Below are 71,373 nucleotides of genomic sequence, written 5' to 3'. Positions count from 1 at the left end.
TAGCCTTAGAAATTGGAATGGCTAAGACCAACCACAGATGGAAGGCAAGATCAGACAAAGATATAAGTGAGCCATACTTAACTGTACATCAATTTGGGTCTTCTCTCCAACAATGCAGATTGCAACCTATCTAGACCTGCACAAGCTATGTGATTCATGTTCATGTGTTTCCATAAGTTTACCCCAGGGGTGAACCCAATATGCTGATGGCCTTCCTTGCACAATGGCTGTAATTAGGGGATTTCCCCCCACCTCAATTGGCTCTGGCTAGGATATGTTACTTAGAGCAACTCCAGGAGTCGAGAGCTGGGTGCCTTCTGATGATATGATCACTCTAGCCTTCCTAGTGAACCCTTTGATATGTGCAACCAGAGGTTTCTGATTCGACATTACATCCTGCTTTCCCTCACATACCTTGGAATGGAGATTAGGGCATGTATCAGAGAAAACTGACCACTGAGCCAGGAAGAACATATCTCTTTCTCCAAATGTAGGGCACATAACTTCCCTTTCTCCAGAATTTGCCTGTGAGTTGTTGGATAGGACAATATTGATTCCTTATCCTGGCCAGAAATGTCAATTGCTCCCCTGCATCTAGTAGAGTGGGGGCTCACCCAAATGAGCCTTCATTGAGGTAGCAAAGCCCTGGCTACCTCTTCTGCTTTGTATTTCTTTCCTTGCATACAAGTGAACAAATATTGGTCCTGAGAGATGGCTACCAACAGTCACTGAGAGGTTGGGAGCAGCTGGGTCACTCATTCGGTGCCAACTGCATTACAGGAAGTGTCCCTCAGAGCTACCACAGTGTTTTCTTGAAAAAGATGGGGGGGGGGCAGCTAGGTGGCACAGTAGATAAAATACTGGCCCTGGATTCAGGAGGACCTGAGTTCAAATCTGACCTCAGACACTTGACACTTACTAGTTGTATGACCCTGGGCAAGTCACTTAACCCTCATTGCCCTGAAAAAAAAAAAGAAAGAAAGAAAAAGAGGAATCCTGAACAACTCCTTCAAAGTCTATAATCTTCTGGTAAACCAGGCCGAGGGTTGTGTTTATCCTCCTTAGATAGGGAACCCAACCAGATATCTCTGCTTGTGCATGCTGAATCATACTTTGTCTTGATATCACACTCATACCAATGGACACAGATTGTCCAGTGGCTTGGCACCTGACCAGCCCATTTTCTTTTTGAGTATATCTTTTTTTTTTTTTTTAAGTGAGGCAATTGGGGTTAAATGACTTGCCCAGGGTCACACAGCTAGTAAGTGTTAAGTGTCTGAGGCCGGATTTGAACTCAGGTACTCCTGACTCCAGGGCCGGTGCTCTATCCACTGTGCCACCTAGCTGCCCCTATCTTTTTTTTTTTTTTAACATACTTTACTTTGCTTTTCTTTCATAATTCTTTCTTTTTTTTTTAAACTTTAGAAATTGTATGTTTTCAAATTTATTTTTTTTTCTTTTTCTTTTTTTTTAATGTATGAGGTATTTTATTTTTTCCGTTACATGTAAAGATAGTTCTCAACTTTTGTTTATACATGCTTTACAATTTCAGATTTTTCTCCCTCCCTCCTGTGGTAAAATATGAAAGTTTTTAACAGTCGGTTAGGATAACTGAAAGACGCCAGTTTTTCAAGGACCACCCTTTTGGGGAGGAGACGAACAGTCCGCCTGCTGCGCACGTCAGACTGCCTGCGGAACTCTACTTCCGGGGTGGAGAGAACAGAAGTGAGGCTTTTGCCTGCTTGGCGGGACTCCTGATGGCGCGGCACAGACGGGCTCTCTCTCCAAAGGTGGCCTTTTCGGTTTGGTGAGTTTTTATAAGGAATATAGACTAAGCTTAGACTTAAGACGATTTGTATTGTGTTTCTACTTTCCTATCCTTCTAATCAACATCACCTTGTGACTATCATAACAATAAATAAAAAGGTCTATCTAGAAAACCAATAGCTTCTTCCATTTACTAGTTTGGGAGATAAATTAAGGGAAAGGTTAAGTAGGGGAGATTTATGATCTAATATCCAATTTTAAATCTCACACTCCCCTCCCTCCCCCCTCCCCTAGACAGCAGGTAATCTGATATAGGTTATATCTATATATCTCTATACATATACATATAGATATATATATATACACACACATATATATATATATATACACATAATAACATTAATCCTATTTCTGCATTAATCCTGTTACAAGAGAAAGAATCAGAGCAGTGATGCAAAACCTCAAAATAGAAAAAAAAAAACAACAGCACCCAAAACAAAAGAAATAATATGGTTCAATCAGCATCTATACTCCACAGTTCTTTCTTTCTTTTTTTTTTCTTGGATTTGGAGATCCTCTTCTATCATGAGTTCCCTGGAACTCTTCTGTACCATTGCATTGGTGAGAAGAATATAGTCCGTCACAGTAGGTCAACACTCAATGTTGATGATACTGTGTACAATGTTCTTCTGGTTCTGCTCATCTCACTCATCATCAGCTCACATAAGACCCTCCAGGTTTCTCTGAACTCTTCCTGCTCATCCATAATTCTTTCTAATGTGTCAGGCCCATTATGTGCCCTTTCCATCACCCAGGACACTAATTTTCAACCAATTCTCTGGAGACTAGTGTTCTATGTCTTAAAGCAATACAACAATAATAAAAGAAAACAGTTATTTTTAAAATAGACATATGCTCATCAATAGTTCTAGTGTAATTTAGTTAGTTTTAGTTCACCAATAGCTTTAGTTGTCCTGGAGAAAATAATCTATCATAAAATGCTTTGCAAACTTTAAATCACTAGGTAAATATTAGTTATTATTTACGGAGGCTGTTTAAGAAAATATGCTGATGAACAAGCTCTTTTAGTTGCCCATTCAACTATATATCATAAACTGGACAATATATATTCTTCACCCATGAAGTTTTTCCTGGGTGAGGTTAAGCCAAGATCTTCTGGGACTTTGGAGGTAGTAGCTTTGATTCTGTTGTCTTCTTCTTCTTTTTAAATTTTGGTGAGGCAATTGGGGTTAAGTGACTTGCCCAGGGTCACACAGCTAGTAAATGTTAAGTGTCTGAGGCCGGATTTAAACTCAGGTCCTCCTGAATCCAGGACCAGTGCTTTATCCACTGTACCACCTAGCTGTCCCATCCTCTTCTGAGTATATGTTTTAATCTTCTTTGTCTCTATAGTAACTTTCTATAGTCAGAAATTTTCTGTTATTTGCTTATTTTCCCAAGCTATTTTTTTACTTTTAACTTTTTGCTAAAGTGGAAGCTGATTCCAGAGTGGAGGGCACACTGTCCCAAGCTTCAGGGATTCTCTGCAACTATTTGAAGAAATAATTCTAGGGGCCTGTAAGTTTTCAGTTCTTCCAAGGTGGTATGATCTAAGGAGAGGTGTGTTTACTCCTCTCCTGGCCTTTGCTCTGGTCTGTGAGTGACCACAAGCGCCATTTTCTACCCTGGAACTGTGAGGAGGGTCCCTGCTCCACTGTAGCCACGAGCTCTGGTGTGCTAGTGCTTCTCCTCACCCTGGGACTGCCACCCAGGACTTTGACCAGCAAAGCAACAGAATCCTGCTCTCAGTGCCAGCAAAGGGACTCCTGTTATCTCCTTCTGATTAGCTGTTCAACCCCCTTACCATCTGTGTGCTGAAAGCTCTGGAAGCAGCCACTGCAGCTACTGATTCAGTTGCTCCCAAAGCCTGTTTTGGTTTGCCAGGGCCTGGTCTGCACGGGTTAAGTCTACATTGTACTGCGCTCCACTATTACCCAGATGCAATAGATCTTTCCTGCCAACCTTGTGAGTTATTTTAGATTGGAAAATTATTTCAGCTTGTCCTTTTGTGGGTTCTGCTATTCCAGAATTTGTTTTAGGGCATTATTGAAAGGTATTCAGAGTGGCTTGGGGGAGAGCTCAGGTGAATGCCTGCCTTTTCTTCTAGGCCAAGCCCTTTTGAATGTTATGGACCTCATCATGAAGGCATTGTTCCAGAGAGATGTTGTCAGTAAAATGTCATCCCCAAAGGGATCTTAAGAGTCTTACTTTGCAAAGTACTTTTACTTATACTTTCTAATCTAATCTTCACAATAAGTTTGTGAGGTAAATGCTATTATTATTCTAATTTTACAATCAGAAAACAGATTCTGTTTTCTGTTCAAGGGACTTTTCCAGGGTAAGTGTCTGAAGCAGGTTTCAAACCAGGTCATTCTGTCTCCAGCTCACTATCTACTACATCATACCAACTTTCAGAAAACAATGAATTAGGCACAGAATTGGAGGAGTAAAGCAGGTAAGCTATGGGTCATTGAACAACTAGAGGGTCACTGAACAGATTATATCTGTTGTATATTTCAGGGAATATTGTATGATTTTAGCCTATGCAAGGAAGTTATCCTGTTGGTAGGAAACCTTCAAGTAGATGCTCTAAAGAACCAAAGTTTAGTGTTTGGGGGTTTTTTATTGTCAGCAAACAGGTATAGTAAAATCTCATCTTCTCCATATATTTCTGTTATTTGAGATGATACAGAAGTGGTCATTTGTGGAAGGCCATTTGTGAGAGTCTTCTTGTTCCCTTCGGCATGAATCAGAACTGCACATAGTCATCAGCCTCACTTTCATGTCCAGATCATTTTAATAAAAATTTCATATAGATAAGGAAGTAGGCATATGGGTGTATATCTACTAATGTTCTCTTAGTCTGTTTTTGGTAATAATGTCTAAGTTTTTTCTACACCTTTGGTATATTTTCCTCCTTCAAATACCTAGAGAATTGATCTTTGAGGGCACCCACAATTCTGTCTCCATAGAGCTGCCCACTATGTACACACTTGGCCTAGTCTGACTGCTTTTCTCATCTTTGTTTTTTTCAGTGCTATTCCTTCCTCCTTTCTAGGTCTTTGATGTTAGAGTGTAAGTGAGGAGATTTCACTGTCTCTGATGGAGAAAAGGGTTTGTTAAATTTGTGTATCTGTCCTGTCATCCTTCTCATTGTCCCCCTTTTACCTTCATCCTTAAATTGCCTTCAAGCTGGCTTTGCCCAGTCAGGACTCTTGCTAAGCTTTCTTTAAATTGGTTTTGTCCTCTAGTGATTCCATTTTTATAAGGAAATACTGATCTAAATTTTCCATCATTCTTTTTACAAATTTACAAATTAATTTATATTCAAAAGCTGCATTGCTCATTGCTAATATATTCTTTCACTTAGCAAGTGAACTAACTTTTGACCGATAGGTGAATTTTAGTTTCATTTGGTCTCCTTGTTAGGGCAATTGATTAATATTGGTGAAATTATTGTAATGTATTGATGTTGTTTCAGATCTCATTTAAAAAATATCAATAACTTGTTTAGATTTGTTTTAATTGAGCACCACATCCTTTTTTTCCTTTTTATTCTTTCTTTTAGCTGTATATTAATCTTGCTTGTTGGTCTAACAAGTTGGTGATCTGAATGATACAGCTGATTCATGATAAACTCACACATCCATAACAAGTCATTTCCCTGTTAAAATACAATGTGTGTGTGTGTGTGTGTGTGTGTTGTTCAATAATTGTTAAGGCCATTATTTTCTGATCATTTTCTTGGAAGTATTCATAATATATAGGCATGAAGCAGTCTTTAGTATGCCTCAATCCTTACTCCTCATCCATATTTTCTAACACTTTTTTACCATTCTCACCTATTGTCCTCTTTATATTAAAGTCCCTGAGTATCAAAGTACATGCTGATTTAATTTGGAGGGTCTTACTAGTTCTTTGTAGAATCTCTCTACCTCTTCATTCTCTGCCACAGGTGCTAGTCCATATACTGTGACAAAATGTGAGCTCCTCAAGGTTTAGGTTGGTTTTTGTCTTTGTTATCACCTGTGCCTAGTAGAATTCCTGGCACAGAGTAGGCACCTAAATACCTGTGGAATGGCAGGTACTGGACCTGTGGCTTCAATGGGATTGGGAATTCCTGGATGAGGAAGTTCCCTTTACTGAAGCATATTAACAGCTTCTCTTCAACTTACAACCGTGGGAGGTTGCTGAGGGCACTTCAGCCACACTCACACAGCATGGACATGGCAGAAGTGGGGTTTGAACTGGGCTCACTCCCATGACAGGTTGCCTCTCAGTATCATTGAATAAATGAATGATCTTCACAATGATCCTTCTGAAAATACTTACCATGAATACCCCAAATATGAAGTGAAATGAGGCCCTGGAGTCCATGATAAAAAACAATTCTGCCAACTCTTATTTGCCCTCTAAGAAGAGCTTCTATTTAGCTGCAACTTCTTTCTAGCTTCTGCTTTCATTTTTTGCAAAAATATCGAGAGTGATACCATTCAACTTCTCCAACAGTAAGTTCATTTGACTGAGGATCTCACATTTAGAGTAACCACTGGTAAGTTAATGTTTACAGACAATTTTTATAAAAACTGTAACCCTCTGGCCCCCACTTCTACTACTCTGCTACTTCCAGGGCAGGTGTTTTCCCATCCATAAAATAAGCGAAGTGTACTGGATGACTCCAAGGTCCATTCCAGCTTTTAAACCTATGATGCTTGAAGTAAATAAGTGTACATAAGACCAAAGGCTATTTTGTACTTTTCTTTGTTTCATACATTGCCATGGCCAAATAATTCATCACCAAGTTGTCAGCTTACTGCTAACAAGTCTCTCCATGATTAGACCAGCTAGGCTAGTCCTTGGAAAGAAAACATAGTCTCTTGGCTGAACCATATTCCCAGACTTTTCAGTGTGATAGAACCTTGTTGTCATTCAGTCATTTCAGTCATGTCCTAATCTTCATGACCCCATTGACCCCATTTGGGGTTTTCTTGGCAAAGACACTGGAGTGGTATGCCATTTCCTTCTCTGGATCATTTGACAGATGAGGAAACCGAGGCAAACAGAGTTAAGTGACTTTCCCAGGGTCACACAGCTAGTAAATGTCTGAAGCTGGATTTGAATTCAGAAGATGAGTCTTTCTGACTCCAGGCCTGGTCCTCTATCCACTGCGTCACCTACCCTCTCCTAACCCAGAGTCACATACATGCCAGAATGAGGTATCAGAATACAACCTTATAGAGTGAGTCTATGGACTCTTGATGATTATTCTATAGAAATTTATAATTTACATAGTATTTTTCCCATTCCTGATCTTATTTGATCATCGCTTTGTGAAGTAGGTGGGGCTGGTAAATCTTACCCCCATTTTACTGATGAAGAAACTAGGACACAAAGTTACTTCTTTGACAGGGACTGCTGTAGACAAGACAACTGTACTATATAAAGACATCCAACAGTTTCTTAAGATATTCTTGTAGACTAAATGGAAAGATGTGATGTGGATGAAAGTTCTGCTGGATGAACTGAGAGCTGGTTGACTATATCAAAAACATATTGACTGATGGATTGTTGTAAGCCAGGAAGAAGTTCTCTCATCGAAGGCATCACGGGTTGTGTCCTTGGCCCTGTTCTTTTCAATGTTTTTATTTATGACTTGAAAAACATGGATGGTCAGCTTATCAAATTTGCAGATAACAAAAAACTAAAATGATAGCTGATGAATTAACTTAGCATTTAAGGTTCTAGTCTTTAATCATACCTTCTAAGTACTTCCTCTTGACATAATCTACCATCCTGTCAAACAGGACTATTCTTTGTTCTCCGAACATGTCTCAACTTTTCTTGCCTCAGTATATTTGCTCACTACATTCCCATGCTAAGAATGCATCCCCTCACAAAATAAGACCAAAAAAAAGACTTCCTGAAAAATATTATTATAAGACCAAAGACTTAGAGCTGGCAGAGGCCTTAAAGGTCATATAGTTAAACCCTTAAACTTTTAAAATGAGGAAACTGAGGTCCAAAGAGTTTAAATGTCCTACCTGAAACCACACAACTAGTAAATAGCAGGGCTAGAAAAAAGTTTTCCCCATTGCCTTAGAAAATATTTAATGCAAAGCCCAGTTGACGCTCCAGATTTACAAAAGAAACTTTATCGTTCAATGTGGTTATGTCCAAAATGGCTGCCCAAAGTGTAATTGAGTTCTAGATATGTTACTATCTATAATACCAGGAATGCTCGTTAGCATTTGATATGACTACACTCACACTATAATTTAATTAATATATCAGGAGGTTGCATGGTGTAATGGAAAGAACACTGGAGTCCAAAGGCTCAGGCTACCCATCCTGCCTCAGCCACGTCAGTTAGGATATTATTTTGAACTGTTTTATATCTGAAGAAAAAAGTGGCATTTAGGATTAAATGAGATAATGTATGTAGTAATGGGGATTCACATTTTTCATATACAGCCCTCTTTTTCTATTATACTATGTGTAAGAAAGTCCTCATTTTATTTCATTTATATTAAGCTCAAAATTTTTTTTAAAATGTTTTTAAAGATGATGTTTGTAAGGTACTTTATAACTGTAAAGCAGAGTTGGTAAGGTAAATTGCTGGTGCTGGATAAAAGGTCATAGAAATAGTGACCAAGCATTTCCAAGATGAACACATTTACTTCAGTTGAAAATGCTGCATACTTCCTGCTGGCAGTTGTTAACTGAGTTGAGGAGGGAAGCAGCTTCCCAGGGTAGAATATATTAGGAGTGGAGTATATAAGGAAGAGCGGCAAGCACCTTCCCTGTTTCTATATATCCCTCTCCTTACTGCCCACTTCCCTAACTATTACTGCTTTTGTCTCTTCCAAATTTTTATTCATTCCACTAAATTTACTGAACACCTTCTATGTGTGATTGAGGCATTGCACTTTGTACATTAGCCACAGAGAATGAAACTATGGTTAGTGTTATTTAGCTTGCAGTGTTAGACAACACTGCCTCCTCTCATGTTTTAGCAGCACCCACCCCCCCCTTCCACCCCTTCTTCTTCCCCACCCCCCACCCCCCCAGGTGGCACAGAGGACACTAACATTTTCTGAGTCCCTTCCTTCCTGGATAAACATTTAGATACGCAGGAGGCAATTACATCTAATTCCCCTAGCCACAGGCTAACTAGGATGTTGCAAATCCCCAAAGACTTTAGGGAGTGAGGGGTTATTACTGGCCCTGGAAACTATGAATTAGAGTCAATAAGCATTGTCAGGCCTGTTCTGAGAGGTTTATAACCCCTATTTTGTAATAATGTCTAAGCAGAAAATGGAAATGTGACTTTGTTATGTGGAAGGCTAGGTGTCCAGGAATGTAGCACGTAATAATTCTAAATAGGTTGGAAACAGGGCAATTTTGTTAGTGTCTTGTTAAATTTAATATATACACTTAAAAAGCAAAATGCACGTAAGTTTAAATTTACAGTTCTATGAATAATTCCTTTGCAGCTCTTTCAATATTGCATTGTTTGTTTTTGTTATTAAGTTCATAATTAAGAAAGAAAAGATTCAGAGATTCAGAGCCATAGATGATAATGTTTGCTGAAGGAGTTGTGAAAAGAGCTTGGAAGTTATAAGGCTAGTGAATTCGATTCATAAGGGGAGAAAGAAAGCAATAATTTGGTTAAGTTTAGGTTAAAGTTTACTCTTGAGGGAATTTCTGAGGGTAGTGTCCAAAAAATCCAGTAAAGCTAAGATTCAGTTAGTTAAGAGGAGAAAAGCTTTGACTTGAAGCTAGGAGTTGGTTCTAGAGCTTGGCCAAAATTGGACATGGCTTCAACTCAGACCAAAGGAGCTAAAAGACATAGTTAACCTGAGTCCGGGTGTGGAAAGTAGGAAAGTAGTCATTAGGATTGAAGCTAGAGGAGCAGCCAGACACCTGGAAAAGAAAACAGTTAGTGCTAATGAAGTAACTTGAAACTTCATATCTGTATTATGTCTCATCTATGTATAATTTGTAAACAAAAATTACCTCCCTCTGTAAAAAAGTTTGTATGTTTGTACTGACTGAAGTGGAAACAGAAAGGGTGAAGAGAAAGTTCTTTAGTGGAGGAGGACCCTTCCTCCAGACCCCTTCCCAGGGTTGTCCTTCATTCTCAAAGAGGACCATGACAGATGTCATGACTTGCACTGAATTAGATTTAAGTGAGGAAGGGCTGTGCAAAGTCACTAGCCTCACTTTCTCCTCCAGAGCCATTTGGGTCCAGTGGCAAGATGTTTTATCAGGATGACTGGAGATGGCTCTGGATGTCTAAGATGACTGAGGTTAAGTGACTTGCCTAGGGTCACACAGCTAGTAAGTATCTGAGGTGAGATTTCAATTCAGGTCCTCTCAACTTCAAGGCCAGTGCTCTATCCACTGTGCCCAGGGAGTGGCAACAACAAAAGATCATCACAGATCTAGCATTTCCTTTCTGCAAGGGCGTTATAGGACATTGACAAGTACAAAATTGCATTATAACTTTGAGAAGTATAATTGCAGAATCTCAGACTTGGAAGGGACCTCAAAGACTACCTAGGCTAACTGATACACAGTCCCTGACCAAGCTCACCCTCAACAAGACCTTCAACAAGTAGTCATCGGGCTTTCACTGGAAGACTTTTAGTGAGGTGAAACTGACCACCTCCCCAGGAAGGCTGTTCCTCTTTGGGGAAGCTCTCCTTGTCAGTATTTTCCTTCTTCTTATCAGGGTAAATCTTTCTCTTTGCAACTCCCACTCACTGGTCCTAGTTCAGCCAAACTAATTCTCCTCCCTCAGCATTCTAATGGGTAAAACACATATACACAACTCCAATAGTATTTTAGATGCCTCATTGTCAAGTTAGCCCTGAGTTCTCTTAAGAGTTATGTCAGTGGAACCCAATCTCTAGCAGATCCTATCAACCTGGAAAGTTTTCCCATGTAGGCCTGGCAACAGACTATGTAACTTTTCCATGGACCAACCTAGCTAGGTTTGGAGAGGCGCATCCTGCAAGAGCTGGCCAAAGCAACTCTTTGAAGATTATCTAAGAAAAGTATATGAGGGACTGTGATTTCCAATATCAATCACAAATTCCTGAAATATTTGTGTATTTGTTATATCTTTCTATTAGATTCCTCATTGAATCCTTAAAGCAACAATGATATCTACATAAAGTAGCTGTTTGATGTTGTTGAGTAGTTTCTATTGTGTCTGATTCTTCATGATCCCATTAGGTTCTGTGGTAAAAAAAATATGAAAGTTTTTTAACAGTCGGTTAGGATAACTGAAAGACGCCAGTTTATTTTTAAGGACCACCCTTTCGGGGAGGAGACCAACAGCATGAGCTACGCACGCCAGTCCGCCTGCTGCGCACGTCAGACTGCCTGATAGCACTCCACTTCCGGGGTGTGAGCTTAAAAGGCAACTGTTAAAAAACTTTCATATTTTTTTACCACAGTTCTTTCTTGGTAAAGATACTGGAATTTTCTTCTCCAGCTTATTTTACAGAAGAGAAAACAGAGGCAAACAGGGATAAATAACTTGCCCAGGGTCACCATCTAGTAAGTATCTGAGGCCAGATTTGAACTCAGGAATAGGAGTCTTCCTGACTCTAGGCCTGGCACTGTATCCGCTGTGCTACCAGCTGCCCAGATGTTTAATATATGTTTGTTAAATTTTTTGAATTTAGTAATGATACAAGACAGCATATGACAAATGCTAAAAGACTTCATAGAGGAGATGAATCTAGAACCAGGCTTTTGAAGGAAGAGCATGACTTAGTAGGGGAACAGTATATTCTAGGCAGAAAGAGTGGTGGGTGAGTGGGAATAGATCCAGTGTGTTTGGTGCAAAATAAGATCAGTTTGGCTGGAAAAGAAAGTGTGTTCTGCTCAAACAAGTTGTGGAGAAAAACCCAGTTAGGGGGCCTCATGGGAGGCTGGGGGGGTAGAGGTGGGGTGGGTTCTTTCCTTTACTGTGTTTCCTAAATATTTTTAGCATCAAAACTCTTTAGTGGAGTAAGCCTAGAGAACTAGCAGAAAAAAAGTGCCCCCCAAATAGAGAGATAAACCCAGCGTCTCTCAAAAGATATTAGTGAAAAGACCAAAACTGATTCCATTCTTCTTTGCAACTGGTGGTTGGCAGGCCTGGCAAGGTTATTATATTTAAGAGTAGGGCACCTGGGGGCAGCTAAATGGCACAGTGGATAGAGCACTGGCCCTGGAGTCAGGAGTACCTGAGTTCAAATCCGGCCTCAGACACTTAACACTTACTAGCTGTGTGACCCTGGGCAAGTCACTTAACCCCAATTGCCTCACCAAAAAAAAAAAAAGAGTAGGGCACCTGGGGCAGCTAGGTGGCACAGTGGATAGAGCACCAGCTCTGGATTCAGGAGGACCTGAGTTCAAATCTGGCCTCAGACACTTAACACTTACTAGCTGTGTGACCCTGGGCAAGTCACTTAACCCCAATTGCCTCACAAAAAAAAAAAAAAGAGTAGGGCACCTAAGAATGCTCAGTCAGCAAGCCTCAAGGGGAAGTCTGAGTTAGATAGGCTGAAGTTTTTCCTCATTTCCGATTCTGTAGGATGTGAAGTAAGTTCTCAGAAATAACAGCACTATTTCAAAACCAATATGTCATCAGAAGCTTTGGGGGCTCTCTTTTGCAGCACAGGCTTTTGCCCCCTTCATTTACTTTTAACAGGAGCAGCAGGGATGGTGAACAAGACCTTATAAGACCCTCCAGAAACTCAGTTATGACCTCTAAGGCTAGATCTTTGCTTTTTTTTTTTTTTTTTTGGTGAGACAATTGGGGTTAAGTGACTTGCCCAGGGTCACACAGCTAGTAAGTGTCAAGTGTCTGAGGCCAGATTTGAACTCAGGTACTCCTGATTCCAGGGCTGGTGCTCTATCCACTGCTCCACCTAGTTGCCCCTTTTTTTTCACTTTTTTTTTTTTTTGGCTAAGGCTAGATCTTAACAGTTCTCATTATCAAAAACTATAGTAATGATAGCTGACACTTCTGTGGGCTTTGAGGCCCATATATCTTCTCATTCAATCCTTGCAACAGTCCTGTTGAGGAAAGTGTTACCAGTTTTATTATCCTCATTTTTAAGAAAAATTAGGGTCAGAGAGGCCAAGAGACTTGTCCATGATCACACGACTAACATCATGGGCAGGATTTAAATCCCAGGTTTCTGCCTGATGCTAAGTCCCATGCCCTTGTCAGAGCTTCTGTGGGTTCTTTCTTCCTTTTCTCTCTTTTTGGGATTTCTGTCTTTTCCTCATGATGATGTGGCTCCATGTGGGTCAGTGAGGTCCCAGTCAGCTACACAGCAAATTGGACAGTATCAGCTTTCTGTTGTCCTTTCCTTCATTATAGAGCATTAGTGTCTCACGTCGAAAGCTGTACCTTTCTTCCCATTAATTTTTGTGAGGCTTTTCTTTGTGGCAGAAAATAAAGATGGGTACAGTAAGTGGCCTGAAGGAATTGTTTTATGCTGCTGAAATCTCTCCGAGTAGAGATGAGTCCTTAAAGGCTGAGAATTCCTTTGGACTCCTGCTCCCTCTGAACAGGTCTCTCTGCTCCATCCTCTCTCTATTCTCGTCCTTCCCATTCCAAACTAGTTCTTTCAAGGTTCTAGTCAATCTGCTGCTCTGGATTCTTTCTGAACTTATCCATATACCCTGATGACATTTTTACTTCTGTTCCTTTGCAAGTCTTATGTATTTTTCATCTGTGTACCCTATTTCCTCTATTATACAGAGAGATCTGTAAGAGCAAAGATGCTGTTTCCTCTTTTCCTACTTCCCTCCTTCCTTCCTCTGTAGGGCTCTGTCCACAGACAGGTTGCTTAATTAAGATGTCAGATTGATGGGCATCCTTACTAGGAAGAAAAAGGAGGCCATAAAAATAACCATACTGGGTCAAACCAATGGTCCATCCAGTCTAGTAGTCTGTCTTTGACCATTCAATTCAACTAGGTATTTTTTTAGTGGCTAGTATATGTAAGGCCCTGCTTTTGACACATCTTGGCTGTGTGACCTGGGGCAAATATTTTAACCTCCCAATCCCTCCTCATGCCTGGCAACTCTCAAAGACCTCCAGACTGGTGGAGGAAGTTTCCCTGTGTCAATGAAAGAAAGAAAACAAAAACCAAAATCCCACACATGAAGAGGATGCTAAGCAGCCTGTGATGAGTGCTGTAAGAGACAAAGGACTATGACAACACAGATGAAAGGTTACTTCCCACTGGGGGAAGGTGAGCTGATGAGTATGTAGTACTTGAAAGTCTATCCACGGGTTGCACTACATGTGGAAAAGGTGGCGTTAGGCTGGGCCTTGAATGAGTAGGATTTTGACAGGCAGAAATCGATAGTAGAAGTGGATGGGATCCCAGAAGGCATTGAGTCACCTGGAAATCCCTTCTACAGCATTGCTCAGAAAAGGGTCATCCAGAAACTATCAAATCACTTGTTGAAATGCAGATAAACTATGTTTCTAACATTACTCTGACAAAGAGTTAGTCTAATGGCCCATTCTGGATGAAGCTTTTCCCTGCTGGCTTTTGGTGATCTAAATGGAGGATCTTCCATTGGAATTTGGACACATAAACCTGGTGCTAGAGGTTCAATAGACACCACTTGAAGCTGATGATAATGAAGGACTCTGAAACTACCATATTGTGCGTTAAATGGAGAGAAATTTCATTTGCAGTCAATTCTGATCTTGGAATGCCTACTAAAGAATGCTTGTTTATTACTCTTTCCATTTTGAATTTGTAATACTTGATAGGTCACAGTTTTGCTGTGAAAAGGATGACCCTTCCTTGCCCTTAAATCTATTTTGAGTTTCAAGGAGAATCTCCTAATTTTCATGTTTTAGGGGTTAGTGCATAACTTCTGTGTTCTATCTACCCTCTTTACCACCATGTTTTATAGGGATCAATTATATCTGAAGCAACTATATACCTTGGATTTTTTGGGACACTTCCAACTTCAAGATAAGAAAACTGATTTTAATGAAACTTTGCAAATTGAATTTCCTTTGTTAGACCATGTACCCATTACAATTTGTGATTCAAAAAACATGGTCGGGGGCAGCTAGGTGGCGAAGTGGATAAAGCACCGGCCCTGGATTCAGGAGTACCTGAGTTCAAATCTAGCCTCAGACACTTGACACTTACTAGCTGTGTGACCCTGGGCAAGTCACTTAACCCCCATTGCCCCACAGAAAAAACAAAACAAAACAAAAAAAACATGGTCACCATAATTATATTGTCTAACTGCTCAGACACATTCTCATATAGCTACTAGAATAATCTTTCTGATGCATAGGATCATGAATTTAGAATTAAAGAGTCCTTGTGGAATATCTAGTTCAACCTGGTGTTCATTGTATAGAGGAAAAAGTTAAGGCCTAGATTGACTAGCTCATAGGAAATTTAAGTTAAAGAGACACAATTTGAACCCAGGTCCTCTGATTCCAAATCTAGCATTTCTTTCACGGCACTCCTCTGACCTCTGAGGACTTCTAAATCTAGAGTTCCTATCCTTCCAGTCATCCTTTATTACTCCCCACACAAAAACTACACTCATATGAACTCACAAACACTACATTCACATTTGTCTAGTTTCTGCCTCCTGAGTACATTTTGTGATCTCTGGCCCCAACCTTTGTTCACTCTGTCCCTTATGCCGGACTGTACTCTCTCTCTCTCTGTCCTGACTTAGTGAATTCCTACCCACACTTTAAAGTAAAGGTATCAAACATGCACTTAAATGAGATTAAAATGTAATTGGGGGGGAGGGCGGGGCCGCTAGGTGGTGCAGTGGACAGAGCACCGGCCCTGGAGTCAGGAGGACCTGAGTTCAAATCCGGCCTCAGACACTTAACACTTAACTAGCTGTGTGACCCTGGGCAAGTCACTTAACCCCAATTGCCTCACACACACACAAAAATGTAATTGGGAAATATTCAATAAAATAAATAAAAGTACAATAAAATATAGACAATGTCACATTTTTAAACTAATTTATTATATGGCCCAGAGAGAACACGACCTCTATTTGTATTTGAGTTTGACACCATGACTTTAAATCTTAATACACGTCCTCCATGAAGCTTTCTCTGATGCTCTGCATTTGGTAAAAGCCTACTTCACATGTGCTTTTCACACACACTCTTCCCCACCAATATATTTGAAAAAGGCAGGGCAGCTAGGTGGCACAATGAATAAAGCACTGGCCCTGGATTCAGGAAGACCTGAGTTCAAATCCGGCTTCAGGCACTTGACACTTACTAGCTGTGTGACCTTGGGCAAGTCACTTAACCCTCATTGTCCCACAAAAAAAAAAAAAGAAAGGAAGGAAGAAAGAAAGAAAGAAAAAGGCAACTTAGAATAGTGAATTGGGAGCTGGCCTTGGAAGTAGGAAGACCTAGGTCTAAGTGCTATGTGTGATTATGTGACCCTGGACATGTTCCCTAACTATGCAGTGCCTCAGGCAATGTTCTAAGACCGCAAATTGCAGAACAGTTGTTGATCTGCATTGGTAGGAGTTGCCTCACCAGTTTCTTACAACAGTGAAATCACAGCTCAATACCCCTACCCCCTCCCTTCAAAAAAAATTATCATGCAAGTTAATATGTCATCCTTTATGTTAAATGACATTATAAATGTTTGAATGAATCTTACATGAATCTTACATAACTTTTTTATCTCCCATAGTGCTTAATAAATATAGAAAGGGAAGGGAAAAAAGGAATGGGAAAGGACAGGACAGGACAGGACAGGAAAGTAAGAAAAGGAAAGGAAAGGAAAGGGAAGGGAAGGGAAGGGAAGGGAAGGGAAGGGAAGGGAAAGGAAGGGAAGGAAAGGGAAGGGAAGAAGAGAAGGGAAGAAGGGAAGGGAAGGGAAGGGAAGAAGAGAAGGGAAAGGAAAAGGAAAGGAAGGGAAGGAAAGGGAAGGGAAGAAGAGAAGGGAAGAAGGGAAGGGAAGGGAAGGGAAGGGAAGAAGAGAAGGGAAAGGAAAAGGAAAGGAAGGGAAAGAAAGGAAAAGAAAGGGAAGAACAGGTGGGGTAGAGGAAGTGGATGAATGATGAATTTGTTTTTGGATATAAAAAGGGATGTTTTGGTGGAGAACACAGTTGTCCTTTGAACTTCAAATCTAGGGATAAACACCAAACTCTTTAGATTCCCTTTATTGGACCTATTTCATTTTAAAGAGTCATATCTTGTTTGAAAAAATCAGATTGGGTCTGTAGTAAAATCATGCAGTTTTGTCTTTTCATCTTTAGCCTTTTATCTAGTTTGGTGCTGATTTCTGACCTTTGCTCCAATGAGATGATAGTCTGACCCAACACAGCCAGCTAATTCCAAAATGGTGTGTAACCAGTCATTTCCTGTCATGATATTGTCAGTTGTTTAGTACTCACCACATCTAGCTTTCTAGCTCCTTCCTAGAACAATGGACCGATGATAAATAGGTAGGAAGCTTCTGAATAGTCAAAAGACCTTTGTCTTCTTGTTACTTAACCACAAAACAGTATTTTAGAATATCTTTTTCACTGTCCTTTCCTATGTCTACCTTCACACTGAAATCACCAAAAACATCAATGTATATGTTGATGTGATTTGTAGGATCTTAAGTTATTCATAGCCTTTTTATACTTTCTCTTTTCTACAACAACTGTTACTATAAAAACCACAATTGTCTTCATGATATTCTTTGTATTTAGGCTTATCATGAAGAATGCTAGGTGAAATGATCAAATATCCCATTATGCTGCTAGTACCTCTGGATATACAATAAATACAATAAAATCCACTTTACCAGCTCCTCTAAATGCCCCCTCCTTAATTTAGCTTCAACTTTATGTATAAATTATGGTTTCATTTATCATTAGAATGTCCATATTGATGTAATTATATGTTCATATGGATATAATTATTTTCCTTCAATATTACATTGCACTGTGCACTGGACAAGGACCTCATATTTAGAGTTTCAATGGTAAAATTAATAGGTTGTCTAAAATCTATGTTGATTTTTAGCATTCATCTCCCTTTTCATGGCTCTGGTCATTATCACTAAAAAAGTAGTAGGGAAACATAAGATTAAGGACCATTTTGCATTATTCTTTTTTTTTAATGGGTTATAAAAACTAAAGAATATATTCCCTCCTGACCAATCTAGCAGTTGATGAGGTTCTCCATACCTACCTGATCTTTTTGGTTCAACACTGCCTACCTTAAGCACGCATAGAAACAACATGTCACCACATTAATTATCCAGCTAGGGGTTTTAATTAGCTGAGTATTATATTGGAAGATGCCAGTAGCCAGTAGTCCAGGCCTTTTCAGTGACTCTGGCATATCCCTAGTGGGCACCACTGAGTGCTCAAGCCTACAAATAGTTGTGCTACTCCCCCAACCCTTATGACATACTTTTCTTAAGTATTTGATTCTAAGCAGCGGAATTCATTTTAAACTCTCACTGACCAGGTTCCACTTTAGGAGAAGAAATGAGATATTGTTCAAATATTAAAATACAAAATCCACTATCTAACTGTTACCCTTTAGGAATCTTCTAAACCCTCGGGTCAGTTCCCATGATGTGCATAGATTCAAACCCTTAGAATGTTGTGATCACATAGTTTATTGTTCATAAAGTAAAAAGGGAACTAGACCAAACACTGTCATGGGGAAAGAATTGCTACCAACCAACTCCCTTTATTTCTGGTGGAAATGCTCAACATTTCTGTTCCCGCTGTCTCTTGTGAATCGTTTCCTGGACACTCAGACTCTACACAAAGATAAAAAGATGATCAGAGGCACTGGGCTACATTTAGGCTGGGAGTAGATACAATCTCTTGGAAGCACACAGATATTAATTAACATGAATAATAACGATTTCCTACAAAAGCTTAACCACTATAACATAATCGTTACCATAAGGTTGGCAAAAAAAAGCCCCAAAATCACCTCAGCTAGTAAATACTTGATTACCTTGCCAAATGGCATCAAGGTACATCAGTTCATAACATAAAGTAATTTGTAGGTCTTAAAGAGGATGACGGTGAAAGATTATGAACAGTAGTATCTCATCATATGTCAAAGAGTGGTTTGGTGGGTTTTTTAAAAAAATTATCATACTAAACTGTGTTTTCTAAATTAATTTAGCAGTAAGCTTTTATTATTAATTAATATCACATATATCAGTAAAGAATTAACCACGTGGCAGTTAGCACAGGCAGGAGAAAAGCTCCAGACCTGTTCGGTCTCTCAGAGTGAGAGCATGTGGTCTCAAGGCCCTAAGAGGAAGAGCATGCACTAAGCGATCTCATTCTGAGCCAAGAAAGGGGCAAAGTGTGAGCCAAGCTAGGACAATCCTGTGGTCAAGGCTTTTTATTCTCTCTTTTTTTTTTAGGCAATTGGGGTTAAGTGACTTGCTCAGGGTCACACAGCTAGTAAGTGTCAAGTATCTGAGGCTGGATTTGAACTCGGGTCCTCCTGACTCCAGGGCCAGTGCTCTATCCACTGCGCCACCTAGCTGCCCCTTTTTATTCTCTTTTGATAGAGGTGGGTCATTATATATAATCAAAGCTAATTGATCATGTATAATTTGATTATGTATAATTTCCATTGGTTGACATGACCAGAGGGTGGTCCAAATTTAAATAAGCTCTAGATGACTTAATGGGGAAGTATGCAAAAGACCATCTCTGAAGAGCAAAGGGCAAAATCTAGGTGTGATATAATCCCACAGTCTTTCAACTATTCTACTAGCTAGACAAAAGAATCAATCTCCATCTCTATTGTTACCCTTGTTGATTTCTGGAGGGGGATGGGGAGGAGAGAAGGGATCTGTAGGTCCCCAAGAAATTCATTAATAATAACTGTTTTCTCACAGTTTGGTGTAGGATAAGTCCTAAGAGCATAAAGAGATACAACAAATAGATGAAAAATAGAATGAACCTTCCACATTTCCATAAGTCTTTTCATAATTTAGGACAACGGAATCATCATATCTGGACTCCTGACATCTAAATCCCTGAAGTATTATGTGAAAAAATAGAAACCCCATTTAAGAAAAAGAAGCTAGGGTGGGCAGCGAGACTAGACAAATGACTTATTCCGATATCTCTGATGTGAGTACTCCAGATCACAAATCTATCCTCTCCTCATCTTGTACTCTTATCTAGGTCTGCCTACAAATTTTCCAGAGAGGTCTGTAAAAGTTTTGGGTTTTGGATGTGTTGGGTTATGATATGTGGATAAACATGGTTCAGATCTCTTGATATGGTATTGATGTGGGATGGAAATAGGGTTAAATTGATTGTGGGTCATCCCAAAAGAATTACAAGACTCAGTGACTCGGTTTCCCAAGTTTTATTGCAATACTGTGAGTGAACACAGGGAGAGAACCAGAATAGTAGAAAGGTATCTCTCAAAGAAGGAAAGAAAAGATAGTTATATTTATAGTATGGATAAATTATCAGTTTCATTATAATAATCTCCACCTTAGAGAGGTACAATTCTGTGGTCAAGGCTTTTTATTCTCTTTTGATAGGGGCGGGTTTATCCTAATTTGGAGTTCCTGGGGTCCTAAACCAACCCCCGAGGTGGGTACCTTTTTCTGTGGAGGTGTGTTTTGGGGGTTTACACGTCATAAGGTGAATCTAGGGACAAATTTGGCCTTTTCTGCACATGTCTCTTTCTGAATCCCATGCTTAGTTTCAAAACATCTTCATTTATCATTTATTTCTAGTCTAAATTTCTATAGCCTGTCAATGTACCATTGTTATAGTCTGAGGCTTTCATGGCCTAGCTCCCTCTGTTAATGTTATGGGTACTGATTACTGTGCGTAAGAGAACTTAGCATCCTGACTTGTAAGTTAGCCATTAACTGAGGTCTGAATCCCTCTTAGAGCTCATATCTGAATTAGGCCCTTTTTGCCTCCTACATCAGCATGAACACTAAAAGAGTACACACACTGCAACACAAACAATAATAGTATCAAGAAAATGTGATCATTTTTCTTTAAAATGTTTATGAGAGGGGCAGCTAGGTGGCGCAGTGGATAAAGCACCAGCTGTGGATTCAGGAGGACCTGAGTTCAAATCTGGCCTCAGACACTTGATACTCACTAGCTGTGTGACCCTGGGCAAGTCACTTAACCCTCGTTGCCCTGCAAAAAAAAATAAATAAAAAATCAATACTGCAATTGACCCAATGGACAATGAAGAGGTACAAGGAGGGCATAATGGATCTACAGTATAACACCAAGGGGACTTGCACACATAAAAGAAATCCAGGAATTGTATGACTGAAAAGCATTGAGTGGAACAGATAAGAGGTTGATGGCCTGAGTGCTTCACTGGCTCCCACGGAATGTAAAAATACTTAGATAAAGGCTTTCAACATGAACAGACCTTTGCTTCTACCATAAGAGGACATGAACAAGAATCTCAAAGGATAACAAAGCATGGATAAGACACAGCTTGTATACTTGGGGAAGAATAACTGCATTCAAAAGATGACTAACGTACTGAAACATAGATCTATCATAAATGAACTTATTTAAGCCTTTTTTGAAGGCTTAAATTTTCATCTCCTATGTAACATAAATATTTTCATTTCCTACATAACATGTTTCATAATTTAAATTCAGTCAGTCAATAAGTATTTAATAAGTGCTTATTTAGTGCCAGGAACTATGCTAAATACTATATATAGGATACTTCCCCAAGAGCAGGGTATGCAAGGATCTTATAATCTAGTTATGGAAACTAGTAGGGAGCCTGCTCGGAAACTGACATACCTATCACACATCCCAAATCTTTGCCAGAGATTGAGAGGCAAGATGTCAGAGGGGGCACTCTCTTAGTTCAGGGTTTGTATTGACATGAAATGAGGCACTCACAAATCAACTCTTAAACAATCCAAGCTACACAGGGCAGTAACTCTGAAATTAAGGACTCTGGGCCAGGGCAGGTTAATAACGTGGGGAGGGGAGGGAAGATAAGGGACAGAGAAACTCTGTGCAGATTATTAAAAACAAAGTCAGAGGAACTTTACTGTGACTTAAAGGAGGGGGTAGGGAAATGGATATAAAAGAATGAGGAGGTGGCAGCTAGCTTGTGTAGTGGATAGAGCACTGGTCCTGGATTCAGGAAGACTTGAGTTCAAATCCGGCCTCAGACACTTGAGACTTACTGGCTGTGTGACCCTGGGCAAGTCACTTAACCCCAATTGTCTCACAAAAAAACCAAAAATAATAAGGCAGAAAAGACAAATTTAACAGTTATTACCACTCTATATGTAAGTACATTAAATTCCCTACTAAGATGAAAGGGAATTGCTGGATGAAGAAAACAAAGTCTAACAATTTATTGTATCAAAAACACGTTTAAACTAAAGGATACAAAGAAATTAAAAATAAGAGGCCAGAATAAAAGTTATTATGCTTCAGGCAATTCCCCAAAGCATTAGTTGCAATCAAGATTTTAGAAAAGGAAACAATAAAAGTGGACCAAGTCAAGAGAGACAAATTATGAAACTTCATTATACTTAAAGGCATTATAGTCAATGAAACAATATCATTCTTAAATATGCATCAAATGATATGGATCTAAGTTAATAAAGAAAAGTATGAAACTACAACATTGATAGTAACATCATAATTGTGGGAAACTTGAATAGTCCTCCTTCACAAATACATTTAACTGAGGAAAACAGCTAAACAGAACATTGGAAAAATTGTATCGGAAATGATATTGTTATGGCAACTTCTGACTGATATTATTGGAGAATTCTGATTGTGAGTATACTTATAAGCATAGTCTCAACCTCATATAGGACCTTTAAGAATTCATTGTGTTCTAGAGCACAAAGAAAAAAAAAAAGGCAAGTGCCTTTTACGAATCACAAAGCAATAAAAAATAACCGATAATTAAAATACAGACCCATAAGGAAACTAAGTAATGACTTCCAGGATAATAAATGTCAAAGGACAAACATAGAAATAATAGATAACTATATTAAGGAAAATAATGAGTCAACATATCAAAACTGATAGGATGCACCTAAAACAGTCCTCAGAGGAAAAATTCTATCTTTGAAAACATCTGAAAACAAACTAGAAAAAGTAGATCATTAGCAGACAATTTTAAAAAAATATATAAAATCCAACAATTTCAAAACAAACACAAAAGAATAAACATTTAAATTATAGAATAAATTGATAAGCCAATAGGCAAAACAAAGGGTTTTTTATAATAATAAAATCAGGGGCAGCTACGTGGTACAGTGGATAAGGCACTGGCCCTGGATTCAGGAGGACCTGAGTTCAAATCTGGCCTCAGGCACTTGACATTTACTAGCTGTGTGACCTTGAGCAAGTCACTTAACCCCCCATTGCCCCACAAAAAAACCAAAACCATAATAATAAAATCAACAAATCATTAGTTAACTTAAAAAAAAACATAAAGGAAAATCAGATTATGAAGATCAAAAAGAAAGTCACAATGAAGGGAGGAAATAATAAGACTTATCTAGATTGTTATACAGAATATGTTAGCAAAAATAAAGGAAATAGATAATTATCTATAAATAACACAATTTGACAGTAGCAATCTTTTTTTTTTAGTACCTATGCTACAAAAATTCTCAAGAATAGAGGAAGCACTCTAAAATTCTGATTGATTGATTGATTTTGGTGAGGCAACTGGGTTAAGTGACTTGCCCAGGGTCACACAGCTAGTAAGTGTCAAGTGTCTGAGGCCAGATTTAAACTTGGGTCTTTCTGACCCCAGGGCTGGTGCTCTATCCACTGTACCACCTAGTTGCCGCACATCCTGGTTTTTTGTTGTTACAGCTCATTTTAAAGAGGAGGAAAATGATGCAAACAGGGTTAACTGACTTCCCCAGGGTCACAAGCTAGTAAGTTGCTGAGGCTGGTTTTGAACCCTTGTCTTCCTGATTGCTGGCTCAACCCTCTATAACACTAAGCCATCTTGCTGCCTCCACCCACAGAGGAGGGACATCATCTGACACTATACAAATAGATACAGATTTTATGGGAAGAGGTAAGGAAAGAAAGACAATAACAGAATATTTTGGCCAGCTAATGAGAAGTTGGGACTCACTGGAAAAGATCCTGATGTTGGGAAGGAATGAAGGCAAGAGGATGAGAGGATAGATTATGTCATGGAAACAATGAACATGAACTTGGACAGACTATAGTGGAGGATAGAAGGGTCTGGCATGTGGTGGGTCACGGGGTTAGGAAGAGCTGGACATAACTGAATAACAATCTAGGGTTTTTTTCAGTGTTTTTTCAGAAGTTGCCAGTGTCTCCTCCCACTGAACCATAAGTCCCTTTTGAGCAGGATTTTGCCTTTCTTTGTAACCCCCTCCATACAATAGGTCCTTAATAAGTCTTTATTGACTGACTTACTCTTATTCTTTTTTTTTGGGGGGGGAGGAGAATCTAGCATTCTGCATGTAACTATTATGGGGGGAAATGGGGTACGGGGTTTGGGTTAGGGGTAGGGGTTCTTAGGAATTCCTCTTTAAAGAATTACACCCTCTTGCACACAAAAGCAGTTGGAATAAGATGGTAGTTTATTTAGGGGCAAGGGAAGGGAAGAGGTGGGGCGGGAAACCATGAAAGAAATTCTTGGACTTCTCATGGAGAGATAGGTATGGCACAAAGCATGTGGCTCTGAGGTACCAATCTCCTAGAGCAGGAGATTGGCAAGTACTTTTATAGGGGGCTGATGGGGTTGGACCATCTGCAGGTGGAAAGTTCCTTAAGTGAGGGAGGACCATCCCCCACTGGTGGTGGCGAGAGGAATTGGGTGAGGGGTGGCTATGGATCTCTCTTCAGGACATAAAGGCCAAAGCCACACCCAAATTTATCTCCCCAGGGGTAAGGGAGACCAGAATGAAGGGTGGAGGTCCCAAAGCTAGCTCAGTCCAAACAGGTTCTGCTTATCTCTCTAGGCTTATCTGTCCTCTGGTTTAGTTTCTCAAGAAGATTCCTCAATGTGTCCCAGAGAACTTCTGGGGGACTTTGGGCCCACAACATAACTGTCTGATTTATGTTAATTTGTTTTGTTGGACTTTTTTTCTCTTCTAACTTTTTAAGAATTCTTTTTTATAAGGGATACTTCATAGAATGGAGAATGGAGGAGGGAGGGGATGCAGGAGGAAATGTGAGCAAAAAATACCAATAAAATAGGTTTTAAAAAGAAAACCTCAGAGAATCAGAGAACTAATCAAGGTGGTTAATAATTGCAATAAAACAGCAAAGACAATAAAGTCTCAAATTATATTTTCTCTATGGCACTGACAAAAATGGAAAAGGGAATTCCATTTAAAATAACTACAAAATGCATAAAATATCTGAGAATTTACCTACAAACTAATACTCATGGCATATATAAATACTACAAAAGTTTTCATAGAAATAAAGGATTTAAGTGGAAAGACTCAACGTAATAGTCCATGCTAATATAACAAAGATGATGATAATGCCCAAATTAATTTATAGACTTGCTACTATACCAAATCAGAGTAAGTACTCCTAAATTGCTTTAAAGAACTAGACAGAATAATAATAAAATTCATTTGGTAGAACAAAAGGTTGGGGGCATTGCCAGATTTCAAACCTTATTATAAAGCAATAGCTATTAAAATAAGTTATCGTATATTATATTAAAAAATCGATCATGGGATCAGAGCGCTAGAAGGAATAGTAGAGGCCAGGGCTTCTTCAACTTTTTCCACTCTCGACCCCTTTTCGATGAGAAATTTTTTCCGGACCCAGGCATACGAGTATATAATTTTTGGTCGTTGCATCTTCAGAAACCTTTTACTGTTGTCACATTTTTCAAGACCTCCCACATTCAGTTGCTCCCCCGACACCCACAGTTTAAGAAGCTTTGTTTTGATCTAGTCCAACTGCCCAATTTTGGGTAGAAACTCCAGTGAAGTGCACTCAATCAAGGTCACTGAGGGAGCAAGCATCAGAGGCAGAATTTGAACTCGAATCTGCGGGCTCGTGGAATAGATTCAATGTTTATCGAACTATTCAAGTCCAAATCTGATGTCTGATTGTTGCATGGAGGCAGGTCTGGATTTTCAAAGGTTATCCCAGCCTAGTTATACCCAGAAAGGCCTCGATCAAAAACATCTGGCTTCTAAGTATTAATTTCTGGCCAGTTGAGGCCTTCTTCTTCCAAGAAGCAGAGGGGTTGCCGCCTAAGTTTTAAAGACTGGACCCACGCGGATCCTATTTCACTATCTCGTACCCAGTGAGTCCTTCCATGTCTCCAGTCTCGGAATCCCAATCCCTATCCACGACTGATCCAAATCCCGGGTTTAAAGACTGCCTTGGCGGTGGAAAGAAAAAGCGGAGGCCCAAGAAGGGAGAAGGCTGGATCACGTGGCGGGTGGGCTCCAGAGAGCCGGGGTGGGGGCATTGGAGGGGAAGAAGGATGGGGGTGGGGAAGTAGCCTGGGTCAGGCCCGCTTCGGACCTGCGTGCCTTGGGAAAATCCCCGAAAATGAGCCCGAAAACAAAAGACAACTCGGAATTTCTGTGGTGACCGGTTACATAACCAGGTTTCCCTGGGGCTCTTGGTCGACGTCCAGAGACAGGAACCGCCTCCGCCCCCGCCTCCGCACAGACGTGCCTGGCGTGTCTGGCCTTCTCGGCCAACCCCGTCAAAGCGCCCGAGCTGCCGGAACTCCGCCCCCTCCTGACCCACCTCCCCTTCCTTTCGTCCCCTCCCGCCACAGGGTGACGCACTGGTGACGCATCTGATATAGCTGGGCTTCGCCGACGCCACTCCCAGTTCTCACTTCCGCTTCCTCCAAGTGCGGATCTCCGTGCCTCCCGGATTCCCTGAGCGAGGCGGTTTAGTGAAAATGTTAGGCCCTTTTAAGAAGAACGCCGTCATCGGCCTCAATCTCTACTGCGGCGGGGCCGGCTTGGGCGCCGGCAGCGGCACTGGCGCTCCCCCGTCCGGTGGGCGCCTGCTGGCCTCTGGCAAAGGGACGGCAGTGGAGAGTTCCCCGCCGCAACGCGACGGAGAAGTCGAAGTAGGGACGGCGGCGGCGGCGGCGGCCACGGTGGGGTTAATTGGCGGAAGCGGCGGCGCGAGTCCCCCAGACCCCATGGTGCCGGGCGTCCGGGGGGGTCGCGCGGCCTGCGCCCATTGGCGCGGAGGCTCCCGACGTCACCGCCGCCCCGCCGAGACCGGTCTTCTTCGCGCCAGGCCGCCGCTCGTCGCCCACCGAGGTGGCAGACGGGGCGGCGGACGCCGTCATGTCCCCCGAGGACGAGCTGGACGGTTACGAACCCGAGCCCCCCGGGAAGCGACCCGCCCGTCTGTCCGTGCTGGCCCTGGCCAGAGAGGGCGGGGACAGCCTGAGTAGCGCCCAGGGTTCGCTGCCCTCGACGCCTCCCCCGGCCGAGGAGGAAGAGGAAGATGAACTGTACGGGCAGTCCTTGGAACTGATCACCCGGTACCTTCGAGAGCAGGCGGTGGGCACCAAGGACGCCAAGCCCCTGCGCAGCGGGAAGGCCCTGGAGACCCTGCGGCGCGTGGGAGACGGCGTCCAGCGCAACCACGAGACGGCCTTCCAAGGTGGGTGGCCCTCCTCCGTCCCACCGTAGTGCTTGCGCAGCCGCTTTGTGCTCGCAGACATGGCGACGCTGCCCCTCAGTGTCCAGAACGGGGGGAAGCCCATCGTGGGGTGCGGCGGGGGGAGCGGGGAGCGGAGGGGGACCCCTCGCGGCCGGGGAAGCCTTGTGTTGGGCCCCGATGGATTCTGGCCAAAGACGCGACCTGGGAAGCGGAGGGGGGCTTTATCAAGTGCCTACTATGTGCCAGGCACTGAGCCAAGCCCTGGGGAAACAAAAAGAGGCCAAAGACAGCCCTTGCCCTCCAGGAGCTCGGAGAAAGATAGAAATCCCCCAATCCGTAAACATTTAGGAAGCACCTACCATATGCCGGGCGCTACCTAAACGCTGGGGAGACAAAAAAAACTGCTCTTAGAGGCAGAAACGATAGGAGTCGATGACCCTCCCCTTTTCTTCTAGGCATGCTTCGGAAGCTGGACATCAAGAACGAGGAGGACATTAAAGCTGTGTCTCGAGTAGTAACGCATGTCTTCAGTGATGGAGTAACGAATTGGGGCCGAATTGTGACTCTCATTTCTTTCGGTGCCTTTGTGGCAAAGCACTTGAAGAGCATAAACCAAGAAAGCTGCATAGACCCACTGGCAGAAAGCATAACAGATGTCCTGGTCAAGACCAAAAGGGACTGGCTGATTAAGCAAAAGGGCTGGGTAAGTCTGAAGCAGAGGGGGGTCACTGGAGAGTGGGAAGGGAGGGGAGAGATGGGGAGACCTGGCCAGCTGGGCCGGGAAAGTAACAGCCCCCTTGCAGTCCCAGGCACTCCCCAATGTGTAGAATGTTGGCTTCTTAGATGGGAGCCTAATTGATGAGGCTCTTTAACTGTCACCTTCATCCTCTTGGCGAATCGTGTTCTGAGCCAGTGGAAGTCCACTTCAAAATTTGTTTTTTGTTTTCCCTTTTTCTTTTCTAGGAGGGGTTTGTGGAATTCTTTCATGTAGAGGACCTAGAAGGTGGCATCAGAAATGTGCTGCTCGCCTTTGCCGGTGTTGCAGGAGTAGGAGCTGGTCTGGCATATCTAATAAGATAGCCTTGTAAGTGCAATAAATGACTTGTAACCAACTCCGAACACCAAAACTGCACACTTCTGCTGTGAAATTAAAAGTATTTATGAAGCTGAACATCAAGCCACCCAGGCTTAGAACATCCGAGAATCCTTCTGAGTACTAGCACTGAGGACTAGCAGGAAAAGGAAGTGATATTCTGCCACTTGGTAGAGCCAAAAGGGGACTTGGATAAGAATAAATAGTAGTGAAAAACGTGCCCTGCTTCCGAGAACAGTCATCAGAAAGAAGCAAAATTGTCAGCAACAAGCAGATCTTGGGGGAAGACCAGGGAGAGCTTTAGTAATAGGGGTGAGAGACCTTTCTTCCTTCACAAATAACAATGGTCAGTAGACTTCCTAGTCATAGAACTGCATTAGAAATCTCCCTTGATATCAGTAGTTTTACAAGGTTAAAAAAGCACTAACAACGTGGTGGGCTTAAGTTCTGCCTTCTGGAACTATGACTGGATCCTCTTTACAGTGTCACAGTGAAAGTGATGTGGCTAGAGGTGTGAGGCAAATTCCAAGTGTACCCAGGTGTACCCGATCTCTTTTGTTTGACATGGTTTGAATGATTTTAAGTTATACATAAGTAATACTTATGGATGTTTGAGTTACAGTTATCAACTTCTTAGAGCCTTCCCCCCAAAAAAAGAACAAAAAAAAGCAACTTGTAAATGTGTTTATACCTGTAAAAATTGTATATATTTTTACAGAAATTTATTTCTTTGAAATGTTATAAGCAGAGATTCTGTGTTTAGGGTTTTTTCTGTATCTTCTAAAATTTGTCATTTGTTTGGCCAGGTGATTTAGAACCCTTGTTTTCTGTGTGTAACATTTCTGATCTTAACTAGTGAGATATTTTTGGTATTCAAAACCAACTTGTGATGTATTCAAGGGCCGCACAGTTATGAACCAACTTTTAAAACCCCCTTTGGGTTATTTTCCTTGTGGATAGGGCTTACTCTTTGAAGGAACCTGGGATGGGGGAGGAAACGTGTAGTACACGAAAAGACTGATTCGTGCAGCCTTCTTAATAATTGAGCCAAAGTAATTTTTAGAACTTTTTCATTGGGTTTTTGTTTTGTGTGTGTTTTTTCTTTTTCCTTTTTTTCTTTTTATTCTTTTTTTAATAGTGGCTTATGACATGCACATAGACTCCATTTGAGTTATCCATTTTTCAGTCATTTCATGTTACAAGTACAATTCCTTTATGGGCTTGGTTCTTATTTAACAGAACTTTCTTATGCTTTTCACCATTTCTAAATTTCTGTAGCAGAAATTGTATAGGAAATAATACATCTGAGGCAAACTTGACCTTGTTTGCTTAAATAAACTGCAAGTAAATGTAAAGAAAGATGAATCTAACCATGGTGCTATTATTAGGCTTGCTTGTCAAATACAGGCTAAGGCCTAGTCTGTCAATAAACAAATGTTTGTATATTGTTTAAAATTTACTATTGCAATGATTCCCAAACTCTGCCAAAGATACTCAGCTTTGGCCTCAGTCTGAATTAGCAGACTTGCTTTTCCATTTTTCTACCAAGTTACACTTTTCAAACATTTGCTTTCTTGTTCCAGCCCTTCTGTATAAATAACTACATGACCAATCCCTCTTACTCTTCCTGCTCCTTTTGGGATGTGGGCCTGTGGACTCTCACATGACCTCAGATGGTCCCTGTAGCCCCTTCTCAGTAGTGAACCTTCTTGTCTCCCAGTATGCAATTGGGTAGAGGCCGAGGGCTTGGTGGCTATGTCTGCAAGAACAGGAAAGTCTTGGGCTGGTGCCCTTTAGCTTTGCTAAACCTGTTTTGATTCAAAAAAAATTTTTTCTCTCTCAAAGTCCCCTTGCTGTCAGGGCTTTTCAGAGGAGGGGAAAAGGTCTTGCTGTGGTTTCTTCTACAAATGACCTTTTAAGTGGGGGAGTTTGTCTCCAAAGTCCTTTAGAAGGAGAATGGCTGAATCATTTTGTCACCTTTCTGAATTGTTTTCCACTAGGGGACTTAGAACTTTTTAAAGTGGTGAGTCCAGTGGAGTCAAGTTTGTATAGAGGTGTTAAGCCTCAAAGAGCTATTTAACTGTTATTGGCCCATCTGAAAACAACTGTGGTGGAGCCTGCTTAATCTGAAAACTGCCGCTTTGTTGCAATTTAACTAGACCTTTAGTCTATGGACTTTGTAGATAAAATAAGCATAAATCAAGTTTGACTAAGAATGTAATAGGGAAGAATGGCCTTGCCCCTCATCTTTAAGCCATAAGGTCTAATGCTGGAGCTGTTTTTCCTCCTAGTTGTGTTTCTCATTCTTAATCATAATCCCACTTATTTATATCATGCACATCAGAGGGACTAAAAGCACTTTATATAGTTTTTATAGCTTCAAAATCCATATAAAAGGGGCAGGGGAAATCCTGCTTCCCCACTTTACAGCTGGGGAAATTAAGGCACAAAAAGGGTGACTCACCCAATAAACTACTAGTGGAGCTCATTATAAAGGTCTTAGCTCCCAGATCGTCATAATACAGGGATTCTGTTGGTAGAGTAAGACCACAGATCAGAAAACTGGTCTGGTATGGGATGGGAAGGGAAAAGGGGGGATGTGCTCCTGAGGAAGTATAAGAAGAAGAGAACCTCAATGCACTAAAGGCCTGGTCACTATTACATAGTTGAGGCCAGTGCTGAGATGAGAAGGGAAGGGGCTGTTGTGGAAAAGATGCTCAGAAGAACCCTCTGCATTGTTTTCTTCTGCTTCACTCAGGGAAAATTGTTGAAATCCCTGGTCTAGGATTCCCTGTAAATCCACTTATCTGGGGGGAGTACACCCTGCCTTTGCTTAGGCATAATGTTCCTCTTGAAGAGGTAGGCCAGGGAGGCTTAGGACCAACTGCAAAATACATGGGTTGTAAAATCTAGTTTGTTTCTTAACTTCCTGTTTTTTCTGAGAAGAGAATAATAAATCTTTTATTTAAATTCAAGGTGTGTGGGTCATCTCTTAAGTTTCGACTTTGTACCCTGCCCCCTTTGCCTTCCCTTTCTACTTGGAGAGCAGACAGCTGAGCAAATGAAAATCTCATCTTGTTTGTTCCCTTACAATATACGTGCTCATAATTTTTGTTCTTAATTACATTGTTAACCCAAGCCCTTCCCTCTTGCAGTCCAAGATACTTTTACATAAAGGAATACCATTTGTTTCATTACTGGATTTGAAGTCAGGCCCTGATTTAAAAGCCATGGCATGCTGCTTATTACCTGGGTGACCTTGAGCAAAGTCCTTGGGCCTCAGTTTTGTCATCTGTAAAATGAGACACCTCTGGTTCCTTCCTGCTCTTAAGCCTATAATCCTACAATTGGTATACTATGGCTTGGAGGGTGTAAAATTCAAGAATAACTAGTACAGATGTGAATTAGGGTTTGCTGCACTTAAATGTTATTTAAGAAAGAAAGCTGAGGAGAATTGACTTGCTCAGGGTCTAAGGTAGGATTTTCACTTAGGTCCTTTTGAATCTTGAGGCCAGAGCTGTGTTATAAAGGTACTTTTGCCCTTGGAAGAGTAATGTTTCTGTCTCCTTTTCTACTGTATATAGCATTTGAGGTCAAGGAGGAGGTAGAAGAAAGTTCTTCACCAGTGCCTAGTTGGTGATGAGATTGTAATGCTCCCCCTGCCCCCCCCTCCCATTTTGAGATTCCTTCAGCTTGCTTTTCATTTTCTGCTACCTCAGTGCTATGACTGAATCACCATGGAAATGTGCAAATGTGAGTTTTGCATATTGGTTTTAAGTCCTGGGCATCAAAAAGTAATCATGCAAAAAAAAGGCTGGTCCAACTTCCCCCACCCAGGCAATTTTGTGTCAGAAGAGAAATCAGATGAATATTTTCCCCTCCGAAAGCCCTTCATTTCTCAATTTCCTAGCAGATGATTACAAAGTAGAATTTTTACTGCTATCTCCTTATGAAGAGCTGTTTGTGTTAAGCTCCAAAGGAAGGAAGGGGTGGAGGTGAAGGACAACACCTATGCCTTAGTCTAATTTGGGCCCTGAGTTAATAAGCAGGCTGATGCTGTGGCTGACTAGAGGTCTTAATAGTCAACACCTAACAAATTCACAGAATCGAGCACAGACCTGATAAAGCCGGTTACCCAAACCCTAGGAGCTTTTGTGGAGGCAGATACCAATGGCTACTATACTCCAAAGCTTGGCTTCATCAGCCCTGACCAGGCTTCCCTCCCCACACCTCCCCTTTTAGTTCCTTATAGCATTTCCCCTTTCAAAAATTTTATCAAGTCCCCCCACCCCCATTCCCCATCAACTTTTAGAGTGTGATATATGGGGATTACAAGAATAAACATTTTGTAAACTTATAAACAATGGCTCTCTGGGAGGAGAGAAGCAGGGGTTCAGGGGGAAAGTTAGGCAGTGTAAATTAAAAAAAAAAAGTTAAATTATCTATGTGAACAGGTTTGTATGTGTATATGCATAAATTTCCCCCAATCCCTGCCTCTTTCTCCTCCCAGAGAGTCATTCCTTTATTTTTTAAAAAATTAAAAAAAATTTTATTTATTTTTGATGAAGCAATTGGGGTTAAGTGACTTGCCCAGAGTCACACAGCTAGTAAGTGTTAAGTGTCTGAGGCTGGATTTGAACCCAGGTCCTCCTGAATCCAGGGCCAGTGCTCTATCCACTGCGCCACCTAGCTGCCCCTCATTCCTTTATTACAAAAGTGTTTTGTTTTGTTTTGTTTTGTTAACAGTATTTAAAATGTGTTATTCTCACACAAAGATTCTAGCAGGGAGCTGAGTAGTTAGAAGTCATTATCTCCAGCTCTTCCATCTCCTTAGCTCTCTAGACTGGTATTTTTATCTGCCTTCTGGACATCACCTAGACATCCCACTAGCATATCAAACATCTTAAATGATTGTCTTTCCCAAAAAAACCTTCTCTATCAAAGACACTGGTATTATCTTTTAAAACCCAGTTGGAAGCCAATCCCTCCATGGAAATGTCTGCTTCTCCTTCCCCACCACCATCCTGGCCCTTCCCAGAGCAGAATCTGCCTTTGTCAACAGCTCCACACATGATAGACATTAGACAGTGTTGGTTAACTTGAATCACTCCCTTCTTGAAGCCCAAGATTGCTTATCTAGGTTGGGTGTTTTTTTGTTTTTGTTTTTTTTTTTTCCTGTACAGTTCAGTGATTACAGTGTATGGATATACTCAGGACTTCGTCCTCAGAACACTCTAGAAAAGTCAGTTTCTTTGTTTGAAAACACTCCTGCTTCCAGCTTTCCTTAGCAACTCAATATTATTACGATATTATTTCAGATGGGTCAAGATGTGGAGGGTGTGTGGGTTGGGGAGTCGAAAGTTAAGGCGGCCTTCAAACCACCGAGGTTCCCCCTAACTACTGCCCTAGAAAAAGTTGTATTGACAAACTTATGATCAGCGTGGGCGGGGGCTGCCGTGGAGGAGTCTCCAGGCAGGAACTTCTAGTGTTTGAACTGTTATTTCAGCGTAGCAACAAAACAACAACAGTAGTCAGAGCTTGGAAGAGAGCTTAGGTGGAAAAGAACAGAAGAGAGATCCCACCTCTTCCTTCTAGTCAAATTAGGAAAGTAAGTTAAAAGAAGTGCTCCAAAAAAAATTAAAAAAAAAAAAGTGTGTGTGGGGGTGGCAGCTAGGTGGCACAGTGGATGGAGCACCGGTCCTGGATTCAGGAGGACCTGAGTTCAAATTCGGCTTCAGACACTTAACACTTACTAGCTGTGTGACCCTGGGCAAGTCACTTAACCCCCTTGTCTCACTAAAAAAAAAAAAAAAAAAAAAAAAAAAAAAGAAGCGCTCCCAAATGCTGGAAAAGTGGAAGGCTGAGTGTGTGTGTTTGGAACAGAAATCGAGTCAAGCTGAAATTGAGTCAAAAGAGCCAGAAACTTTGGGACTTAAGGATCCTGAAAGTACCCCAAATGAAGAGAATGGAGGGTGAAGACTCCCATTTAAAGAACATGCATGAAGGCCTGGTTTTGACCAGTCCAGTGTCCAAAAAGCATGGCATCTACATATTCTAACTCCCACAGCCTTGAACATGAATGAGCAAAAAGCATTTTATTCCCTGCTTTCCTGGTGGCTAACCTTAGACCTCCTTAGTGGGTGTGGTTTAAAAAGCTTCACTGTGAAACTACACCAAGTACTTGTCAGTATTCTCTGACCCCCCACCCCCACCCCCCACCCTCCTAGATAGGCAGGTGGAATAGAAACGTCTAAACCTGCTTGTGTGGGTAGACTCTGGGAAGTCCTAGCTGGGATTTCCCAGAAGTCTTTCCTTTACCGATAGCTTTGACTTTTTTCTTTCCAAGGGCTGCTGTCAACAGCTGTTGGTATCTCTCTCTCTCTCTCTCTCTCTCTCTCTCTCTCTCTCTCTCTCTCTCTTTATTTTGGTGAGGCAATTGGGGTTAAGTGACTTGCCCAAGGTCACACAGCTAGTGTTAAGTGTCTGAGGCCAAATTTGAACTCAGGTCCTCCTGAATCCAGGGTTGGTGCTTTTATCCACTTCGCCACCTAGCTGCCCCAGCTGTTAGTATCTCAACCCCTTCCCCCCCCCCCAGACCTTCCTGAGTCAGAACCCAAGTGCTCGATTCCACAAGTAATTATTGAGCATATGGAGATGGAACAGGTCTCAGACTTAAACTGTGACCCATCTACAGCTGAGAGGAATTTTTTGGATTCTCTCAACTCTTTGTATCCTGGGGGTGCAGGGGGTGGAGATTACATTTTATGGGGAAAAAAATCTGGCCTTTTTAATTCACCTAGAGACACCTGGGAACTATGTAGTTCCCACTTAGGAGATAGGGAAGAACAAATTGTCTGTTTAGAGACAGAGTGATATAGTAGAAAAATGTTAGACATGTCAGCAGAGACCTGGATTCAGATTTTATCATCCAGGCGTCTACGAGTTGAGTGAGTTATGGGCAAGTCACTAAATCTCAGAAGGGAAGGGTAAGAGAATAAGCATTTACGTGGTGTCTTCTCTGTGCTAGGGCCTGTGGCACAGGCTTTACAAATTTTGATCTGATTGAAACAACTCTCTGGGCTCCAGTTTCCTCTTCTGGAAAATGAAAGTAATTCAAAGTGCTGCACAGCTTATCCACTGAATATTAAAAAGAGTCAGAGAAAGGCCTCCAGCCCACTGGGTGGATCTTCCATCACAGAATTTATGGGAGGACCTGAACAAAATAGCACAGTGGGAAGGTCCCAGTGGCCTTGACAGCTACACCTTGGACAGAATACAGAGAGATGGGGTCATAGGTACACTGAAGTAGTAAATAATACCTGTGGTATCCTTACAGGGTTGTTGTGAAAATAAAATGTGATAATGTATTTAGAGGGCTTTGTTAACCTTGAACTGTGTAAATGTCATAGCTAGTGCCTGGACCAAAACCAAAGTAGGTACTTTATTGATTGGGGTGTGCTCGTGTGTGCGCGCGTGTTCATGCGCACCCCCAGCCTGGAATCAGGAAGACCTGAATTCAAATCTAGCCTGGTGACCCTGAGCAAGTCACTGGAACTTATTTGCCTCAATTTCCTCATCTGTCAAATGAGCTAGAGAAGGAAATGGCAAACCACTCAAACACACGACTGAACAAAAATGTCAGCTACTATTATTGTTACTCTCCACCCTTCATTCCCTTATCCTCTAAGTAAATCAGTGGAATGATTTACCTACAGGTCAGAGAACTGGGCAGATGGCCTCATTAAATTTTACTATCATTGGAAAGCTTAGAAATAATTGTAATAGTTGGCTACCTATATGAGGGTATTTTATTTTATTATTATTTTTTTTTAGGTCTAGGCAATCCCTCGTCTTTTTTTTTTTTTTACATATAAGGTATTTTATTTTTTCCGCCACATGTAAAGATAGTTCTCAACCTTTGTTTATACAAGCTTTACAATTTCAGAATTTTCTCCCTCCCTCCCCTCCCTCCCCCCTCCCCTAGACAGCAGGTAATCTGATATAGGTTATATCTATATATCTATATACATATACATATATATATATATATATATACACACACATATAAATATATCCATAATAACATTAATCCTATTTCTGCATTAATCCTGTTATAAGAGAAAAAATCAGGGCAGTAATGCAAAACCTCAAAATAGAAAAAAAAAAACAACAGCACCCAATACAAAAGAAATAGTATGGTTCAATCAGCATCTATACTCCACAGTTCTTTTGTTTTATGAGGGTATTTTAGGTGGCCTGGGATCTTCTGCTCTCTAAGATTACCTCCCTCACCCACTAAACTGGGTTGTTAGTGCTTTCCTTTCCCTCCCTCCCCATCATATTTTCTATTTACTTCATTGTATAAATATTGTATCCCACACACAATAAAAAGAAAAACTCCTGAAGGGCTCAGATTCTTTCCCATTTTTTGTCTTTAGATCCCCCTGGTGCTTGCATAGTAACCTAGTACATAAAAGGTATTCAATAAATGTTTGTTGAATGATGCCTGAAATCCCTTCCCACGAATACTCTCTTCCTTGCTTGCCCTCTGTGTCAGTGCCCTCTGCTCTGGGTGCTTCTCTTTTCATTCTCCTTTGCTGAGTCATCATCCTGTACCTGCCCATTAAGTCGGGACAAGACCAAAGATTCCACCTTGGGCACTTTCTCTTCAGTATCTGTTGATCTCATCAACTCCCATAGGACCAATTGTGACCTATTTCTGTGCTGATAACTCCCAAATCTACATACATTGCATACATTTTTGTCCTAACTCCAGTCCTATGTTCCCAACTGCATGTCTATCACCTAGAAGTGCCACAGGCATCGCAGACTCAGCATGTCCAAAATGGAACTCAACATTTCCCCCCTAAAACGAAGAATCTACTTTTATTTTCCAATTTCTGTCCAGGGTATTGCCATCCTTCCCTTCAAGAACCATCCTTGACATATCCCCCCTTTCTTTACCCTGTATACAATCAGTTGCCAGGTCGTATTGATTCTCCTTCCACATTTCATATCTGTCTCTTTAGTCACTGCCCCAGGTCAAGCCTTTATCACCTCATGCCTGGAATGTGGCAATAACCCCTAACTAGTGTCCCTGTTTTCAATCTTTCCCTGCTCAAATCCATCCTCCATACAGTGGCCTACTGATATTATTTTTTTTATTATGAAATGCAAAATGAATCATTTTTATTATATAAAATTGTTTTCTGATAAAAGTATTTTATTTTTTTTCCAGTTACATGTAAAGATAGTTCTCAACATTTGCTTATACAAGCTTTCCAATTTCAGATTTTTCTCCCTCCCTCCCCCACTGATATTCTTAAAATACAGATCTGACCATGCCATCCCCTCCTCATAAAACTTCCTATTGCTTCTAAGAACATGTCCTCAGCCTGGCATGTAAAGCCCTCCACAATCTGGCCCCTGCAGACCTTTCCAATCTTGGTCATAGGCCTTATTCTTCTTCACACACTCAGTCCCAGTCAAAACAGCCCATTGGTTATTGCCTGTAGATAATATTCTGTCTTCTGCCTCCAGTCCCAGTTTCTGCAAGGCACTCCATCCTCACCTCTCCTAGACTCCCTAGCTTCCTTCAGGGCATAGCTTGTGTATCTGTGATGAAATAATGGGATTTAGCAGATACTCAAAGACCCACCTGGAGATAGACAGTACACCAGATTGGATCCAGTAGATTTAAGAGATTCCTATATCGTTCTCAACACATTTGTTTATAATTCACTGCCAGAAATCCGCAGATGCTTTCTGACACAATGTCCAGACTGGAGAACTCTCACAGTAGATAGGATTAAGGAACTTGCAAATTATGTCTTTGACTCACGTGAGGAAAGTCCAGATGGCTCTAGGCAGAGTATTCTGGCACCTGCAATTCCTAGTCAGCCATTTAAATGCCAACACAAGGGCAATAAGGTATGTTACTACTGTAAAAAACAGGGATACTTCTTGAGGGAATGTAGGACTAGAAAACAAGAACTCAATAGGGCAATGGCCGAGAGCCTTGCGGAATTCTTTGGGGGAAATCGAAATAAGTATGGAAACTTTTATCAGAAAGGAAACAACCGAGGTAATTATAGGCCTTATTACAGACAGAATCAAAATGGATATAAATCTTTTCAGGGGGATACAGAGAGACAGTATCAGAATAACTGTAGACCCTATCAGGGAGGAACAAAAGGACAGAACCAGAATCAGGGTAACCGTGGACTCCCTCAAAGGGGGGCACAGGATTGACAAGACAAAGGGGAGGAATGGAACATAGATAATGAAAGCAACATATTCCCAGATCCGGATTTTTTGAATGCACTTGTGCCAGTCCATTCACCTCCCCAGAGTAATGAACCTCATGTAACCCTCAAAGTGGGGGACACGTATTATGACTGTTTGCTAGACACAGGAGCTTCTAAATCAGTATTAGTAAGCAAACCAGACCCCAGGTGTAGAGCTGTAGGATCTTTGAATGTGGTAGGAGTCTTGGGAAAAGCCCAAAGAGTGGAGAAATTAACCCCTCACATGGTATCCATGGGGCCCTTAACAGTGGAACATTCATTCTTACTTATGCCTGATGCCCCTGTAAATTTATTAGGTTGTGATCTCCTTTGCAAGCTTAGAGCAACCATATCTTGTGCTCCAGATGGGGCTGTCTCCCTACAATTGCCAGAAGATACTGTACATTTATTGCCACTTTTGATTACAGAAGCTCAAGGAACAGTAGAGGATACACCCGAAATCCCCTCTGACATTCCTGAGTCCTTATGGGCTTCATCGCCTACTGAAGTGGGGCTCCTTAAATCTGCCATGCCTGTTACCTTTAAAGTTAAAGGGGGACCACCCCCATCTATTCCACAGCATCCATTTTCTAAAGAAGCTATAGAAGGAATCACCCCTGTAATTGAGGATTTGAAAAGCCAGGGTATTATTGTTCCATGTCATCATTCTCCATGCAATACTCCCATTTTGCTGGTAAAAAAACCCAAGCCTGGACCAGATGGTAAACCTATCTATCGTTTTGTACAAGACCTTAGGGCGATAAATTCTTATGTTATACTGAGACATGCCATAGTTCCAAGCCCTGCCACAATAATGTCTTCCATACCATGTGATGCTACAAGCTTCACAGTGGTAGACCTCTGCTCTGCTTTTTTCTCCATACCAGTACATGAGGACTTCCAATATTTATTTGCTTTTACCTGGAAAAATACACAGTGGACCTGGACTAGACTCCCACAGGGATTTGTAGACAGTCCTACATTATTTTCCCAAATTTTACAGCAGGATCTGGCCTCCATTACTTTTAAAGGCTCCACGTTAGTACAATATGTTGATGACTTACTTTTAGCCTCACCTGATGCTGAAACCTGTCAGGAAGATAGCCATCACTTATTATTAGAGCTACACAAGAGAGGCCACATATGGCTTTGGTATATGCCACTCGATTGGCATGCTTTGGTTACAAAGAGGCTTTTTAACATCCTCGGGCAAGGTTATTGCTAATGGGGACCTTATTAAGGACCTCCTAGATGCCCTGAAACTGCCCTCTGTTCTAGCCATTGTACATTGCCCTGCCCACACAAGGAATAATGACCCTGTTTCAAAGGGGAATGCATGGGCTGATTCTGCAGCCAAGCTTGCTGCTTTAGAAGCTCCTGAACATATATTTAACCTCTTACCTTCTGAGGATGTTCCTCCTAAACTAACTTATGATGAGTCAGAAGTGGAAAAATGGAGAAAGAAATTTAGGGCAAAACAGATCAATGGCATCTGGGTGTCTCCGGAAGGTAAGCCACTTCTTCCCTGAAAATTCTACCACCAGGTATGCCTCTCTGTTCACAAAAAAGGCCATTTTGGTACACAAGGAATTGTGGACTCTATTAAGAGAACCTGGATAGCACCAGGTGTGACTAACATAGCATCTTGAATCTGCTCAAGCTGCTCCACATGTCAATCCTATAATCAGCATGCTTTTAAGGCCAAAGCTTATGGAGGACGTCCTCTAGCATATATACCCTTTGAGCACTTGCAAATTGACTATATTACAATGCCAAAAGCAGGACATTATAAATTTTGCCTTGTTATAGTTGATCAGCTCACTTGGTGGGTGGAAGCATTTCCCAGCGCACCCCCCCCCCCCCAGCCACAGCTGCCTTTGTTGCCAAGACTCTTCTTAAAGAGATAGTTCCTCGTTTTGGCCCACTAGCCTGCATTGATTCTGACAAAGGCACACATTTTACTGATTCGATCTTATCCCAAATCTATTCTTTCTTGGGAGTAACTCCAAAATTCCACACACCCTACCACCCACAAAGTTCAGGCCAGGTTGAACATATGAATAAAGAGCTTAAGAGTATGATTGGCAAATTATGTACTGAAACCCATTTGAAATGGCCTGATGTTCTACCATTGGCATTATTCTATCTACGCAGTAGACCAAGAGGAGAACTTCATATATCTCCTTATGAAATGCTTTTTGGTCATCCTCCTATCCAAGCTAAAACTTTTTCCCCAGTTTATACATCACTGGTGGGAGGTGATACTTCTGTTGCCTCCTATATACAGGAATTACAGACTAGACCACGTGAACTCCATGAGGTAGGAGCTGTGGTCCAGGCTGGTCCTTTAGATTTTTCCTTGCATGATTTAAATCCAAGAGACAAAATATATGTAAAGAATTTTCAGAGAACCAGTGGAACACAGCCTGCTTGGGAGGGACCTTTTCAGGTATTATTGACAACTCCTACTTCCATTAAAATTGGTGAAAAAGACTCTTGGATTCATTGTTCTCCTGTAAAGCCTGCACCATTCATAGGTAAAGAGATTTCAGATAAAACTCAAGTAGACACTAAAGAGCAAAAAACCCTAACAATAGCAACTGTTAAAGAACAAAGAACCCTAACAGAACCCAGAGACAATAGACAGTTCCCATTTGATAGTCCCACTGATCAGTTACATGCCTCAGGACTCAGTCTTCATAAAGTATTGGGAGATGGAAATTGCCTTTTTAGGGCTTTAGGGGATCAGCTACAAGGTCACTGTAGGGATCATCTCAGACACAGACAAGAATCTGCTTCTTATATGCTTAACCATAGAACTGATTTTGAGTCTTTTACAATGAATGACTCTCCTTTTGAAGAATATGTTGATGAATTGAAACAACTTGGAAAGTGGGGAGGAAATGATATGATTGTAGCTTTTGCTAGACATCACCAGCTGAATGTGATAGTTCATCAGTTGAATCAGCCCCTATTGAAAATCAGTGGCACAGACAAAGCTGATGCTAAAAAACTCCATATTGGGGCAGCTAGGTGGAACAGTGGATAGAGCACTGGCCCTGGAGTCAGGAGTACCTGAGTTCAAATCTGGCCTCAGACACTTAACACTTACTAGGTGTGACCCTGGGCAAGTCACTTAACCCCAATTGCCTCACTAAAAATAAATAAATAAATAAATAAATAAATAAAATTTAAAAAATTAAAAACTCCATATTTTCTACCATAGAAAACATTATGACAGCATTAGAAAAATCAATGACAATTCAGAAACCCCTGCCACTGTGGCTTGCAGAGAATTGGGGAACCAGTTAAAACAATGTGCCATACCCCAAATTCTGACTGCTTAAATACTTTAACCTTAACAAGCTTTTCCTTCTGCAGGTAAACTGCTTTTTTTGTTTGTTTGTTTGTTTTTTGAACCATGAGTTTAATGAGTCTGTTTATGGTATTATGTTTAAAACCTATTGCTTGATTTATAAATGGACATATTGAATATTTAGTCTTATTTCTTTTTGATAAATTGTTTATCACATTAAGTATCTGTTACCGTCATGCTAGATAGAGAATTCATGTATAAGATAATGTGTTTACTTGCTAAAAGAAGATTATGTAATAATGTCTAATATTACCAGTCATTTACATTCATTTATCATTTACATGTCATTGTGACTATGTATACTGTGGGTATGGTTTGGCTTTATTGTATATATTATAAGTACATCATCAACCCTCTATTATATAAAGGAGGGAATGGAATGGAATGTATTAAATTTGATCATTGAAAATGCTATGCTAAGGTTTAGTAAAAAATCCAGCAATTCAAACAATTAAAGAAGAAGAATCCAGCTTTCCAGACCAGAATCCAGCTTCCTCCTGATGACATCTTACTACTCCAAAAAGACAAGAGAACTGAGAAAAGACTTCCAAAGACTTAATTATTTTTTTACTGTTTCATCTAGGAACACCTGTTCCTAGAAGAAACAAAGGGGGGAATGTGATGAAATAATGGGATTTAGCAGATACTCAAAGACCCACCTGGAGATCAATCTATACTTATTGAATCAAGTGAGAGTGATTGACTGCTGATTAAGCCTACTTCAAGTTAATTGGATTGTAATCACACCTGGCTATCCCTTAAGAAGGTATTGTTCTCAGAAACTAGACTGTGAACTCAACTTGAGAACACCTTCAGAGCCAATGGATTTGGATGACACCAACCAATCACCTTGAAGCAGTGTGTAAGGACCACCTCTGTTCCAGATCTATAAAAAGCTTCCACAAACAGCTTGCTAGGGATTTCCTAATTAAAGCAGGCTCGTGGAGGAGGACTTGAGGAAGAACCCAACCAGGCTGGAACTCTAGGCTAGGTAGGACTTCTTTTTCTTAACGCCTTGTGAATACCTCTATGCTTTAATAAATGTTTAATGCCCAAAGACTGGTGCTGAAGCTTCTGATTTAAGGCGACCCCAATTTAGATTTTAAACATCACAGTATCCCCTCCCACACAAGGTCTTTCCTGGTTCCACCAGTTAGTATTATTTTCCTCTTTAAAGGACTTTGCACTTATTATCCATGTACATGCTGCATCTCTTCCCCCTGCCTCAGTAGAATGTGAATTCCTCAAGAACACGGACTCTTGCTTTACTCAGCGTGTATAGGCAGAGATTAATCTTTATTTGATATGTTAAGATCATACAAGATTCCTTCCACCACTACAGAGGTAACTTCCTTTAACAATCCTTTATCACTACAAAAACACAGGGAGATATATTCTCACTAAAGTGGTCTTGCACATAGACTTCGAATGGAAAAGAGATTTCCTAAAGATGGCAATGTTCCCGAATGCCCCTTATTGTTCAAGGCATCTGTGCCAGTTTCATCAAGTACCATATTGACAGCCATTCGAAATATCAGCCTGACAATCTAACCAATCAGTAGTCACTTATTGAGCATCTGCTGTGTGCTAGACCCTGCCCTGCATGATAGCAAAATAACTATTATAAATGAAACAATGGGGGCAGCTAGGTGGCACAGTGGATAGAGCACCGGCCCTGGATCCAGGAGGACCTGAGTTCAAATCCGCCTCAGACACTTAACACTTACTAGCTGTGTGACCCTGGGCAAGTCACTTAACCCCAATTGCCTCACCAAAAAAAAAAAAAAAGAATAAATGAAACAATGCCTACTTGCAAAGAACTTACATTTTTCACAGGGTAGACAGTATGCATCTAACTTATGAATCACATCTACAAAGAGAATAAATACAGGGGAGTGTGAAAGGGGCCATTCTAACAGCTGAAAGGATTGAGAAAGACCGTACTTCCCAGAGATGGTGTTTGACCTTCATCATGAAAGCAGAAAGGCTTTCTCCATGGTGGAAGTAAGGAGGGTGCATCCCAGGCCTGAGAATCAGCCAGGGCAAAGACATGGAGACAGAAGATGGAGTAAGAGAAACTTAGGGAAGATCAGTTTGGCACAGTGTGCAAGGGGAAGTAATATATAATAAGGATATAAGGATAAATTGGAGCAAGGTTGTGAAGAGCTATACCACCTAAACAGAGGAGGCAACAGGAAGTCATTGGAAGGTATTGAGTAGGGCAGTGACATGGTCAGATTTGTGTTTAAGAAAATTCATTTTGTGGAGAATGGTTTGAAAGTGGGGAGAGTCTTGTGTCAGGGAGACGAGTTAGGAGGCCTTTACAATAACCTAGGTGACCGATTAATGAGGATCTAGACTAAGGGGATAGCTGCCTGGATAGTTAGAAGGGGTTGGATGCATGAGATGTTGTAAAAGTTGAAATAGTAAGATTTAGCAATTGATTGCCTATATAGGGTGAAGGGAAAGTAAAGGTTTGGGGTTAATGTCAGCATTGCAAACCCCAGAGAAAATAAACATGGGATTACAAAGGAAACCAGTTATGTTTAAATAGTTATCAACATACCACCCCCCCCAAAAAAAAACCTGAAACAACCCTCCCCCAAAACAAAGCCATGGGCCTATAATGTAAGAATGTCTGTCATAAAAGTTATTTAGTATTACCCTTCATTGTACAAGATCACGAAGGTATTATGTGGCCAGTATTTGGACCCAGCTCTTTGGACTCAGAACATAACATCCTTTTCCTCCACAGACTTCTCAAGGCAACCCTTCCCCCACTTCTCAGCTGAGAACCTTGCCTCATATATCCCTGAAAAACTTGAGGCCATTGGCTGAGAGCTCCATCTTTTCTTATCCTCCTTATCCCACGTCAGTCAGAGGTCTTACTCTACCATCTCCTCCACCTTTCTCTCAATCAAAGAGGTATCCCTTTCCTTGCCAAGGCAAACCCTTCCACATTGCGCAAATGACCCCATTCCACCATGACTTCTATTCCAACAGATTGCTCCCTCTATTATCCCCACTTTCTCACTAATCTTCCATTTCTCCCTGTCCACTAGCTACTTCCCAACTGCCTACAAATATGCCTGTGTCTCCCCCATCATCAAAAAGCCCTCACCCAATGCTCACTAGCTATCATCCTCTATCTCTCCTCCTTTGATGACTCAACTCTTTGGGAAGGTCAACTGACGCCTCTACTTCTTCTCACTCTCTTCTTCATTCTCTTTGATTTAGATTTCCAGCATTATGATTCCATTGAAACGGCTCTCTTCAAAGTTATCTCTTAGCTGCCAAATCTGATGCCTCTTTCTCAACGTCCATCCTTTTTTGACTTCTGCAGCCTTTGATACAACTGTTCATTATCTTCCTGATACTCTCTTCCCAGTAGTTTTTCCTAACACTACTCTCTCCTGCTTCTCCTCTTACCCATCCAATTTCTCCTCAGTCTCCTTTGCTGGATCTTCAGGTCACAACTCCTAAGCATGGGTATCTCGCAGGACTGTCCTGGGCCCTCGTCTCTTTCTCTCTGCTATTTCCCTTCGTGATCTCATCACCTCCAACACATTCAGTGATCACTATGTAGATGATTCTCAAATCTCTTTTTCCAGCCCTAACCTCACTTTTGATCTCCAGTCTTGAATCTCCAACTGCCTTTCAGCTATCTCAAACTGGATTCCAATAGATGTTTTAAATTCGTGTCCAAAATTGAACTCATTTCCTCTCTCATCCTCCAAACTTTCCTATTCCTGTTGAGGGTATTGCCATCCTCCTAGTCACCCAGTTCCACAAACCATCTCACTCTCATCCCTTATATCTAACTTGCTGCCAAGTCTTGTATGTGCCTCCTTCTCTCTTTGATGCTGCCACCACCCTGGAACAAGCCTTCATCGACTTACACTTGGGCTATTAGGATAGCCTGCTGCTGGTTTTCCTGCCTCAGCATTTCTCTGTTCCAGTCCATCACCCAACTCAGTTATCAAAGTGTTCTTAAAGCACAAGTCTAACCTCATCACCCCTCTATTCAGTAAACTCAAGTGGGTCCCCATCACCTCTAGGATCAAATGTAGAATCCTCTGTTTGGTTCTTAATGTCCTTTATATCCTGGCCTCTTCCCTACTGTTCCAGTATTCTTGTGGCTTACTCCTCTCTACACTGGCATCCGTGCTGTTCCTTGCCTGATTCTGACCTTTTTGACTGGCAGTCCCCCATGCCTAGAACCCTCTTCCTTTTCATTTTTGCCACTTGGCTTTTCTGGCTTCCTCCAAGTCCCAACTAAAATGTCATCCTATACAAGAAGCCTTTCCTAGTCCCCTTTAATGCTATTGCCTTCTCTTTGACATTACCTCCCATTTGCACCATCTATATCTTGTTTGTACCTACTTGTTTGTATTAGACTGTAAGCTCCTGGAGAGCAGGTGCTGTTTTTGCCTTTCTAGCACTTGGCACCATGTCTGGCATGTGATAGGTGCTTAATAAATGTTTGTTGGCCTGACTCAAGGGACATTCCTCTGGTGGATTAAAAGGTAGGGAATAAAGGGGATAAAAGAGCAATCAGAATACTAGTCTGTAGTGATATCTGAAAAGGGAACAAACACAACTGGCTTGAGCTCTACCCAGTCCCAGGTAAATCTAGTAGTTTAAAAGTGTGTGCCATGGAATGAAAAGGTCTGGGAAGCATTTGTTATTGTTGTTGTTGTTGTTTTTTTAGTGAGGCAATTGGGGTTAGGTGACTTGCCCAGGGTCACACAGCTAGTAAGTGTTAAGTGTCTGAGGCCAGATTTGAACTCAGGTCCTCCTGACTCCAGGGCCAGTGCTCTATCCACTGCGCCGCCTAGCTGCCCTATTGTTGTTTTTAAGGTGCTTTCTCTTTGACCTTGCAGATTTGAAGGTTGAATTGAGCAGAGTTAGGACGAGACTGTAGGGGCCTGCATGAAATCATCTTGAATTGGCAAGTTTGATTCTTCAGGAAGTTGTTGTTCAGCCACCCACATAGACCTCTCCCCAGCCGTCTTTCCTTTTCCCCACAAAGAGAAAAAGAAACCTAATTTTAACCAATCGTTTTGACTGGAGATTGTGACCCTCTGGTTTACTCCCCGTGTTCAGGGCTAAGATATCGGGGAAGAGCAATCTCTCAGTGTTATCATTAGAGTTGTTAAGGGGTGGCTCTTTTCCCTTCTCAGTTTCTATGGGAGATTCAACTCCTGCTGTTCCCATCCTGGATCAAGAAACCAGTTTGCTCTGGCTGCCCAAAGCTCCCCACTGGCTGCATTCTTGCCCATGAGCTCATTGTTTTGGCTTCTGTGTTTGCTCCTATCCACAGCAGTGGCAAAGGGCCCAGCCAGGGCCCCCAACTAGCTGGGGCTGCATTCCTTTCAGTATTCCCCGCCCCCCCCCATCCTTCCTACCCACCCACCCCCATCACGTGGTCCAGTGTGTTATGTATGTGTGTTTGTCAAAGCTTGCCTGGGACAAGGTGTACAGGGTAAGAGGAGCCAAGGACCCAGACAAGGAAAAGAATGTTGGGCTTTATCTAGGTCCAGAATCCTGACTGATTCCCTTTTTTTTGTTTGTTTTTTTTGGTTTTGAAGTCAGCATCCTCTGTCTTTTGCCCCCTCTACTCCCACCCTCACTTAACTCGTGCTCTGTTGTATCATCTGGTTCACTCATAGCAGGAACAAAGTACATATATAACTTCTTCAATCTGCCCCTTCTTCTCCCTCGACCTACAAATCTATTCAGATTTTCTCAACCTCCAGTTGCTTTTTCTTTCTTGGTCTGAAACAGTTTCTGAAAATACAGGTTTCATAGTTCTGGCTCTTCTGTTCCCACTCAGACTGGTAAGGGATGTTTGCCCATGGAAAAAAAATGTCACATCTCTTTAATAAATACCTTGTTTTTGAATCATGCCCCCCCCAACCTAGCATGAAGTCTTTGCTCAGGTCTTGTTTGGGACCTCTTTTGGAGGGTAGGCAGATCTCTTTGGGGCTTGGGAAGGGGCAGTAGGAGTGTGTCTTTCAATGACCACTAATTTAAAAAATCACTTATGCCCCCAAGATGTCAGAGCCAATGAGTTTGGACGATATAGTATAAACATCCTTAATATACAACATGAGGGGGTGGGGCTCGGAACCCTAAGGTGCTTTCCAACTTTAAAGCCCTCATCCATGACCCCTCTCTCTACGGGCCCCTCCCTGGTTTAGAGTAGAGAAACAGCTGGGTAGCTGGGAAAGAACAGCTGTTAGCTTCGAGGCTTTGTTGCTGCTGATCATTGTTTGTTGATTTCCGTTCAGTTCAGTCTTAAGGCTCAGGTGGGGAGTGCAGCAGATGAAGGGTGCCCAGCCAGTAGGCAGCAGGAGAGCTCTCTTACTGCCCGGTGAGGTTTTGAATGCTTGCCTTGCTCTCAAGCAGCAAACAGCCCCAACCTCATGAGGAACAGCCGGCCGGGGCTGTGGGAGGTGACGTTTCATCTATTCTCAGAAATCCCTGATGAGATAGAAGCCAAGAAATACCACAGAGGAAGAAGAGGGAAATAGTGTGTTGAAATGACTTTTGTCTGAAATGAGCTTTTAGTTTTACAGATAGCTGCTTTCCTGGGGAAGGGGGCTGGGAGGAACAGAAGAAAAGAAACTGTCAGTTCTTTTCCACAAAGGAAGAGCTGAGGTCCTTCCTCTCTCCCCTACCCACCCCATAGACCTCCAGAGATCAGTGGATTTCTGTTTGGAAGCAAGATAAAGCATCAAGAGGATGTAAATGTTGTTGACTGTGTCAGGACATAGAGGCAGCTAGCTAAATCACATAGTGGATTGAGCACTGGGCCTGGAGTCAGGAAGACCTGAGTTCAAATGTGATCTCGGATAATAGCTATGTGAACCTGGGTAAGTCACTTAAAACTCTCTCAGTCCCAGTTTCCTCATCTGTAAAATGAAGATAATAATAGCACCTACCTCCCAGGGTTATAAAGATAAAATTAAATAATACTTGGTAAAAAGCTTGGCAGATCTTAAAGGGTTCTATAAAATGCTAGCCATTATTAATAAAGCACAGTGAAGAACCAATAATCATCAAAGCTCACATTTTTCCAGTGCTTTAAAAAGAAGTACTTCTACAACGATCCTTTGGGGTAGGTATTGCTGTTGTCGTGTCTGACTCTTCGTGACCCCATTTTGCGGTTTTCTTGGCAAAGGCACTAGAGTGGTTTGCCATTTCCTTCTCTAGCTCATTTGATGGATGAGAAAACAAACAGGGTTAAATGACTTGCCCAGGGTCACACAGCTAGTAAGTATCTGAGGCTGTAATTGAATTCAAGTCCCCCTGACTCCAGGCACAGTGATCTATCTACCATGCCACCTTGCTACCCCGTGCCATGAGATAGGTAGCACACATATTATCATAATCTCATTTTGCAAATTAGGAAATTGAAGCTCAGAAAGGTTGTGACTTGTCTTGTGGAAGAGCAGGGATCTTGCTATAGGTCTTATACAGTGTCTTGTACTACTCCCTAGATTTCCTCATCTGTCAATGAAAATAATAATAAATAGGTTTCCTACCTCAGAGGGTAATTGGGAGGATCAAACGAAATAGTTGACTTAAAATTTAAAAGCACTACATAAATAAGGCATTATTAAGGTATCCTCTTTGGCGGTGAGTTACTTTCCTATGCATAAATTCCCGAGAGATATTAGTTCCACCAAGGGATGGCATAGCAAGAAGTATAAGAAGTCGATAAACCAGCTCCTAGACAATCATTAAGTCAGTCAGGTGCTTTGGGGCTAAATTTGAGAAGACCCTCATTCTACAATAGGGTGATTCTACTAACTTTTCTCTCACTCTCTTCTTAATCCTTTATAATCCAGTTTCTGATCTCATCATTCCACTAAAACTGTTCTCCAAAGTTACCAGTGATCTCCTAAATTGTCAAAAACAATGGCCTTGGGGTAGCTAGGTGGCACAGTGGATAGAGCACTGGCCCTGGATCCAAGAGTACCTGAGTTCAAATCCAGCCTCAGACACTTAACACTTACTAGCTGTGTGACCCTGGGCAAGTCACTTAACCCCAATTGCCTCACTAAAAAAAACAAAACAAAAAACCAAAAAAACCCCACAAAAAACAATGGCCTTGGGCAGCTAGGTGGTGGAGTGGAAAAAGCACAGGCCCTGTATTCAGGAGGACCTGAGTTCAAATCCAGACTCAGACACTTGACAGTTGCTAGCTGTGTAGCCTTGGGCAAGTCATTTAACCCTTATTGCCGGGCAAAAAAACTTAAAAAATAACCCCTCCCCGAAAAAAACAACAAGAATGGCCTTTTCTCAAACCTCAATTCTTCTTTCTCTGGTGCAGGCCTTCATCACCTAATGCCTGGACTCAAGTCTCTCCCCAGTCCAGCACAGTGTCATCCCCCTACTCAGTAAACCCCAGTGGTTCCCTATTGCTTCCAGGATCAAATACAAAATGCTCTGTTTGCATTCAAAACCCTTTATAACCTTAGTCCCCTCCTACCTCTCCAGTCTTCTTCCACCTTACTCCCTGCTATGTACTCTTTGATCCTGTGACCCTGGTCTCCTGGTTGTTCCACAAACAGGACACTCCCATCTCTCACCCCTGGGCATTTTTTCTGGCTCTCCCCCAAGCCTGAAAAACTCTCCCCTCTCATTTCAGCCTAGTGGCCTCTTTTAAAGTCCCAACTAGAATCCCATCTACAAGAAGCCTTTCCCAAGCCCTCTTACTTCTACTGTCTTGCCTCTGCTAATTATTTCCTCTTTGCCTTGTGTGTAGCTTGTTGGTACATATTTGTTTGCTTGTTGTCCTTGAGGGCAGGGACTGACTTTTGCCTTTTTTTTGTATCCCCAGCATTTAGCAAAAGTGCCTGAAACATAGTAGGTTCTTCATAAATGTTTATTGATTGATTAATTCTTGATCTGTCTATAGGCTTTGATATTATTGATCACCCCCCTTCTTGATTCTCTTCTCTAGATTTCTGGGACACCGCTTTCTCCTAGATCTCCTTCTACCTATCAGGCCACTCCTTCTCAGTCTTAGCTGGATCTTCATCCAGGTCAGGTCCACTAACTATGAATGTTCCCCAGGGTTCTGTCCTGGACCCTCCCTTCTTCTCCCTTTGTACTACTTCACTTGATGCTCTCATCAGCTCTCGTGGATTAAATCATCTCTGTGCTAATGATTCTCATATCTACCTATCTGACCTCCAGTCACACACTTCCACCTGCCTTTCAGGTGAACTGCACATCTTAAACTCAACATGTCCAAAACTGAACTCATTATCTTACTCCTTCTTTCTTCTATGACTTTGGAGGGCGTTACCATCCTCCTAATCCTCCAGACTCTTGTAGTCATCCTTGACTCATCTCTGTCTCTCAGTAACCACCTTCCAGTCTTCCAGTACAGTGGATAGAGCACTGGCCCTGAAGTTGGGAGGACCTGAGTTCAAATCTCACCTCAGATACTCACTAGTTGTATGACCCTGGGTAAGTCACTTAACCCCAATTGCCTTAAACAGCCGGGGCCATCTCTAGTCATCCTGATATATGTCTTGCCACTGGACCCAGATGGTTCTAGAGAAGATGAGACTGGTGACTTGGCACATCCCTCCCTCACTTAAATCCAAGTCATGACATCTGTCATGGTCCTCTTCGGGAATGAAGGACACACAACAACCACCTGCCTTCCCATATCCAGTTTGTCACCAAGGCCTGCTGATTTCACCTTTGTAGCACCTTGCCTCCTCTGACACTGCCACCACTCTGGTGCAGGCCCTCATCACCTCACAGCTGGACTACTGCACTACTCTGCTGGTGGTCTCTCCCCACTCCAATGTATCCTCTATTCAGCCGATAAAACACAAGTCTGACCACTCCCCCCCACCTCCATCCCCCGCTCAATAAACACCTTCTCATCGTCCATAACAACTACAAAATCCTCTGTTTGGCAAAGTCCTTCATAACCTATCCACCCCCACCTCTATCCCTATCCCCAGCCTTTCCAGTCTTCTCATACCCTGCTCCCTGACACACTGGCCTCCATGTTGTTCCTCAAATGGGATGCTCCATCTCTCAACTCCAGGTATGTTCTCTGATGGTCTCCCTGCCTTGAATGCTCACTTTGTCCGTCTCTGCCTCCTGGCTTCCCTGGAATCCCAACTAAAATCCCAACCCCTCTTAATTTTAGCATTTTTCCTCTGTTATTTCCTATTTATCCTATCTATCTATTGATCTATCTATCGATCTGTCAATCAATCTATCTATTGATCGATCTGTCTATCTGTATATATGTCTTTTGAATATGTTTGTTTGTTTCTTGATACCCCCATAAGATTGGGAGCCCCTCAAGGGCAGGGACTTTCTTTTTCCTCTTTTTGTATTTCTGGCCCTTTGCACAGTGCCTGGTATATAGCTGGAACTCAAATGTGCTAATTGACTGACTGACCTTGTTTTCTGCTCTCATCCTCCCTGATTTCTCTTCAGCATTTGACAATGAAATTACTTCTGGTTACTGTACTCCCTTTGTTTCTCTCACACTGCACTTTTCATCTGTTGATATAATGATGGGATATTGGAAGGTTTTGTTTTTAAATTTGATTCTGTTAATAATTTCCTATTGTTGAACCATTTTTGCCTCCCTGGCATAAATATAGCTTGATTGTAGTAGATAATTTTTTGGTATAACTGCTAGGGTCTTTTGTTGGGGTTGGGGGAGGAAGCTAGGCAGCTCAGTGGATAGAGCATTGGGTCAGCAGTCAGGAAGACCTGAGTTCAAATCTGGCTTGAGACACTAACTTAGCTGTGTGACCCTGGGCAAGTCACTTAACCTTCCTTTGCCTTAATACACTGCAGAAGGAAATGACAAACCATTCCAGAATCTTTGCCAAGAAAATTCCATGTACGGTATCAGCCTGCTATGGTCACAGAGAGCTGGCCATGACTGAACAACAATAGGGTCTTTTTTTGGCCATGATTTGGAAAAATTTTGCATAGATACTAATGATACTGGTTTTTAGTTCTCTCCTTGCTTTCCTTTCCTGGTTCAGGCACCAGGATTATCTTTGTCTCATAAGAGAAGTCACAACATATGTTTATATTTCTTCTCCTATTTCTCTGACCATTCTTTCTCTGGCTCCTTATTCTCTTCCTACTCTTTAAAGTGGGTATCCCCCAAGGGTCTGCTCTTGGTCTTTTTTTTCTCTCTCTTAACCCTTTCCCTTGGTGTACACATCCATTCTACTGGGTTCAGGATGGCCTCCTGATAGATGGCTACCATTTTCATCTTCACCACCAACTCTTCCCTAGAGCCCCAAGATGCCTCTTTCCAGTCGTCTGCCACGACTTCAAACTCAACATTTCCATGACTGAACTTAACACTCCCTGTAAAACTTGTCCTTACCCTGAAAGTCAATATTTTTATTGGTGGCACTGCCATCCTCCCCTCCACTCAGGATCTTAACCTCACAAGTTGTCCTTCCCACTTTCCGTTTCCTCATCTCCTTCTCTCAAGGTGCCAAGTCCAACAATTTAAACTTTATTCTTACAATCTTTCTCCCATCTATTCCTCTCTCCACTTCTAAAAACCACTCCAGGGTAGGCCCTCCTCTTTTCTCTTGTAGACTATTGAGGCAGCCTCCTCAGTGGTCTGTCTTCCAGTCCATTCCTTTCTAATCTGCCTGAAGGTGTGGTCCAGTGGAAGCAGCACTGGGTCTGTAGACCTGGGTTCAAATTCCAGCTCTGCTACTACCTGGGTGACCTGGGACAAGTAATAACATCTTCGGGTTTGGTTTCCTCATCCGTGTGATTCACTCTTCCACAGTGTTGCTCCAAATCATCATTTTACTCGACCATATTCTATATATCACTTGATGAAAAACCCTTGGTGGGGGGGCAGCTAGGTGGCACAGTGGATAAAGCACCAGCCCTGGATTCAGGAGTACCTGAGTTCAAATCCGGCCTCAGACACTTGACACTTACTAGCTGTGTGACCCTGGGCAAGTCACTTAACCCTCATTGCCCTGAAAAAACAAAAACCCTTGGTGGTTCCCTACTGTCTGCCAAATAAATAAATAACTCTTTATGTTTGTTATTCAAGGCTCTCCACAGGCTAGGTCCAGTTTGCCTTTCCAAACTCTTTAGCCAAACTAGGCCATTTGTCATCCCATATCTTTGGCTAACACCATCTCTATTCAGTGAAGCCCTTCCCTTCCTTCAAAGCAAAACCTAGGTTGCTTTTTCATCTACTTTTACCATTCTCCAGGCCCCTTCCTCCCCCCAAAAATGATCTTTCTCTCCTCAGATTTCTCATAGGCTTTGCCTAACTCCTCCTTTGCACTTAATACAACATTTCTTTATCAGCTTTTGGCATATTTGTCTTACCCTCCACCTAGTTTGTAAATTCCTCAATATTGAAGTCTGTATTCTATCTTTGTATCCTTATATAGTAAGTGCATAATTAATGTGAATGTAATGAATTGAATAATGGCCTAAAATTTGCTCCTGGGTTGCATTTCTGTAGCCAAAGTGAGGACAAACAAGACTTTCCTAGCCAGGTAAGATCAGAAGTGCAGCCAGATGGGAAAATACCTTAACCAAAGAAGGCCCTGTGTTCTTTCTGTAGCTTCTCTACCTGGAGCCTCTCTATCTGGAGCCCCTTTGTAGCAGCGCCAGAGTCATGGAGGCAGAGCTGGTCCTGGCAAGGCGCTGGTCTTCCTAGCTCCACGCCTCCGTCCAGTTTTCTACCCCCAGAGCTAAATGTGACAGAGTGCAGTTCATTATGTGGTAAAAGTGGCAGCAACGAGCTGGAGAGAGACCAGAGATGAAAGAAGGAAGGAAGGAGAACAGCTAGGCCCAGGGGCAGATTGTCACAGAAACTTGGGGAACTGCATCTTTGAAAAGACAAGGGATAGGCCTGGGAACATCCCTTCATCATCATCCTACTAGTTTAGACTAGGCTCTCTGAGGCACTCCCTGTGTTTGAGACTGAGCCCCACCCCAGCTCTCTTTCTAAGTAAAACAGAGATCCATCCACCTCTCAGTGTTTGCTGTGGGGCTTTGGCTAGTCCAGCTTCTCTGGGCTTCCTTACTTCCATCTGTGAAATGAAAGGGTTCCAAATCCCCTGACGTGGTTTACTCTCTCCCCAGTGAAACCTTCCCCTCAAGGAGACCCTCCAGAAGTCATCCCATCTTTCCTCTTTCTTTCTTTTTCTTTTTTGTGGGGCAATGAGGGTTAAGTGACTTGCCCAGGGTCACACAGCTAGTTAGTGTCAAGTGTCTGAGGTCGGATTTGAACTCAGGTCCTCCTGAATCCAGGGCTGGTGCTTTATCCACTTGGCCACCTAGATGCCCCTATCCCATCATTTCCATAACTTCTGAAGCTTCTTCCCCAGGCGGCACGGGCAGATTTCTCTGGGACGCAGCTTTTCTTCGGCCCCTTCACCCTGCTAGTGTCTGGTTCGCACTAAATGCATTCTTTCTGTTGGCAGTTGGTGTCAGGTCTCACTCTGACTTCACTGGAAATTCCTGCCCTGACTTCCCTCTTCCTCTAAGGCTAGGGGCTAGATGCTAGACTTGGAAGCAGGACACTTGCTGGTGCAGAATACAGTTTTCAGAATTGATCTGAGCTATTTCTCTTATTGACAAATTCAGATTCAGGTACTTTACCAAGGCATTCTAGTTCCTGGAAGTGCTCGCTCTCTCTCTCTCTCTCTCTCTCTCTCTCTCTCTCTCTCTCTCTCTCTCTCTCTCTCTCTCTCTCTCTCTCTCTCTCTCTCTCGGAAAGGGTGCTTTATTTAAAAAAAAAAAAAAAGGAAGAAAAAAAGCCTCTCACCACCTGCCAAGGACAGACACGGCCCTCCCCCCATCCCACTGTCACTGTACCCTTTGGCCTACCCCTCCCCCCTTACAGGAAGAGCAGTACTCAGGGGGAGCACAAGCAGGAACTCTGCTCCTAACCACCCCACCCCGCTTCAATCCAGGTAGTTTCTCCTAGAGGTGAAGAGAAGGCTCCCTAGCATATTTGGCCTGACACAGTTGACATTTCCTATTGCTGCTTGCTAAATGGAGAAGTCTAGGTGATGAGTAGAACTAGTTGGGGGAGGGAGAGGGAAGTGAAAGCTGATCGGGTTGGGGGAAGGGAGGTGATGGAGCTACCCCAAATCTTCCACTCGGGTAGACCAAGCTCCTCCTCCTGAATCAAGTGGACCCAGATCCCCCAACCCTAGATCCTTGGCAGCATGGCGAGGGTTGCTTGGATCAGCACCTTTGTTGAAGTTTAATTTCTGGTGGGGGGGTGGGGAAGAGGTCGGATCTGAATAAGGTGAGGGGTAGGCTCCCTCCTCCCCCCTCCAGCTGTGGGCACCTGCTCTCTTGGGACGCCCAGGGGCTGGGGGTTCCCCCAAAAGCTAAGTTTAGCCCCAAGGCTCCTGCCCAGCTGAATGTTTACCCAGGGGAAGAAGGGAGGCCTGGGGGGGAGGGGCATGGGAATCCTGGCCTAGGCCTAGTTGGGCTCCTCCAGCCTCACCCCGTCTATCTACATATACTTGAACCACAACCCCCCACACCCTCTGACCACCTCCTTTTCCTACAAGACACACCGGAAGAGCTGCACGCAGCAAGCAGTAGACATATAAAAATCAACCTTGAACAGCTATACATTTGAATTTGCCCTGGCACATTCCTTCCTATGGACTTCCAAGAATGTCTCCAGGCCTTCTCCAGATCTTTCCCTAGATACCTGGGGATCCTCCACTCCATCTCTCAGCTTCCTCTCTCACAGGATTTTTTCTCAAGGTTGGGGGAGAGGAGGATCAAGGGTCAGCGAAGTGGTGTCTGAATGCATTACTTCCCATCCCCCCCTTTCCCCCCTGCCTTCATCGGAGACTAAAGGAAGTCGGGTAGTTGCTTAAGATGCAGTTCCATTTCCCCTTCCAGAAAGTTCTGATGTAGTTGCAGTGACCTCTCTGCTGACCCTTAGGGACCAGAGACCCGTGTAGACATCCTGGCTCAAAAACTGATGTTTGAGTGCATGCATGCCATGCATGCGTGTGTGTGCACATGCGTGTGTGTGGTCCGAGGTTAGCAAACCTCTGGAGAGCCCAGCGCCCCCAAAGGCCAGCTCTTCCCTAGGCAGAGTCCAGCAGCACTGGGTGAGCTCGAGAAAAGGCGAGCCCGAGCAGGGGGAGCCCTGAGAGGGGCCGCGGTGACTTTCCCCACTTGCGATTGGTTCCCCCGTCTTAGGCCAAACCCCAAACCTGCCCAGCAACAACCTCAAAAGGCACAGAGGGGGGCGGCCCCCACAGAAGGGAAGTCAGCTGAGCCAGATACCCAGCCCAGCCCGGCCCAGCTCTTCCAGGAATTGGCAGGGAGGGGCCTCGAGCCCCTTTCACCCCGCCCTCTGGACGCTGGCCCTGGTGGCTTTACAGGAGACTGGGGAGGGGGGGCCCTCCCCTTTATCGGAGACTCTGCCTTACTTCTCTCCCCCCACCTCCCCTCCATGATGCCTGCTGGGTACTCGGCACCACCTGTTAGGTATCTCCCCTTGGGGCTAGGTGGGGGTGGAGGCCCCGTTTTTTTTGCTTCATTTCACCCCACCCTAGGCTAAAGCTGTTTTCATTTTAGCTCCCTTTGACCTCTAAAGATCTTAGGCACACCCCAACCAGAGAAGGTCCAGGTCCTCCCTTGGAGGGAGTATCTGAGGGGCAGGTGGAACAGCAATGTCTTCTGCCTTGTGTTTTCCACCATGCCTAGCACTGTGCTGAAGGGTGCATGGATGAGAGGTTCCATTCCTGGTGGGGCTGAGCCAGAAACACTTGGCTCAGAGAGGAAGAAGGGGGAGCTGTGGCCCTGGGCCCTGCCATCTTTATTAGCACCTATGCTTGCAGCACTCCCCGGCCCCCAGCAGAAGTGAGGTCCCAGACCCCCCAGATTCACAGGGGGGGAGAGGGTGTGCTAAGATCTGGCTCCTCTCTCCCCATCCCCCCAGACTATTTACCTTGAGAGCAGGAAGGGGGTGGGGAGGGTGGTGAGACAGCACTAAGGAATGTGCCTTTGGCAGAACATCCAGTACAGTAACTGGGCCTGGTCCCTCCCTCTGTCCCTCCCCCAGGCCCCCTCAAGCCCCACCATGCCCTCGCTCCACCCAATCCTGGTTCAAGAGGGGTACGAAGGGCATTGAGCCCTCAGCCCGGGCCTGGCTGCTCTGATGGGCTTTCATAGGCTTCAGGACAGTTAGGCAGGCTGGGGGGGGGGGGAAGGGGGCCCCAAAGGGGCCAGCCCAGAGCACATGGACCAAGGGACAGCTACCCAGAGGGGAAAACCAAAGACTGAAAGAGAAGAGAGAAAAGCAGGACTTTTTTTTTTGGTAATGTCCCATAAGAAATGACAGGAAAACCCTGCAGGCCAGGCCTGGTGTTTTCCCTGGGAGCCCAGGACCCAGGAACCCCAGCTTCCAATTTTAGAATTGGACAGGGCGACCTCTAGTGGCCAGACATTGAACTCTCAGAGCCTGAGGTCCGTTTCTGCTCCCCGCCTACTGTTGCCAAGTGAGCCGGGGTATCTGTCACCCAGGTGGGGTGGCCCATCCTACTGGCTACCCAGCCTTCAACCCTCTCCAGGCAGTTGCTCCCTTCCCCACCCTCCATCCTGACTTCACCCTGGCTGGGAGCCCCGCATGACTGGGTTCCCCTGAGGACAATGAAGAGCCTGTTTCATATTTATCACAGTCGTCTTTAATAAAAAATAAATTAGTTCTAGGGTGGGAACCATCCTAGGGTAGGGGCGGGGGCCCAGGGGTTAGTGCATTCTAATATGCAGCACACACTTCCCTCTTCCATGTCTTTACAAACCGGGCTAAACTGGTCCCTTCTTAGGGATGGTAGGGGGATGAAGGTGGTGGAAGGCAGAGTACTGAGGTTCACTTGTGCCCAGGAAATAAAGGGCACAGAGGGAGTGGAGGGAATGGGTGCTGGGGGTGAAGGCGGAGGGCTAAAGGTATGATTCAGGGCATGGAAAAGCGTACCATGGCAAGGTAAGCTTGGTTTGGGGAGCAGGGCTGCTGGAGGGACCTTCAAAGGGCCGCAATGAGCTTTTGTCTTGGTTCCGCCCAGTCGGAAGCGGTTCAGGGAAAAGGGCACTTCATCTATCCATCTGTCGTGGCCAGAGCACCAGTTTGCAGAAGTTACGGTCCCACCAGCAGCAGCACCCAGGGACACAGACACGAATAACATATATACACACACAATCACACAGGTACATGGACACCACCTCACACATTGTCACAGCCATCTCCCCACAACCTGTCAACTCTTGGCTCCCCAGACTCCTCCCGGGATAAATATAGAAGGTGCTGGTATTTCTCTGAGTGTCCCATGAGGCAGGTCAAGGGCAGGAAGGGGACAGAGTCCATGGGGCGGCTGGTGCTGGGGGGGATAACTGTAAGGGTCACTCCAGTCCCATCTCAGGCAGGTTCTGGGGGTGCCCTGTCTTGGATGTGGGCACAGGAACGGCAGCAAGTGGCTGTGTAGTAGGGGTAGACACAGAGGCGAGCCTGGACCACGAGGGGGCAGTGTGGGGAGTTGTCTTGGCAATGATCATCTAGGAAACAGGGATAAGCAGTGGGTCTAAGGAGGTCATGGGATGCTGTCCCCTCCTTAACGTTAATCTGTTCGTTTTGCTTCCTCTCTCTAGAGGCATCACTTTCCCCTCTTCCTTGTTCCTCCTCTTCTGTCTTCCATCCATCCGCCTCCCTCCCCTTGTCAATCCTTCCACCCATGCTGACTTACCTGGGTGCTGGGTACAGGGCTGATTGTTACACGGTCTTTTCCTGGAAGGCCGAAGGTTAGAAGGGCATCGAGTACCGAGAGTCTGGTTGGCAGTCAGACACTGGACTTCCCTCATCTGGACACCCCCCAGACAAGTCCTTGAACACTGGGAGCAAGGGATATGGGAGAGAGAAGAAACAATTCAGACCCTTCCCCCTACAACTCCTCCCATCAATCTCCCAGCTCCCTACCCATCTTTCTAAGGAGGAGGAGAGACAGGACCTGGGGGTACTATGAAGGGAGAGTCTGTAGAAAAGGGACTTGCCTACTCAAAGAGGAATGAAAGATACTAAAATTGAAGGAGTCAAGAATTTGGGGGTTTGATGGGCTGGGGACTTCCCAGAGAGCCAAAAAGATGACTAGAATGGATGGGGGTTCATTGCCCTTATTAAGGCCAATGGGGAGAGTGGTAGAGTCAGGGCTGATAGGGTTGGGGAAGAAGTAGGGCCACTCACTGTACTCCAGGGGGTGGAGAACCATCGGTCTTGGCAGCCATCCCCTTTGCAAGGTTGCAGGGTAGGTGGCTTGGGCCAATGGGTGCAGTTACCAGGAGAAGTGACATTGAATTCAGTTCCCAGTTTAGTCACACAGATCACATCTCTGCGCTGTGTCCCAGGGCCACACTCTGCAGAACACTGGAACCCCCCACAAATGAGAGCATACCCTTATTTCCACCCCAGGATCACCACTGGTGACCTTTTGTTCACCATGCCCATCTTGTGGCCCAACTTCCCAGACTCCCCCACTCACCTCACCCCAGGGCCCTGCGTACCACTGCCAGGTTGGCTCACAGGGCCCCAAGCTGCAGGCCCGCATATCAGGGGGACGGCTCCCTGGGGGGCAGCTCTTCCCTTTGCCCCCTAGCCCTTCTTCGCCAGTGCCTTGGGACTCTCCACTCCCCAAGCAGAGCACAGAGCGCCGCTGGATTCCTGTCCCACACTCAGCTGAGCACTGTTGGGAAGCAAGGCAAGGTCCTATGAGAAGGGATGGTATAGCAGAAGAATAGAGAGTAAGGAAAGGCCTGATTTGGGACAGATTATGGACTCTCTGATGACCTTGGGTTTGAAAAAACTGCCAAGGAATCTTATTTGGGAGTCTGAGAATGGCTTGGGTTCAGAGCACTTTGGGCCGTCTTGCATTGGTGGGCTCTCAGGATGAAGGGCTCTACCTTGGAGCTCCAGTCACTGTGGAACCAGGAGATGGTGCAGGGCCCCATGTTGCAAGCCTCTCTGCTGGGGGGTCTCGGAGGCCCAGACGTGCACTCCCGTTCACTTACTTCATCCCCATGGTTACCCACACATCTCACTTGCCGGCTCCGCTGGCCTCGACCACATCGAACAGAGCACTGGGGAAAATGGAGACGATCATCAGCAAAGAGATCTAGTGGATTCTCATGGCTAGACCTCCCCATCAGTCCTGCAACTCATCTGGCTTCCCACTAGAGTCTGTCTGTTCCCAGTCACTTATCTCTCTCTCCCTGTTGCTCACCTGTTTTCCAGCTCACCTGGCTCCAGGCAGAACGGACTTCCCAGTGGCCACAGAGCCTCAGCTGGCAAGTCTGGGTGACATTGGGCCGAGGGAGATGACTGCACCGCTCCAGGGGCACGGACGAGCCGCCCCCACCAAACTCCTGCCGACACCGGAGCTGGCGGTGCTGAGTGCCTGGGCCACAGGAACGGCTGCAGGAGGTCCATTCACCTGCCTCCCAGCTATGGACGTGGACATGGGAGGAGGGAGTAGGAAAGGAAAGGCAAAGACATGGGGGAGGGGGAAGGGTGGAGTCAGACAGGCAGAGCAGGAGATGTTCCCCAATGAGGGACGTGGTAACTCTGAGACACAGTAGGGATCTGGAGTCTTGGTATCATTTTGTTCTTTAAGGAAGCGAAGACAGGAGACTCGGGAAAGGACCCAGCTCATGTTCCCTCTTCCCCCTCTATGCAGCACTAAGAGTCCCTGATGTCTGCTCTTCCTGCCTTGGGGACCCCTGAGACGTGAAGAGTCCAGGAGAGGTCAGAAGATACTGCAGTAGGTGCCCCAGGGTCTGTGGGCCCATCCATACTCACTACGGGGGGCATGGAGGACCATGACACGGCTCTGGTGGCGTGGGTGGCCGGGCACCTAGGGCACAGCTTTCTTCATCCATTTCCTCTCCAGAATCTCGGGACACACAGTGGAAAAGTGGGCGCCAGACCCCTGGAGAAGGAATGAGGGAAGGGGACCAGATGACCTCCTAGTCTGGCATGTCACAAGGCAGAATGGTTTTGTTAGGATCCCAGGGTCTAACTTGGAGAGTTTAAGAAAGAGTGTTAGGGGGGCTGGGTTGAAGACCTAGAGTGGGTTTCAGGGATTGATAATGCCAGGGAGGGAGTTCTAAGGTTGAGGAATCAAGAGTTGTGGTTTGGATTGTGGGAGGGAGGGAGGTCTCACCTTTTCCACAGGATGCTGAGCACTCGGAATATCCCATTCGTTTCCAATATCCCGCTGAGGATGCCAGGGGAGGCCTGGGATGGGGTGGGGCAGGCTGAGGGGGAATCCGTACCTGACGCTGCAGAGTTCCTGGGGTCCGAGCTAATCGGGGAGGTGCTGGGGGCTCCAGTTTTAGACCCTCTGGGGGAAACTGAGTAGGCGCATTATGATCTGGCCGCTCTACTGGCTGCCCTAAAATCTCTCCCCTCTGCCTCTGCCCCCTTCTATTTCTTTCTTCTCCCCAGGGCTTCATGCCCTCACCAGACTGGTGTTGGGCAATAGGAGGTTCTTGAGTAGGGTCTCCAAGATTTGGAGAAGGTGAAGAGATGAGGTATTGGTAGGAGACACCAGAGTTTTCCTCTTGAAAGATCATCTAGGGGAGTAAAAGAGCAGGGAACTGTTGCTAGGGGAGCCCAAGGGATTGGAGTTATTCTGCTTCGGTTCCTCCCCAGACCCCAAAAGACCCTTTCCTGCAGGCCTTAACCCCACCGCTTCTCACAATTGTCAGCCTCCTTTACTACCTACTTACGTAGACATCCACAGGCTGTGTGGTGGGCCCTTCAGCTGTGAGACTCTCTCCTGTCCCTTCCTCCCTGGGGGGCCGAGTATACTGGAAGACAGTGCCCCCAGCAGTATAGGTCCCAGGGGGGTCAACAGCCCAGTTCCCATTAATGATGGACTTGCCCCCAGGACCACGAAGTGCTGTAAGAGGAATAAAAAGGGAGATCATTTTACCTCCCAAATTTCACTTCTCTCACTCATCTAAAGGATAATTTCCCCCAAATTATTTCCACTTTGATTCTTTAAGGTCAAACCATGCTTCTCTCTCCACCCCACCCCAGCCCGCCTCCACTATTTCTTCAGTGATGTAGAAATGGATGTGTGTGGCGGAACAAGGCAGAAATTTAGAGAAGTGTGGACAAGATAGATGGGGGGTGGGAGAAGAATTTTCACCAAGGTAGTTGGAGCTGGGTCGAAACTGAGCAATTTGTAACTGAGAGGCCCCGGCTGGGATTAGCAGGATCTTATGATAGCCCAGAAGACCCCCTCGATCAGTGAAGTTCCCCGAAACAAAGCGGCAAGTGGAATTATCTCCCCCACAGACACCACATCCATCTGGGCGTCTGCCAGAGCCAAGGATGCCGTCACAGCCAGGGCTCTGAGGAGGGAAGGGTGTACACAGGGGAGTCACAGGGGATACCCCCCACATACATACATGTACCCCCCTCCCCAGCCTAATCCCACTGAGAATCCCATAGCTCTCTGCACTCCAGTATTCTCCAGAGGACATATGGGAACTGTATCTTTTGTAGCTCCTTCTGTCTCCCACAAAAATGAAACTCTTCTCTTTGGGATTTTCATTTCTCCAGCCCTACCCACAGCCTTCCTCTCTGAAGTCTCAGATTTAGCAACCTCAGTGAATGGGTATGCATGGGATTAGCTAAGACCTCTGGCTGTCTCTAAAGCCTGCTTCTCCCCCCACCTCACCCCCAACCCCAGACCTTGGCTATCAGCTCCTCACCAGGCACTGTCCAGCCACACAGATGTCTGGGGCTCCGGGCTGGCAGGGAGTGCCATCTTGGACCTTCTCTGTGTGACGAACATAGAATCGGAAGCCACGGGGTCGGCAGTTCAGCTCACAGCGTTGGGAACCCTGGACTGGGGGGGGGCGGTGGTAGGATGAAGGGAAACATCATTTGGGGAGACACATCCAATGGATGCATCATGGAGTCAGCAAGGGGTTTGCCCGAGTTAGCTAAGAATCTATAAAGGCTATACCTACATCAGGATGGATCAAAGAAACTAGCTAAAAAGAAAGCAATTCTGAATTCTGGAGAATCATTTAAAGTTTGTCAAGGAATTAGGTCAGAGGGACCAATAAAGGAGCTTTGGAGAGGGGTGGTCACCTGAGATTAATCACGGTCATTTGAGGTCATATCTCGAGCACTTGGCTTTACTTAGGGTCAAATAAGCCTAGAAATGAATTTGGACTCTTTAGAAACACTCCAGTGAAACGTGGAGGGTAGCTGGGGTCATCTGAGGACATGCGGGGTCTACAAAGCAAGCCCCAACCTGCCAAGATTGCCCTTGCCATGCCCATTGTCTCAGGTTACAGCTACTCCACCTCTGGACACAGCTGAGCCAGCCAGAGGGGACAGTGGAACCACTCAGCCATGGCCGGCTAGATCCCCTTAGTATGACTCCATCAGCTTCTGGTTGCTTAAGCTTTTTCAAGATTAGGCATCATCCAGACCTAGCCTCCCCTAACACACACACACATGTACACACACACACACACAATTAGGCATCATTCAGACCTAGCCTCCCCTAAAACACACACACATGTACACACACACACACACACACACAATTATGCATCATACAGACCCAGCCTCCCCTAACACATACACACACACACACACACACACACACACACATGCACACACCCTTTTCCCTCCCTCCCTCCCTCCCTCCCTGGTCCTGGCAGAGACCTTTGAAGCACAAAGAGCCATCTATATATATCCTACCCCCCTTTCTGCCCCCACATTCCCCCAGCCACTCAGGCTATGTAAACAGCACAGACTGCCTGATGGGGAGGGAAAGACGGAAATTAAGGAATTCAGGGAAAGGGTATCCCCTTTCCCTGTCCTGTAGGGAAGGAGATTCTCCCTTACAGGCATATAATCCCTCAATCTAGCCTGGAAAGAGAGAAACTCAAAAGAAGGGATAACTGAGGCAGGAGATACATCTAGGAAAATATGCATGAACCAAGGATTTTCAGGGCTAAAAAGGGGCCAGTGTACAGCTTCCCCAATCTTGGGGTCCTGGGTTTCAGTGCTCACCCTCTGTGAAGGGTTCCCACTGGTAGAGCCGGCCCATAAATTCCTGAGGATCAAAGGCGGCACACTGTAGGGCCCGTGGATCCGGCTGTTCAGGGGGACATGGCTGAGGTTGGGAGAAACAGAATTGTCAGGGCTAAGAAAAAACAATAGGAGGGTAGCAGTCTGGGCTTGGGATAGAAGGGGTGGTTTGCAGGAGGAAAGAAGGAATCATAAGGCACAGTTGGCCTTCCCACAAAGACCTAGGGAGGGGTTTGAGAAAATGGTATGCCTACCAAGGAGGGAGTTTGGGCTCAGACACCAGGGTTTTCCACCCCCAGCACTTGATTAGATAAATTGGACCCGGGATACCAATCACACTCAGGACAGTTTCCCCCAGATTATTGGAGCACAGATTCAGTTTCTATGCAAACAAACCAGGAAGGCGTCTGGAGGCCTAGGTCCTGGGATCAGGCCAGGGCTCACCTTCTGGATGCAGGCTCGCAGTTGTTCGTTCTCTCCAGGGCAATTCAGGGCAGAGGCACTGGGGGCAAAGAGACTCCAGAGGGGACCTGAGTTGGGGCCAGAGCTATGTAAAGGCAGCCAACTCTCTGAATGGTGAGGGGGAGTTTCAACAACCTGTTGACGGGGGTTTCTGGGTGCCCACTGCTCTCTCCTTCTCTGATGACCTTGGCCTCGGCCCCGGGGGGCAGAGGAGGAAGGATGGGGGGATCTTCTCCATTCCGGTTCCACTTGTTGGGAATGGTGTGCTTTCTGTGGGTGGATCTGATTAAGGGAACTGCCTGTTCTGGGAGCTGGGGTCGGGGCAGACTTTGTTTTGGAGCTGGCTGTCTTCAGGGGTGTCTGTGTGACCAGAGACTTAACATCAGAGGGAGTTTCTGTCCCAGGACTCTGGGGGCTATAAAGGTTTTCCTCAGGGGGCAGTCCTGTAGAAGAGATCTGGGTTTGGGGGAGCTGAGTGCTGACAGGTGATTCCATCTTGACAGTCAGAGATTGGAAATCCTCTGTTTTAGAGTCTTGGAGGAGCTCTGTGTATGGAAATAGAGGCGGAGAGGCCTCATCACTGGGGAATTCAGTTTTGGGCAGTCTGTGTGGGTGCCTCCGGTTCCGATGTAGGGGCAGAGCGAAGGGAACTCTCCCATAGCCAAACATCCCTGGCTTAATGGGATCTCGAACCCGTGACCTAGGAAGTTGGTATGGTTACAAAGTTACAGTTCTGCCTACTTCCCCCACATAACTAATTGTCCTCTTCTGTTCCCCATTCTCATAATCAACCTCATTTCCTGGTCATGTCTTCTAGTTTCCTCTTGCTCTAAGGCTCACCTATTCCACTTTGCTGAGTTATATCCCGTCCAATTCCAACCTCATTTCCCTTACCTCCTTGAAGCTAAGCCCTCTCGAGCCTCCTCTTGTCCTACTTGGGACGGGAGGCCTCCTAGAGGCCCACTCCTTCCCCTTGGCTCTGGCTTGTAGAGGGGGAGGGTCTCCCTTGGGGGTTGGGGCCTGACATTCCGGGATCGAGCAGGCAAGGGCTCTGGATGGCGAGGTGGCCTGGGTGGTAGAGGCAACCCAGTCTGGAGTAAAGATGTAGACGACTGGCAGCTTCGGCTCCGGCGTTGTATCCCGAGCCCACAGGACTGGGAACAAAGGGCCCATGGACCCCAGGAACCCCAGATGCCCTCAGGGACTTTATTTTCCTCAGGACGCGTTTGTCGTGAGTGGCGAGGGGACACCTATTCAGGAAGAAAAAGAGGCAGCTCGAGGAGACTGGAGTAACAAACATGGGAATGGGGGGAAAGACTGGGGCATCAAATAGGGAAGGACCTGGGGGATTAGATGGGGTATGCAAAGGGCTCTAGGGTTCTAGAAAGGCTGGAGAGTAGGCAAAGCCTTCCAACCCCTTTACTGACCTTCTGGTCTAGGCTGAGTTGGGGAAGGAGCAGGAGCAGCACGAGAGGCAGTCTTAGTCTGAGGAGCCAGAGGCAGAGCAGGTAATCAAAGTCAGTAGCTAGAATTGAGGTCACAATCTTTCTTATGCAGGCTGTCCCAGAAGTCTCAGTGCAGTCTTTTTTTTTTTTTTTGGTGAGGCAATTGGGGTTAAGTGACTTGCCCAGGGTCACACAGCTAGTAAGTGTCAAGTGTCTGAGGCCAGATTTGAACTCAGGTCCTCCTGAATCCAGTGCCAGTGCTCTATCCACTGTGCCACCTCACTGCCCCTCAGTGCAGTCTTAAGCTGTAATATCTATGAAAACTCAAGCTTTACAAAAGCTTAAAACTGCACTATGACTTTTGGGACAGCCTGGCCCCCTACATCTGGACTTGTGGCTTCCCAGAAAACAGAAGGGATTACTTACCCATTCTTCTGTCCCTTCCATCTTCCTGCTTTTTTCTCCTGTACCTCCCAGGGATAGATCCCACTACCCTTTCCCATTTTCACCTCTTACCTGCTTGCCCATTTCTCCATTGTCCCCCTTAATTTCCCCACTTGTTTGAGTCTGGAGATAACACACTACTCAGAAATCTGGAAGGCTTAGGATTTGAAGAAAGACCTGAAAGGAAGGCAGGAATAAAGGTTACCTTGGACATTTCCCTTGACAACTGGAGCGGTTACATCCCCTCAATAAAAATATTCAAGGTTGAGGACAGAAGTTAGGACACATGATTCTCCTCCTCTCTGCCCCTATTTTGAGAGATTGGGACCACAGGCTTCTTTTTTTATTTTCCCCTTCAGTGTAACTCTTTTTTTTTTTTAGGGCAACTGGGGTTAAGTGACCTGCCCAGGGTCACACAGCTAGTAAGTGTTAAGTGTCTGAGGCCGGATTTGAACTCAGGTACTCCTGAATCCAGGGTCGGCACTCTATCCCCTGCACCACCTAGCTGCCCCCTCCCCTTCAGTGTAACTGAGGGTGAGCGTTTACCCCCAACATCCTGGTTTTCCCAGTCATCCCTTTTACCTTCTCCGGACTGTGCCCTCCCAAATACCTCAATACCCTGATTAATCTCCCTTTCCTAATCCCTGGTAACTGGTATTTCTATCCCAGCTCAAGTACCAAGCTCTGTCCATCAGGATTCCTCCTGCTCCCAGTCTACATTCTACATACCCACCTCAGTAGGTACCAAGGGCGGTACACACCACTGGGGTTCTCTCCTCTCAGGGGGTCTCTCCCTTTCATATCCTTTGGTTTCGTTTTCCCTTTGGCCTACAGGTGCAAAGATAAAAAAGCCTTTGTCTTTTTCTCATCTCCTGTTCAAACCGTAAATCAACTAAACTGGCTGAAGGTTTAAGTAGCAGTAGAGAATTTCTCCAGCTGGCTGTGAACTGACCCATAGCCCAGTCAATTCAGAAGGATTGTCTAGAATCAGTCATTCATCAGTTTGTCCAATGGTGATAATGTAGGTGCCACAATGAGAAATCCTGAGAGACAAAGACCTTTGGCTCTCCCCTTGTGGAAAGTCAGGAAGTCCTACCTAAAATCTAGTCTTGAACCTATTTCGACCAACAAGAGCTTTAACTCTGAGCCCTAGTGAAGCCTTGGATCTGCTACTCCTCTTTCTTGTTCCCTACCTCCCTCCTTTGCCTAGGCTCTGAGCCCTGGGCCCCCACCCCTGTTCTCAGTTCTGCTTTCCAGGAAAAAAAAAATGTTTCTGTTGGAGCTAAGAAGCACCCGGGAGAGGAGTCCAAGGGACCAAAAAGAAGATGGGCCAACCATGGGCTTAGGGAAAGAATGAAGGAGATCGACTTTGGATGGAGGTGCATAAAAAGGGTCTGTGCTCATCCTCACTGTTCCTCCCTGAAATTACCCACTGACTTGAAAATGTGGGGGAGGGAAATGACTGGTCAGACCAGAACTGGCTGGGGTCATCTCTGCCTGGGGCCTGGCAGCCCCTTCCTCCTTTCCCCAGGGGTTGGGCTGGCCCTGCTGAGGTCAGCAACAACGCCTATGGGGCAGGGGGCCACGATGGGGTTCCAGGCTGGGTGGATGAGAGAGGGTTTCATACTTTCCCATAAATGCCCATTTCTCTGCTTCCAGTCCTTTCCTCACCTAGGGAAGAGATAAGAGCCCACATCTTGAGGTAGAAAAGAGATGAGAACCCAACTGCCTTCCAATTGGAGGAGAAATGGCCTCTTTTGGATTTCTCTGTGTCTACTTTACTGCCACCCCAGGTCTATGCTTTTGACTCCCCAGGTCTCTACTTAGTACACATAATCCCATTCCTAGCTCGATTTGGCTCTGGCTGTTCCCAAGAGAAGTGGGGGCCAGGGGGGTGGGGGTGACGTGAGCTCCTGGGGCTTGGGCCAGGCCTGGCTCCCTCTCTGGAAAAGTCCCCGGCCCCACCCTCCCCAACACAGCTGGGCAGGGGGCCGATACCCCCCCCCCACACTTGCTGGGAGAGACAGATATAGAGGCAGTCTGTGCTCTGGTCAAACACTCTTTATTCCCCAGTCCTGGCCACGCGTCACTTGGTACCTATCTGCCCAACCTGGGGGGTTAACAGAGGTCAGAAGAGGTTTCCCTGATTGCAGAATGGACACTGCTATCTGACCATCCCTAACTGACCTGGGCTGTTTATGGCCACACCCCCTCCCCAGTCTAGTGGAGATCAAAGAGCAAACCAGAAACTTGGAGAAGAATGACCCTTTCACCCTTGTACTTCCTCCTAGGGTTTTTTGGAGATGTTGGGATGGAAAATGTGCTGATGGGGAGGGGGTGGTTGCATATTAATGTCCAATTTTCTTGAATACCCTTCCCCTTTTGCTCCCTTTTCCCTTCACAGTGTATTCCGCGCTCTTATCCAAGATGCCACCCTCAAGGGTCCGAGCCCAAATCCAAGATTGCCGGCCACCTGCATTCCTTCCCCCGCGCCCCCTATCAGTCCCTCAGAGCCAGAGTTCCAAGTCGGTCCAGAAACGAGTGCTAAGCCAGGAGTTGGGGGAACAGCACTGGCCCTGCCTGGAGTAAGGATGGAGAGAAGGAGCGCCGTGTGTGTATTACGGTGGTGACGGGGGCGGGGGGGCGCTGAATCTAACCACGGATAGGGAGGGGTTGGCTCCTTGTTCCGGGGAAGATAGAGGGTCCCCCCAAAAAGTTAGATGAAGAGCGCAGATACTCCGGAGCCGGGCTTGGGGGCGGGGCGCTCTAGGAAGGCGATCTAACGGGACTCCCGGGGGCAGCTGGCCGAGGGCAGCTGGGGTCGTACCTGCGCGCGGCTCCGCGGCCCCTCCGCGCTCGGGCTCCCCGTCCGATCTCCGCTCCACTCCTCCCCGGCCGCTCCGGCTCGGCCCCTGAGCCGGGCTCCCGGTCACTGGCGCCTCCAGCCCGGGCTCCGCCCCCGTCCGAGGCCCCTCCCTCGCTCCTCCCTCCGTCGGTCGGTCCGTCCCTCCCGCGTGGGGTCCCGCCCCAGCCAGCCGGCCCCAGCTGGGGGGCCCCCGCCACGAAAGGGCCTGGGTGCCTGGGCGGGACTCCGGCCCGCACTCCCGAACCCCCAACCCGGGGTCCGCACAACCGGAGAGAGCGTGGGCGGGGAGAGGTGGTCAGGCCCCTTCGGACGAGTCTGAAAAGGGCGATGCTCTGAGGCGCCTCGCCACTGTCTGGAATGGTGGACCCGCCCCAACTTCCTTTTTAAGGATGGACGGGACGGGTCTCAGGTCCCCGCCTCCACTTAGGTGCTGCCCTTGCCGCGGCAGCCCCCAGCACGGACTGTCCCTCGTACCCTTTTTCTGCCGCCTGGGGATGTCCCTGCGAAGACCCGCCAGCCCCGGCGGAGGCGCCGTGGGCGGGGGGGGGGGGCACCTGGGGAGTGATAGTTTGGGACAGCTACCGCACCTGGGCTGGAGCCTGGGGCCCTCGTGTGGCTCTCACCTGTGTGTGCATGGGGAGGCGGGGGTGAGACCCACGTGAGGCTGCGGAGAGACGCCGCGTTGGGTAGTTAGCTGGTTTTCCTTCTGGACTGTGAGGGTCGGAACCTTTTGCTCTCCCCCTCCTCCCCTCTCCTCCCCTCCTTC

General features: G+C 44.6%; 2 protein-coding genes across 6 annotated transcripts; one reads left to right on the top strand and one right to left on the bottom strand.

Annotated features, from left to right (window-relative positions):
• Window positions 1-26,146: 26,146 nt before the first annotated feature.
• Window positions 26,147-31,557, top strand: MCL1 (MCL1 apoptosis regulator, BCL2 family member). The gene is given in 4 exon segments (XM_044001919.1): window positions 26,147-27,034; window positions 27,036-27,489; window positions 27,945-28,192; window positions 28,453-31,557. Coding segments are annotated over 4 exon segments (1,086 nt in total). The 5' UTR covers window positions 26,147-26,767; the 3' UTR covers window positions 28,570-31,557.
• A 27,391-nt stretch (window positions 31,558-58,948) lies between these two features.
• Window positions 58,949-70,721, bottom strand: ADAMTSL4 (ADAMTS like 4). Of its 5 annotated transcripts, none has more exons than XM_044005585.1 (18): window positions 70,569-70,721; window positions 68,471-68,569; window positions 67,814-67,918; window positions 67,280-67,337; window positions 66,747-67,102; window positions 65,835-66,552; window positions 65,373-65,475; window positions 64,052-64,188; window positions 63,484-63,688; window positions 63,059-63,231; window positions 62,491-62,902; window positions 62,127-62,256; window positions 61,568-61,772; window positions 61,232-61,408; window positions 60,814-61,014; window positions 60,519-60,698; window positions 60,025-60,169; window positions 58,949-59,836 (listed from the first exon to the last, which is right to left on the bottom strand). In XM_044005585.1, exons 3-18 carry the CDS (start codon window positions 67,831-67,833, stop codon window positions 59,700-59,702), a joined length of 3,357 nt encoding a protein of 1,118 aa, XP_043861520.1. In that variant the 5' UTR covers window positions 67,834-67,918; window positions 68,471-68,569; window positions 70,569-70,721; the 3' UTR covers window positions 58,949-59,699. The 5 variants fall into 5 exon arrangements, with proteins under 5 accessions (XP_043861520.1, XP_043861518.1, XP_043861523.1 ...); XM_044005583.1 differs by having other exon boundaries at window positions 68,475-68,569; XM_044005588.1 differs by having other exon boundaries at window positions 62,791-62,902; window positions 68,475-68,569.
• Window positions 70,722-71,373: the final 652 nt, after the last annotated feature.

Source organism: Dromiciops gliroides, chromosome 4 (genome assembly GCF_019393635.1).
Source record: "Dromiciops gliroides isolate mDroGli1 chromosome 4, mDroGli1.pri, whole genome shotgun sequence".
Lineage (NCBI taxonomy): Eukaryota > Metazoa > Chordata > Mammalia > Microbiotheria > Microbiotheriidae > Dromiciops > Dromiciops gliroides.
This window is presented reverse-complemented; position numbering and strand designations above follow the sequence as displayed.

Excerpts from the sequence above, each read along its gene's own strand:
- ADAMTSL4 (XM_044005585.1), bottom strand. The coding sequence starts at position 67,833 with ATGGAGAAATGGGCAAGCAG. Across the intron at positions 62,903-63,058 it reads CACAGCCTGTGGATGTCTAC|ATGATCTTTCAAGAGGAAAA; the intron begins GTAAGTAGGTAG and ends TTACTCCCCTAG. Across the intron at positions 61,015-61,231 it reads ACAGTGACTGGAGCTCCAAG|TGCTCAGCTGAGTGTGGGAC; the intron begins GTAGAGCCCTTC and ends GCTTCCCAACAG.